At 36.6% G+C, this 72,089-nt stretch overlaps 2 protein-coding genes across 2 annotated transcripts; one reads left to right on the forward strand and one right to left on the reverse strand.

Annotated features, from left to right (window-relative positions):
* The first annotated feature begins 1,006 nt into the window (after positions 1-1,006).
* Positions 1,007-6,804, forward strand: LOC125254755 (F-box only protein 40). The gene is made up of 4 exons (XM_048169545.1): positions 1,007-1,235; positions 1,702-1,738; positions 1,865-3,709; positions 5,811-6,804. Exons 2-4 carry the CDS (start codon positions 1,736-1,738, stop codon positions 6,027-6,029), a joined length of 2,067 nt encoding a protein of 688 aa, XP_048025502.1. The 5' UTR covers positions 1,007-1,235; positions 1,702-1,735; the 3' UTR covers positions 6,030-6,804.
* Positions 6,805-7,328: 524 nt separating this feature from the next.
* ttc36 (tetratricopeptide repeat domain 36) lies at positions 7,329-20,207 on the reverse strand. Its single transcript, XM_048169366.1, has 4 exons — positions 20,023-20,207; positions 9,104-9,227; positions 8,700-8,888; positions 7,329-7,710 (listed from the first exon to the last, which is right to left on the reverse strand). The coding sequence occupies exons 2-4, from the start codon at positions 9,207-9,209 to the stop codon at positions 7,442-7,444; spliced, it is 564 nt and encodes a 187-aa protein (XP_048025323.1). The 5' UTR covers positions 9,210-9,227; positions 20,023-20,207; the 3' UTR covers positions 7,329-7,441.
* Positions 20,208-72,089: the final 51,882 nt, after the last annotated feature.

Raw genomic sequence — 72,089 nt, forward strand, 5'->3', positions numbered from 1 at the left:
TTGATGCGCTGACCTGAGGTCACGTCTTCCTTTTGCGGCTGTAGCTGGTGCTCTAATCTGTTATTAGTCTGTCTGGTTGTAAAAACAGCTTTACTATAATGCCTCGTTTTCAATTTCACTCATTTTGTCCTGATTAAAACTTTCTTCATTAATGTAGCAAAATTAGACAAAGTTTCATGTCCCGGGGGAACCTATAAAATCCCTTTCCTAATTAAGTAGTATTAGCAGTAAAGACATCATTGCAAGGTGGCTTTAATTACTTTTTGACATTAATAGCATGAGACTGGATGCAGATTTGTTGTTGATGGGCTAAATTTATATGATCATAAACACCTGCGTTCATTCAGGTTGAATGAAAGTGAAAAACTCATCGACCAAAAATTTCATTGAGGCATCAGCAGTTTTCATTTTACTGACTGACTTCACTTCAGAGCCGACATCTGATTAATTTGGATTTATATTCCAAGGATGCTAATAAGGTCATTGTTGTTTAGACACAGCTAGTTTTCTGACATCATTTTTAAAAGCATTGAAATTGTAAAAATAAATCAAATAAAGGCAATTTTTGAGGTAAAAAAGGAAACTGGACAAATTAGCATAAACTAATGTGAGGTAAATAAATAAAAATGTATTGAACTGTGCTGAAAAAATGGCCAGAAAAAAATGGTGTGTTCCTTACATTCTAATTCTTCTTTTTAATTTCTATATCAGTTCATAAGCATTAACACAAGCAATATCTTCAAGCTAAAAATGTAACCCGTAATATTCCACAATCTAAATCAAAGGGCTGTACTGACACCTAGTGGACAGTATGTTTATTAAGATCATTATTTTGTGTTTTATAATTCAGCAACATATTGCTCAGAAGAATGCATATTGCAAAGGCATTGATTTATTTTTCTTTGAATAGATTAGCTATTTATAGAACAACATTAGCCTCCTGTTATCAATCCAGTCACATTTACTCACAATTCAAAACTCAATTGTTAAATAAACAACTATTTCCTCATTTTTAAGTGGTAATTCAGAGCTATTGATCATTCCTGACAATCAGTTAGCACAATATACAAAGGACAGTGATTGTGTGTGATGTAATGCAACCTTGTTTCTCAAATGCTTAGTCTGACTTGCCTGTTTGTCTATTTATAACAGCTGAACAGAGCAGAGGTATTTATTTCCACACAGACCCATTTAAACAAACACAAGTTGTGCTAGCATCGTCAGTGGAGCCAGGGGTAAGTGAAACTGACCTGTATTTATGCTTGAGTCCCTTAACCATGACAAAGACATCTAGGAGTGTTTCACTGGTCTCTCTCAGTGAAGAATACTTTATTTGTGCACATGTATTGTTATAACAATGGGTATGCCTGTTTGCTGTTTTAAATTCAAAGGTTGTCTAATGCAGTGTTTGAAGGTGCATGGTTTTTATAAAAGGTTTTCTTAGGAGTTCTACTATTTTTTTGTGGTCAAATAGCTCATCTAAGTAAAACAAATGTTTAGGTTTTGCTCACTCTTCTGGAAAGCATTGTCTGATATCTAAACATTTACAGTATTCGGCGTATTCTGAGAATTGTCTTTTTATGAGGTCTTATGTTGTGTCTAGTCTCGGAAGACAAGTCAATAATAGTCTAGACAATAGCAACACTGGAACATTTCAAAGACTTGTTTCCTTTCAGCGTTTATTCCCTTGTCTCATTTCAGAGTCTATTTTCAAACACAAGAAATATCAACAGTGATGGTAAGCTTTGAGTTTCAAAGTTGTCATGCACATCTGCTTTCAAACAAACAAATGTTATGTATTAAACAATGGAATATACAATAATCTTGTTGGCCACAAATATATGTTTTGGAATGTCATTTTCAGGGCAAGAATAGGACCACCAGCTCTGGTCTTCATCCACACTGTGAAAAATGTTATAACCAGCACTGCAAGATTCCCATAGACATCTCAAATTCCTGTGCCTTCATTTCCTGCCGGTTGAACTGCGGTGCAGCCTTCCATCTTTGTAAAGAGGATGAGCATCGTCTTCTCTGCCCTAAGGAAACCGTACCCTGCCTCAACTCTGGCTATGGCTGTCCCATGACCATGACCCATCAAAGACTTGCCAAGCACCTAGAAGTGTGTCCTGCCAGCGTGATCACCTGTACCCTGGAATGGAACCGATGGCCTGTGAACGAGGCAGATACCGCCTTCTACAGAAATGCCCTCCAGGATCCAAACTACATGAGTCAGATGGACCTTGCTATGGCCCTTAGAGATCAGAAGCTTCTGTTTAGCTCAATTCAGATGAAGACACTCTTCCCTGAGTTGATAGAGAAGACGGAGGAGCCTGAAGTTCCACTGGATGGTGCTGTAGGAGGTCTTGATCCAGAGAGCTGGGAGTCTCTGAACTTAAACCCGGAAGAGATGTTGGAGAACAGTCTTAATGGGGAAGAAGTACAAGAACTAACACAAGAGGAGAGGCTGGCCCTTGCTAAGAGTAAAAATGTGGCCTGCTTGGAGAACTACGGAATGTGGGAGAGAATGTTTGCGAAGGAGAAGGAAGGATGCAAGCAAACTGTGAAGAATTTAGAGGACAAAAGTTGTTCGATTAAGGACAAGGATGACCCAAGAGTGACCCCTCAGAATTCCCACGATGATATTGCCATAACAGGTTTAGCCCCTTGGCAAGATGGCGTTCTTGATAGACTCGGTAAAGAAGTCAACGTGGCTGAGTACAATATGTATCTGGTGCACAACGGATGCATGCTTATCAACTTTGGTCAGCTGGCTGCTTGCACACCTAAAGAGAAAGATTTTGTTTATGGTAATTTAGAGCCCATTGAAGTTCAAACTGTACGCTCTTTCAACGTTCCAAAAAGCTACAGAGCCAAGCGTAGCCACCTCAAGGATCCATCACAAATAGTTAAGAAGACACACCAGAATGTGGACACATCTGATTTAGGCATTGCTGTTGAAGAGCTCCCAAAGGCGAATGAGGTAGAAGCCACACTTCTGTGTGCACTAGAAAGAGAACTGAAAGGTCATCAGATATGTGAGACTGTTGGAACCGACGGGCTATATGTTGACATTGGCACCCAGACCTATGACTTTCGTTCTGCTCCATTCAACAGTGATGCATCTTTGGCCGATGTTGTTGAGGACCAACCGCAAAACCTACATGTGCAGATTCAGACTGAATGTGTGACTAGGAGACACAACAAATCCTGCTCAGCCTTTACTTACCTGTGCTGTCATGCCTTCAGGCGTGATGAATACCCCTGGCACTTTAGGAACGTGCATGGAGACATTCAGTCATGTCTTACTGGCTGGTTTTTACAGCGGTGCCCACTGGCTTACCTTGGTTGCACCTTTAGCCAGAAGCAATTTCGACCATCTAAATATCAGGCTACCGTGAGCTATGATACAGATCTTAGCACTTTTATCTTACGGCCAGAGGTGACAGCGTCACTTTACAAAGGAGTAAGAATCGCTAACAGTGATCGCAAACGAGCAAGGAATTTGGATTCTCTGAGCAGGCTTCCTTTTGAGATCTTACAACACATAGTGAGTTTTCTGGATAGTGTGTCTTTGGGACATCTATCTCAAGTTTCCCAGTTAATGAGGGAGGTGTGCAGCACTGTTCTTCAGCAAAAGGGTATGGTGTACCTCAAATGGGAGAAAAAGACATATTCTCATGGTGGATTCACCTGGAGGGCCCGAAAAAAGGTAAATGCCTTGCTCATATCATCAGTCAACACTTTACATCTAATGCTAAGAAGAGTTCAAAGGCATTCAAAAAATAAAAGTCTGTAATTATTCTCTGAATTATTTTCCAAACCTGCATGCTGATATTTTTCGTGTGGAACACAAAAGAATCTGCTTTTTTGCCCCATTCAATGACAATTTAAATGGATAGTTCACCCAAAAATGAAAATTATCCAATGATTTACTCACCTTCAAGCCATCCTAGGTGGATAATGACTTTCTTCTTTCAGACAAATACAATCTGAGATTTATTTAAAAATATCCTGGCTCTTCCAAGCTTTATAATGGTAATGAATGTTAATGAATGTCAGTGTGTCATGCGTTGGGTCAGCACACGTGGAAGAGCAGAGGATAGAGAAATCACTAGTCACAAATTAGAAGTCTAAAATGAGAAATTTTAAAGAGAAATGTCAGTGGATTTCGATATAAGCCCTAAACCGTGAGAGGTGTCTAAGCTACCTCCTACGTCATACATTGCGTCGGGAGTTACTCTTGTGATGCAAGTCGACTTGCGCAGTATGCATATATGATCTTCTGCTGGAAGCTAGTTATTTTAGTTTATAAATATGGATAATTTTTCTTACAAAAGGCCTTTATTAACCCCCTGGAGCTGTGTGGATTATTTTTATGATGGATGGATTATTTTGTGCTTCAAAATTGCATTCCCCATGCACTACCATTATAAAGCTTGGAAGAGCCAGGATTTTTTTTAAATATATCTCCAATTGTGTTCATCTGAAAGATGACAGTCATATACACCTAGGACTGCTTGAGGGTGAGTAAATCATGGGATAATTTTCCTTTTTGGGTGAACTAACCCTTTAAGCACAACTGTTAATGTTAATAAAAACACCATAAACCCAACAACACAGAACGTTCCCCAAACCTTAGTGCATGGTTCCACTTTGGTTATTACTTTGGGAACCAGTTCCAAACATTCTAGGAATGTTCATTTTAGATTGTATTTTATAACCTTAAACTAAAGTTGCCTCAAATCAAGAAGGTCCCCGGTTCGAGTCCCGGCTGAGCGAGGAGTCCACACAATCCTTTCTGTGTGGAGTTTGCATGTTCTCCCCATGTTAGCCGGTTTCCCCTATAGTCCAAAGACATGCAGGTTAGGTGAATTGGAGAGTCAAAAATTGTGTGTGAGAGCCCTGTGATGGACTGGCCATCTGTCCAGGGTGTTCTGGCCTAAAGAAACTGGGATAGGCTCCAGCCCTATGACCCTGAAGGTCATATAAGTAATAGATAGATAGATAGATAGAAACTAAAGCATTGCTGGGTGAATGCTATATTATAGCTTATGGGAGGAAATCATATTATTATCAGTATTGTTTAATATTGTATTATTCATTCAATTATTCATAGGAAAGATTCTCATAAGCCTCAATATCATGTGCTCAGTCACAATCAAAATCTTTCCATCGCTGTCTAATTTTATTTCAGGAACATTAGCGGTGTTGCAGGGCACGATAGACATTCTAAGTACGTTGGTGCTCTGTTATCTGTTCTCTGAGGTATTTGGGTCAGAGAGCAGCAGAGAGAGCGTACATGGGTCATTTTACCCTCTCTGACTGCATGTCAGTTAGCTATACACTGTTAAAAGTTTGCTTTTAGATGACAGGTGGTCAGTCTCTCTCATAGCTCATTGTTTGGGAAGTAACTGATCTTAACATTTAACCAGTAAGGGTGTAGCCTGCACTGATGAAAGCAAATGAGAATAGCACTCTGAAATACCGATCACCATAGTGATACATTCATGAAATGCACTGGAAAAGAGCATAGATATATTTAGCCCTTGTAATTTCAATAAGAAACAACATTACCTAAAGTGGTGTGACTGGCGTCCATTTAATTTTGTACAGTACCAAAGTTTTATCATTTAAAAAAGTGGAATGTTATGCTTGAAATTTAAATTAATGCCATTTGGTTTGATTTTGATTTTTAATGCAATGACATAAGTTATGCTTCATTGTCCAAATATTTGTAGGACCATAGTTTTCAGTCATTACAAAGCCTTACTGAAACTGATTTATATTGGACCATTCTCATCTCCATGTAGGTATGGGAGTTTAGCAGTCTGTTCTCTCCAGTGGATAAATGGGTCTTTGACGACATGCCCCCTATGGCAGAGCACCTGAAGGTCTGTCCTTTCTACCAGAAGGAGATCCGAAGTGAACCTGTGGCGTTACCCGGCATGACAGATCTCCAGGAGAGAAGAGGAGAGTTCCAGACTCTAGTCAATAGTGTCCTCACTACTGTCAAGGCACACAGAGAATAACAGACGGTCGTGTGGCAAAAGCTTTGGACATATAACATAAAAGCATGCTGCAAGCACTGTCAAATGTCTTCTAGATAAAATTGCTATAGTCAATGTTACATTTTAAAGGGATAGTCTGCTCAAAAAAAAAAAAAAAGAAAAAAAAAAAAGAAAGAAAGAAAGTTCTGTCATCATTTACTTTCACACTCATGTCAAAGACGATAATTTGGGAAATTATTATTATTATTATTATTATCATTATCTATAAAATGGAAGTCAGTGGTAACAAAACTGTTTGGTTACCAGCATTCTTCAAAATATCTTCTTTTGTGTTCCACAGAACAAACAAAGCCATACAAGTCTGGAACAACATGAGGGTGAGTAAATTAAGCAGGATTTCCTTTTTTTTCCCCTTTCTTTTTTCTTTTTAGTTTTTTTTGTTTGTTTGTTTGTTTCTCCAGTGGACTATTTTGACAGATCTTTGCTGACCTCTACTGGCTGAAAAATACACTGTCATAAAGGCTTCAAAATAGTTATAATACTATAAATGCATTTACAGTGGAGTAGTTAAAATTATTTTATTTTGAATTTAATACCTTTGTTTCATTACAAATAATAGTTATTATTAGATTATATTATTAGATTTTGTTGACTAAGGTTAACAAATGAAACCTTATTGTAAAATGCTACCAATTTAATCATCTTCTTCAGCATGATTTGAGAAGAATCACATAATCAATCTCACACATTTACTTATTTGATTAGTGATCTTAAATATTTCTTTATTTTGTTATAACTGGCTTTTATTTGTTTAGATAATAAATTTATATTCATTATAAACATTTATTTTAATAATTTTAGGTGTTGCAAAGATCAGAAAGATTGATCTTTTTTGATATATATATTTTTTTCTTACTAGTGGGTGCAGGACACTATAGTTCATTTATGTAAGTGAGGATAGCAAAATAAAATAATCTGTAACATATTATACCAAAAAATTCTTACATACATTCATACAGTGGACTACCAGTAAAATTGATACAAATTTGAAACCAAAAATTATTCAGACACTTTGACCTGACCATGTTTGCCTAAGTGTTATCTGACATAAATAAGAACATTTTTTTTAAACAGTTTAACTATGAGATCTTGTCATATATTATTATCTTTTATTATTATTATTATTATTATTATTATTATAGTGAATAAACTGTCTCAATGAATGAAATGTTCAAGGTGTCTGAATAAATTTTGAATATATTTATATCTGAATATATTTTTATTTTTTGCATTCCCCACATCCCCCAAAGTGACAGTCACTTGAAAAAAAAATGACTTTATTCGCTTATGAAAACTGGTTAAAATACAAAATTAATAAGTGAATGCCTTTGTTTTAATACAACGAATATATTTATAAGTATATTACTCAATCTCTATTGCATCTCTGACACGTCTGGGTTGCGTAGTTTATTTATGACCTCTGACAGCATGCGGTTACATAGGGCAGCATAGGGGTTCAAGATCACAGCCTGCTGCTTGGCAAACTCGCTGCCTAGGGCTGCTGCTCTCTCAAAGTCCACCCGAGCCTCCTCATCACGACCCGACAACCTGAGAAGGAGCCCATGCTGGACCAGAGCCTGGCAGGCCGATCGCCCAATGCCGCTGCTGAGAGAGATGGCAATCTCCAGATCTTCAATTGCACCTGAGATCAACAAGTCAAAATCAGTGTCAAAATCAACAAATCAGTGGTTCAGCTATTGTAGTTTCAAAACACTTATGATGTAACAAAGCCTTGTTTACTGAAATCATGGGATTTTGATTTCTCTGAACCACTGATTCAAAACAAAAGATTCGTAAAGCTTCAAAGCTTAATGAAGCAGTGTTTTGAAATCACCCATCACTAGATATTGTGGAATAAAGTCTCTATTTTGTTATTTTGGCCACACAAAAAGTATTCTTGCCACTTTATAATATTAAAGTTGAACCACTAGTCACATGAACTGTTTTAAATATGTTTTTAGTAGCTTTCTGGGCATTTGAAAAAGGGGGTGTTATTGCTGGTGATGCAGGCCTTACTGAGCCAATATCTTAATTTGTGTTCCGAAGATGAACAAAGGTCTTATGAGTGTGGAACGACATGAGGGTGAGTAATTAATGACATAATTTGGATCTATCAATGTCAGTAAAGAACATTTATTTTTAAGAATGCACTAAACCTCACTCTAAACCTAAGCGATAGTGCTCAAATGTGAGATAAACAGACATTTGTTGAAGCAACCATGCTCTTTTAGCTTGATTTTGTCTTTGAACTATTTTATCATGACTCGCTTTTCACGAGACTCAAGCAAGTTTACTATGTCAGAAAAGCTATGCATATGGAGTTAGTTATGTCATGCAGATTTCATATTGTATTAGATTACAAATCATGCACCATGAAAAGTGTTTTGAGGTCATAACATATTGTGCATGGAACTGCATGAAAATAAGTCTTAATTAATCGATAATCTCACTCTGTAGGCTAATCATGATTTGTGTGAACAGGAATAAAAGTTGTTGTTTTACTGCCACTGGTGTACATAGAATGTACTTCCATGATGCTGAATTTAAAAAAAAAAAAAAAAAAAATATGCAGAAATTAAAGTTGGAAAACTTTCCAGCCAATTCTAGCTGAGATAAGAAGAGACGTCTCACCTTTAGTGTCTCCCTGCAGGCGTTTGGTCTGGGCTCGGTTGTTGTAGGCAGAAGCCCTTTGAGGCAGGATCCTGATGGCCTGGTTAAAATGCTGAAGAGCAGCGGGCAGGTCTCCAGACTCAGCAGCTGAAACTCCCTGCAGTTCCAGATCTTTCACCTGTTTCACTAGCTCTGGGTCAAAAGCACTGTCTAGACAGACAGAAATGAAAGAAATACATAGAAGTGTTCACACTGAGAACACATCTGTATAGCATTTGAAGTGAAAGAAGTGATTTAAGTCCAAAAGTAAATCTATCTATCTATCTATGTATCTATCTTTAGTATTGTAACATTAAGCGATTAAGTGAGAGACTGTTGTTCATCATCATTAGTTACAGAAATATGATTATGGATCTTCATCTTACCATCATCTGTAAGATCATCTTCTTGATTTAATCCAGGAATATCTCCAAAAGGGCTGGTAGGGTTGAAGATGGCCTGTAAAACTGCTTTGTCGTGAGCTGATGCCATTTCTTCTCAGAGAGTGGACTAAAATCCAAAATGAGGATTTTTAAATGGATTGCATTTTTATAGGAAAAGAGGAGTTCCCTGCAAAACACTCTCCAGCACTCCACACTAGCCAATCAGAAGAGGGGGTGGAAGCAGGACTTTGAGATGGTCTGTGTTTGATTATGTCTGTGGGATGTTAAGGATATAAAAGCCTGACATGCATACTGCTCTAAGTCATTGTGTGAATCATATATAGAACTGATGGACTACTTAAGTGAACTGCAAAATATAAAATAAATAAAAATAAAAAATGAACTTTTTTTTTCTTTTTTCTTTTATAAGACAGGGAAGATTAGGAAAAAGTCCACAAAATGTGGTACTATTTTATACGGCTACTTCTAGGAAGTTTCTGATGATTATGGTCCTCAACAGTACAGGCAATGTCCTGTAGAGAATACTAACATAAAGAGGAGAATATCAACCAACAGCTTGGTTTAATCAATATAAATGAAGTATTGCATGCTAATGATTTGGGTAAATGTGTGAAACTGATTATTCTTTGATTATTTACCTGTTTAATATGGTCTATGGGAGTAATTGATTGCTTTTCCTTGGAATGTAGACCTGTAGGGGGCGCTGCCTGCTGCTCTCAGACAGACAATATACAGATACGGTGGAAGAAGAACAGTTGCTCTTCCTCCGTGTTCTTATTTTTATTTAACTTTAATATGTTCCCTCACCTGGTATTAAACATATAAACAAATGCATACAGTATATTTGTCAACAATTAGCTGTATTAGATTGGTAAATAATCTGATTTATTGTTATGTAGAAGTGATACTGTGCTAATTGTGCTAGTCACATGCAGTTAGTGTGTTTTTCCACACAATTATCATTTGGCAAATCTGGTCTAGGTAAACCTCTTTTTGTGTTCTGGTATTAGGTCTCTATAATGTGTAGGTCTATTTAGGAAGGCCAGGAGACATTGGATGTTATACCTGTATATGGCCCAATTTGTGGAATATGTGTGCTTACACAGACCATGCAGACATGGCATAGTACTGGTCCAACGTTGACTTGGTGTGCTTATTGTGGCTCGGTGTGCAATGAGATTGCTCCTGTTTTTGGCCAGATTTAATCTAAGCTTGCCCACAAAACAAAAATGTGGGTTTTTAGAGTAGTTTCATATAGTCATTTGAGTATATTGTATTAAAATTGTGCTTTATTACTGTATACTGCTCATCTATATCTCACGGTGCATTGTTATTTTCAGACTTCCATTTACCTTTACAATATTTGTTGTATTTAACATGTTTACCCTTCAGCATTTTTGCGCACTTGATGGCACTGAGGACCTACATTCAATCTAAAAACCATTCAATTAACAGACTAAAGCATCCAGCGGTTTAGAAAATGGATAGTTTAATTAGTTGCCTCCTGTTGGAATGTCAATACCAGTATAGTTTTATCGTGCTGACTTGCATTGTGTTCACTGAAATATGATATTGGGGACCTTAGTTTGAAGCCTTTCATAAGTTCTGTGGCACAGGCCTCCTAAAAAGTGTCCCCATATTTTGATACTCATTTTTGTTACTGTTTTGAATATATAAATTGTCTTTACCTGCAGTACACAGTGTGCTGTTCAAGCTGAATGCAATAAAAAGCTGTTTCATCATCAATACATGAACAATAGAAGACATTTGATTCATACAATGGATTGTAAGTAAATATTCAACCCTATTTTTGTTTTCCGTCTTATAAATTATCCCATTGACTATTTAAAATCTTTTTGCAAGCCCATTTAACCGATTATATTAATAGTGATTAATTTGCAAATCACTTCTGATTCTAAACCGCTGATAGAAACAAACAACATGTTGCTAAAATATTATAAGGGGAAATGATTAGGGTCAATATACGGCAATCCCCATCATTAGGCACACATTTATCAGTAATATTTTACTGGGGCACAACAGTAGGTAACTGTATTTGACAATGTTGACATTGACAACTTTAGACTCATTTGATTTCTTTGAATGGTCAAATTTTAAGTTGCTAACATTCTTCAAAATTATATGTGAGAATAAGTTTTAATATTCCTTATTCTGACTCTCTTTTTGGTTGAAACATTGCCCACTGCCCATGTATCTGATTATTGCCTTCACCTGTAGTTTTCTCTCAAAGCCAAATGAGGGCAGCAGATACCTTTTCATATTTGGACATGACTATACATTGCCACAGGAGTCCGGTACGATTGCCTGATCACCATTAGTACTTCTTTATATGGATATATATTTTAATACAAAGGTTTTAACTGTTTTGCTGATTTTATAAATACAAATATTAGACTGCAAGAAAAAGGAAAATGTTGTTACCTTCTGTCCTGACGTTGAAATCTAGATGACCATCACCTTCAGTATACAAACACTTCATCAGTTTAGTCATCAGATTTTTTTTTTTTTTTTTAATAAATTACCCTGTTTATGTAAATGCATCTTTGCAAAAGGCCAGAGTTTCCGAACCATTTGCTGCATCCTATAAATAACTAATATGAAATAGCTGAGGTAATAAGTCAAGCACAAAATGCAACTCTCAGCAAAAAAAGCCATGCTAATCTGAATACATTTGTATTATGGATGTTAAATCATTATGCCTTTTTCTGTATTTATACTCTCCATACAGGTATATAGTCATAAATCTTCGATTAACAACAAGTAAATTAGTACTGTACTTGGAGGACAAACAATGTGATTTCTCAAGTGTAGTTCAATGGAAATATTTGAGCTCAGCGTGTATGTTTGCTGTTATACCCCATTCTTTTTCAGAGGGATCGTTGGATCAGATCACTCCCTGGCTACCTTGTGAAAAACACTGATGATGACAAATGAACATGGAACAGAAATCACGTCCCTTTGCCCCTCTACATCTGATCTGCCTAACATCTGCACATCACTCGTGCATAAATTAGCATGCATTTACATAGCAAATCCTGGTAAATTCAATCTCTTATTAAAAGTAGACCAGCTTCTGTCTATCAGAGGCAGATACTGTCCATAAGACTGTTCTTCATAAGACAAATATAATTGTCTTCATTTTAAATGTCTCACAAATTGAACAAAAAAAAAAAAAAAAGTTTTTTGGGTGGTCTTTAAAAATAAATGCACATTTAATGATCTATAAGCCTTTCACGTATTTTAACAATAATTATATAAAACTATTCTGACAGTACACCATAGTTAAAATGAACTACAATAATGCATTTCCATTCAAAAGGATGGAAACTGATAGAAAAAAAAAAAAAAAAAAAATTAGGCTTAAAAGATCCTGTGGTTCCCTCTAGTGTACAACTTTAATGTCACAACCTTCATCTTTCATTTTAAATATGAATTTTACATGAATTACCCATAGCAGATCTATACAGGTGGAGCTAGGGAAGGTGTAGGGTTTCTGAAAGCACGCTGCACTGCTAAGGCAAATGTTAACCAAGTATTTGAAGGTTGAGCACACAAGCTCATTGGCTATATGTAGGCAATAAGGTACGAGAGGCTGTGCTGTATCATGAATCGTGAAGCGGAGTTCCCGCAACCCCTTCAGCCATGACTTATTCCGGAAAAAATAATCCCTGACCGGGAACAGCAACAGAAGTTACATTATTACGCCATTAGATGGTGGCAAAGACTGTCTTTATGAGTGTGTCATAAATTGAAAAGACTGAAATGTTGTGAACACGGAACAAGAAGCAACTGACAAATGCTTTGACTAGTTAATATATTTTAAACATACTATAATTTGCACCTTCAACATTACAAATACAGTGCACAGATATTTGTAAATACATGACATACAAGTTTCAATATAAATGACATTAATGTATATTTTAGATTGCTATAACATCATTTCAGTACAATTAATCAGTACAATTTAAGCTCATTTCAATAGAATTATGCAATTATAAAGTTGTACTTAAGTTATCTGTACTTACTCTAAGATATGCACTCTAAAGTTCATCTAATTGTATTTAATATAAATGTAAACTATATTAGATTTTTTTGACATTTGTATTATGTTTTTTTTTTTTTTTTTTTTTCAGTACATTTTACATTTTTGAGTGCTATAATTGGTTTGCTGTTTAAATTTAGCTGAAAAGCTTTTGGCAGGTTCACAATGTGATAAATTGCTCTATATATAATAACCCAAATTATGTCACATGCTGTGTGTGTCACATCTCTTTTTTCCTGTAATAATGGTGGAAATGTTCAATTGCTTTTTGAAGTAAAGATATTAATGATGAAATGTCCACTGGAATAAAAAGTGTGATAATTAGCTCCGATCTCCCCTGTACTATAGCTTATATACAGTACATAAGCTTCATATATAATGATTAAAGATGTCAGTCTTTAATCTCCTGCATTTCTCAGCCCAGCATGACAAACTGAAAACACAAAAGAGCTCCTGCTAAGGACAATGACGATTAATTTATACATTTGCATAATATTAGCAGTGCCAAACATGCAACACAGCTGGTGGCAGGACACAATCTTATTCTAGCTGAAAGTAATTACATAAAAGAGAGTGAAACTCATAGTGTATACCAGGAAAAATGTGAAACTGGAAACATCCGTGACTCTAATAGATGATTTTGAAATCAAATATAAAATGAGGAGTACCTGAAACTCAAAACCTGTGCATTAACAAGGGGGAATTATGTTTTAAAATTGTTACTTTACTACATCTGCTCACATCCACATGAGGGAGCTATGGTTTTCTACTGGGATTTTCACACACAGCCATCTCTAGGGTTTACAGAGAATGGTCCAAAAATGAGAAAATATCCAGTGCAGCAGTTCAGTGGGTGAAAAGGCCTTGTTGATGCCAGATGTCAAAAGAAAATGGCCAGACTGTTTCGAACTGATAGAAAAAGACAACAGTAACTCATATAACCACTCGCTACAACCGAGGTATGCAGAAGAGCATCTCTGAATGCACCTTGAAGTTTAACCTTGAAGCAGATGGGCTTCAGCAGAAGATCACTCCCTGTCAGCTAAGAACAGAACACTGAGGCTGAAGCATGGGCTCACCAAAATTGAACAATGGGAGACTGGAAAAACATTGTCTTGATTTCTGCTATGAAATTCAGATGGTAGGGTCAGAATTTCGTGTAAGCAACGTGAAAGCATGGATTTATCCTGTCTTGTTTCAACGGTTCAGGCTGCTGCTGGTGGTGTAATGGTGTGAGGGATATTTTCCTGGCACAATTTGGGCCCCTTAGTACTAATTGAGCATGGTTTAAACACCACAGCCTGCCTGAGTATTGTTGCTGACCATGTATATCCTTTATGACCACATGTACCCACTTCTGAAGGCTACTTCCAGTAGGATAACACACACCATGTCACAAAGCTCAATTGATTTCAAACTGGTTCCTTGAATATGACAATGAGTTCACTATACTCAAATGACCTCCACAGTCACCAGATCTCAATTCAATAGAGCACCTTTGGGATGTGGTGGAATGGGAAATTCCATCATGGATGTGCAGCCAAAAAATCTGCAGAAACTGTGTGATTCTTTTATGTCAATATCGATCAAAATCTCTGAGGAATGTCTCCAGCACCTTGTTGAATCTGGCCATTCTTAATGGCCTTGACCATTTTAAATCAAAAATCAATGGTCAGAAAATTAGAAAGAATTGCACAAATACTGTAGATAAAGTAGCTTAGCACGGAATACCCTTCCCCAACTTGCAAACAGCTATTTACAAGAAGAACAGTCAGTGTTGTTCCACTCAATGTCGATGCTTCAAACTGGCAAATATTCACTATAGGGTTCAAATCTGGACTCTGATCTGGCCAAAACATGAGCCTGACGGACTTGTTCTCAAGCCACTTCTTGGTTTTCTTTGCAATTTGGGCAGGAGCACTGTCTTGTTGAAATCTGGTCATTCCTCTTTAGATAACAACTTTTTTTCATTTGTGGGAAGCAAGCCATTCTGCATTATTCTCCTGTACTCCAAAACATTAAATGACTTTTCACAGTGAAGTAGCTCACCAATACCGGCAGCTGAAAAGGCTCCCCACACAATGACACTCTTCCTCCATGCTTCACTGTGGTAGAGATACATTTATTATTATATTTCTTACCAGATTTTCAGAGAGACCGCTTTGGAGCATCACCATGCAACTTGTGTTTCATTCACAACTTCCCATCTTCTGCCAAAAACTTAAAGGTCCCGTTCTTCATGATCCCATGTTTCAAACTTTAGTTAGTGTGTAATGTTGTTGTTAGAGTATAAATAAAATCTATAAAATTTTAATGCTCAAAGTTCAATGCCAAGCGAGATATTTTATTTAACAGAAGTCGCCTACATCGAACGGCCAGTTTGGACTACATCCCTCTACTTCCTTCTTTAATGACGTCACTAAAACAGTTTTTTGACTAACCTCCGCCCACAGGAATACACAAGAGTTGCGTTTGCAGAGTGCGTTTGTCGCCATGTCGTCGAAACGCTGTTAAACGATTTTAAATCTCCGTATCCGCTTACATATATTTATATATAATCTATTTTTAATCTCTATAATAAAAATGTATAATTCAGATTTTGATCTCCATATCCATTTACATATATTATATATATCTTCCAAGGGGTTTTTTCCCTCCTAGGACTTTTTTCCCAGTGTTAGCACGCTGGGTTTTTCTCCTAGGGGTTTTTTTCCACCCCTGGGAGTCAGCCGACATTGGCTTAATGTAGCATCATCTTGTATATGTTACATATTACCACGCTTGCTTGTACAGCTTATTTTTAACCACTTCTCTTTTTTTCTGTGCTTCTAATATGTAAAGCTGCTTTGAAACAATTACCAATTGTAAAAAGCGCTATATAAATAAATTTGACTTGACTTGACTTATTTACATCCCGCAGTCCAATCACCGGGTCTGATTCCGGCTCAAATTGATAGGGTAAAATTAAAGACATGTTTACAATAACACTGAGCGCGTGCATCTCCACGTTTTGGTAAGAGGTGTGACCTTTTTGGGCAAGGAGCGCTAAGCTGCTGTCGAATCACAACACAGGAACCGCTGGCACAATCAGAACTCGTTACGTATTTCTGAAGGAGGGACTTCATAGAACAAGGAAGTCATCAGCCCGTTTTTATGACAGTGGAAACAGCGGTATACAGATAAGTAAATTATGTGAAAAATGTGTCTTTTATGTGTTTTTTTACACGCGAAACATGAACACATGTTATATTGCACACTATAAACACAATCAAAGCTTAAAAAAACCATGAAAAACGGGACCTTTAATTCTGTCTTTGATGAGACCGCAATGGCTTTTTAAAGCGGAACTCGGTAAGATTTGCGAATCTCCCCCTACAGGTTCCTTCAGTGAATCACACTGTCGTAAATACTCCAAGCGCAGCTCTGGACTACAACGACTACAACGCTCACCAGCGCAGTAGTTTTGCAAATACAGTACAAGAAATCTCGATGGAGGTGGGTAATTTTCGAAATTGTCTTATAAAGTCATAATATATACATTGTTTTTGAATTACCGTAAAGAATTTTGTCACTCTCTCGTGAACATGAACATGAGGCGAGATTGTGTCGGGTCGGCGAAGCTCAACTTTCAAGTACTGTTTTCTGGCGTAGACGTGCCAGAGGGGGTTAGCGCTCGCCTCAAACACACCACTGCAAGTCAATTAACCATCGTAAGGACTTAGAAAACTATTTATGAAGGTAAAAAAGTTAGTTCTGCTTTAAGTGGTGCATTTGCTTAAATTTTGTAAATTTCCTGACCAATAATTCGTGGTTAAGACAATTAAAAGCTTAGTGTTTAGCTCTCACCATATGCATTTCATGATGGTGCCATTTATGCTAGAAATAGTTTTCAAATAATGGACTCAGTCAATCCCTCAAATCTCAGCATTCAAGAGAAAGCCTGCATTTGTGTGTGTGTGTGTGTGTGTGTGTGTGTGTGTGTGTGTGTGTGTGTGTGTGTGTGTGTGTGTGTGTGTGTGCAAATACATGGCCTGTGTGCATATTTGTACCGTTTTGTCCTTTGTCCCATGTGGTACGGTGTGAATGTGAACATTAGCAGGATGCTATTACCGCAAATGTCACTGCATCAGCGCCACTTTTCCTGATTATGTCAATACCAGCTGACATCTGTGCGATCACAGACAATAAAACAAAGCCAGAGGAGATTAAACATGGCTGCAGGACAAGAGGGAAATTAAGAAGGAATAAAGGAAAGTTGACCTTAGAGACAGATGCTAGCTTTGGTGTTCATTCAAACCGGAGTGAAACTGAATATTTCTCAATTATTTTTAACTGAGAAGTGAAGAAAACACATATATCTCATTAAAACTAGTATGGATTCACCCATGCTGAGTCTAAATTGTCATATGGAAAGTGGGGTGAGAACACAGCTGTCTCTATCTGACGTGTTTGGAAAGATGCTGCGGAAGAACTTTATTTGTAGCGTTATATATGTTGAGATCAATAAAAATGTTTAATTATTTATTCAGCACGATTCATTTAATTGATCAAAAGAGATGGTATTTTTTTCTGCTACAAGCTAGTTTTATTTCAAATGCTGTTTTTGAACTTTCTATTCATTTTTTTGGGTATTGTTTACCCTATAGTAAATTAAACTTTACAAGAACTAATATGTTCTGATTACTGTATTATGGCATTTATGTATTTTAATGCATGAAGAATATCTTTACAGTGCTTTGAGTAAAAGACTACCCCAGCTTTTCATCATGCTTGTCATTAATCATTCATATGTATTGTATAAATCCATCTCTCACATTAAAAAAAGATCACACTCAACACATTAACAGGTTTCTCTCCAATTCCCTCACATTCTCCCAGTTCTGAGAGCGTCTGTTCCTTGTTACTGACGTAACGACATGGTGTGGATATCATTTTAATCCTGAGGGGCTCTTGCTGTGTATTGACTCTGTGTGAGAATCTGACATCAAAGCTTCGACTAGCTAATCCATGCCTGCCCCATGGAGTTGAACAGAGGTTTGGAAGTGTGGATACCTGGGCGGCAGAGCTGTAGATACTAGTGCGGAGCAGAGGGGTGGCCGTCACTTGGCTATGCAGGGGCATTTTGAGCGGGATTAGAGTGGAGTAATCCGCTCAATGAAGACGCGGTGAGAAATATATACACACCAACGCACACAGGTTGAGCTGATAAACAGAAAACACTGGCTCTGTTCCAAACCCTACAGACTTTAAAAAAATAAAGGTTCCACTTAGAGCCAAAATCAGCTGATGCCATAAAAGCAGAACCATTTTAAAGTAAGGTTAAGTGCACAAAGTCCTTGCATACTTGATTGCATGTCTGACACTGGCATGTTGCTATGCAAATTCAGTACTCAATCACAAAAACATATAAACCACACATTATTGTGGAGAAAATAGACAATTTTAATCAGATGGATATTACTGTTTTGTTGTATTTTATATCAAATAAATGCAGCCTTGGTGAGTGTAAGGCTGACGTTGTCAGTCCAAATCCGATTTCTGTCCATATCCGATTGAAATCCAGTCTGATTTAGCAAGTGTGAACGGCCAAAAATCACAAATCCATTTCGAGCTACATTCGTATGTGGTTTGAAATCTTATTCAAATTGCATGTCTGGACATTCATTTCAGTCAGACTGCTCTGATCACATTTCGCATGGTTTATGTGACTTTCTCAGGCCAAGTAAAACATAAACGTCAGACGTTGTTATAGGGAACACGTTGAAAGTTGCTACAAAGTTGTAGGTTGTTGCCAGACGAGCAGAAAATGACAATATATTGGAAACATGTTTTGAATCCGGTAGAGACTACATCACAAAATAAAACCATGCATGTGTTTCTGCCGCTGATTCTTAAGACACAGTAGTCCAGCGCGGCAGCTACACATTGTCATGTTGTAAATAAGACAACATCTGTATTGTAAACCCCTTCATGTTGCCGTTGTTGTTTTTGGCCTATACCTACAGGACCAACGCAATATCAATGCCATAGAAAACATTGCAGATATTCCGGAAAATGAAAGAGCAGCATGGAAAGACAAATAATCGGATTTGGACTGACAGTGTGAACATAGCCTAACACAGAGTCTTAACCAGACGTAATCCAATAAGATTCCAGCGACGAGCAATTTGACTGTCCGCACTAGACATGACTCGACAATACTTCGGTAAAGTTGGTTTTATATTCGCACATTTGGACTTCTGATAAATTCGGACTTCTGATCAATTCAGACTTTCCAATAAATGTGCAATAAATTAATGTTTGCGATTAACAAGGCTATTGAATACGGATGTCCGAATGTGCGAATATAAAACCAACTTTATCCAAGTCTCGACAATGAGAAGCAATAAAATTAATCAAAAACCACAGCCAATCAGAAGAGAGTGTGAGTCGGCACTCTAGGCAAGAGGCAAGACGCAAGAGCACAGCAGACACAATGAAATGGGCAAGTACATAGTAAAATTCATAAATATTACATTTAAACATTATTTAAAGTACATACGAGTGACTGAACCAACCTTTGTTTAAGAATACACTTGTTTGTTTGCATTGAGTTGACCGTTTGAACGTTCTTTTGCCTATCTATTTATTTTCAAGATCTGAGGTGAATTAGCCAGTGTTGTTATCATTACAGCTAAAAAGCTGGGAACACAGAATGATATTCAAACTCACAATAGATGCTTTTAACATTAAATAAAGCACATAACGCAATGTCGCGGAGAAATAGAAACTGTTTCTAAAATAGAATCGTCATGACTGGTTAGGATAAAAACTCATATTAACATGAAAAACCTACCTTTTATCGCGTGCTGCGGCGTAGCATCGTGTCTGGTTAGGAAACGGTGTAAGAGACTTCTTTCAAAAACATTAAAAAAAAAAATCTTAGAAGCCCCAGATGGGGATTTTGTTGTTGTTGTTGATTTTTTTTTGTGTGTGTACTGTATGTTAATTACAGTTTTTTTTACAATTGCTTATGTTACATGTGCCCTGGGTCCGTGTTCATCAACTTGGTCATATGGACGTTTCCCACAATCCCCCACCTAGGAACCAATCATGCACTCACACCTGTTTCCCATCAGTGACCCTTTATAAGCTGCACTCACACACACACACTCATGGCTGAGTATAGAGGGTATGCACATGACGTCACCGTCGACCGTTACGACTGCAGTCACGGCCACTGAGTGGCAAAAGACTGAAGGGGCTCGCACACTGAACGCGAAGCTCAGCGCTTCGTCTTTAAAATTCGAACGCATTGTTATGAGTGTACGCACACTGGCGACAACATTCGGCGCCTGTCCGCGGCGCCCAGCTTCGACTCAGAAAAAAATATAAAACAATGTGTTCGAATTTGAAAGACGTGTCGCGGCGCTGAGCTTCGCGTCCGGTGTGCGAGCCCCTTGAGCGGCAGCATTGGTTTTCAGCGTGAATGTCGCGAAAAACACACAAAACACATCCAAAACGGGAAAGAGCTTTGTGATTGACTGTACAAATAGCTTTGACACAAACCCTGAGGTATATATTTAAAAACTGCAGAAAGCAACAGGGAAAAAAGCAAATGGATCACTGCAATTCTCAGAAACACCTCGACTCCAGGCAGATAAACATGTTTTAGTTATCATTTTGTGTCAAATTGTTGGATTTTGAGGTAAAATCATACCGTATGTATTGTTATATATTAGTTTGACAACTCATCAATTAATTATTTTCCATCTTATATTCTGCATAATTGGGTGTTTTTCAATAAACAACACTGACAAAAACTATACTATAAAACTAAATATGTTTTAGGGCTGGACAATATGACGATATAACATTGATATAAGTGATTACGTGGATTTAAACCTACGGATATTGTAGTTATATAAAATATTCACAGGCAGATTTGCTTTATGTGTCTCCCCGCCGTCGAAATCAGTATGAAATAAATGTCAGGAAACACGACTCCAGGCTGCATGTCAATATCCATGGATTAGGTTTATTTGACAAGTTGTAAGGAACACATTCAATTCCAACCTTTAGTGTAATTCGTTAGTTTTACTCACGCTTTCGCAGTTTCCCCTGTTAAATCCAGTTACGCAGCAGGTTCTTTTGCCACTCAGCCCAGCTGAGGGAGCTCGCTTTCGGCGGGAAAGTGACGTCGATGCATACCCTCTATTGTTTAGCCTTGTTTTTGACCTTGTCTCCGTGTTCCTTGTTCCTTGCCTTGCCTTGCCTTGCCTGTGTTTTTGACCCTGGACTGTTTCCTTGTTTGATGATCCTTTGCTGCCTGCCTTGACCATAGCCTGTGTTTGGATTACTCTTTTGCCTTGATTTCCTGTATCTGTTTGCTGGTGTTTGATCCTATGCCTGTACGACTACGCTCATTCTTTTTATCAAAGCCTGCACTTGGATCTCTAACTCCGTTGTCCTGCTCCCATATGTTACAGCTTAAGCACAATTTTAAAAACAAGTCTCATTTTGTCAAAACACTACACACAATTCACAGATCCACACACACAAGTAGCAAAACGCCTCAGTTCTTTTGCAAAATGAAACACTTCATTCAAAACTTTACATTCATTTAACAAAACCCAACTTTGACACCGTATGGAAAACACATGGTTCATTCATTCTGATTCTGTTTGTTTCATTTACACACTGCTGTGCTCACTTGTAACTTTTATACTTTTCTAATGATATAGTCTAGTTTTTATTTATTTATTTATTTTATTTTTTTCAGAGATATTGTTAGAGTAATGCACATGAAAATATCGACAAAATATTTTGCAAAACAATGTGTGTAGTGTTTTGCAAAAAAATGTGAGGCTGAGAATGTGCTTAAAGTTGTGCAGATCTAGGCTGAGGTTTTGCTCCTTGAGTGTAGAGTTTCTGTAACTGTGTTATTTTTAATTTTAGTGTGTAAGCAATCGTAAAAAAAACTGTAAAACATGCAAGTGACACATGTACACTTAACAAAACACTGACCCCAATTCAGTGTTGGAAAGGTTACTTTGGAAATGTAATAGGTTACAGATTACAAGTTACCAAAATGTAATAAGTAGTGTAACTATTTAAGTTACTTTATTAAAGTAATGTAACTGTTTCTACTTTCCATCACTGGAATGCATTTTTATCACTCGCCATGGTGGCAACTTTTAGACAGATTGTAACCTAAAGCTTTCAGCGGCAATGTGAATTGATGTAACTGGCAGACGTGATGCACTGCAAATTCAAACGAGAGCCAATCAAAAGCATCAGAATAGCATCACTTTGCTAAAAGCCTTTAAATGGCAGGAGGCATCATGCACATCAAAAACAGGTAAAGCAACAAATTAATATTATTCAACATATCCTAGCTTTTAGGGAAAACATTCAGATGTAACCCCCTTTGTAATCATTAACATTTTCATAAGTATCTGTAATTTAATTACATATTTTTTTCTCAGTAACTGTAAATGAATACAGTTACATTTATTGGTAACACTTTATTTTAAGGTGACATAGTTTCATGCTACTACATGTACTTGTGAATTATTCATAATTACAGGTAACTTACCCTAAACCAAACCCAAACTGTAACTCTATAGTAAGCACATGTAGTTAATTAATATTACTCAATACTTATTTGAGTAAATACAATGCAACTACGTCACCTTAAAATAAAGTGTAGCCCATTTATTTTGTAATTAAATTACGTAACTCCATTACATGTAACTAGTTACTACACAACACTGGCCCAATTGACCCTAACTTTCTTTTCTTTTTCATTTCATACTTTTTTTAATTTCATTTATTCATTTACTGTATGTACAGTATTTACAGTAAATCAATAGAAATACTTTGTATAGGTATTTGTTTTTCAGAACTGAATAAAATATAATTATTTATTATCAACATATAACTCTGCTTTTTGCAATGCATTCTGGAATTACATTATCTGCAAAAGATACATGCAATTATATTATATTATATTACACATTTAAATTTGCCCCTCATCTGCAATTTAAACTGTAATAGTCCAAAATATTTTGAAGTGCCCACACCAGACAAGATGTTGCCAGTTCTGATTGCTTTATAGGGATCTAAGATCATTTGGAGCAGTCACATACACATCGAAATTCATTCAGTCTCTCTCAGATCACTGAAACAAACCAGCATCATTTTCTGCTTACTTTTTGGAACAGCCTCTGCATCGTGAATGCTATCTATCTAGGCAGCTCGCTGTCTGGAACAGAGCCAATGCGTAGGTTGAGCTGTCATGGATTTCCAACACACAGACAGCACTCTGTTTGACTGAAGTCTTAAAAGCTCTTGCTATAGTCCCCTTGTGAGTGACGACATTTCTGCTGTGATTCAGAGTGACATTAATTAAGTCAATGCATTAAAGTTAAGAGAGGATGAAGATAGATAGCAAAACTTGCCACAACACACTTTGTAAGAAAATGTGACAGATTTTTTTTTAGATACATTTATTTATTTGTTTTAGTAAAGTTATTGCATGGTGAGCAATGTGTCATTACACATGAAGAATTTATGATTCACCTAAAAAACTGCAGAATTAAAGTGGAACTATCTGAGGAAAACAGTCAAAAACACAGCATATTTTTGCTCTTGTGTCAGCAGAACAAACATTTGAGATAAAAGTGCAAATTAGGTTTTATTCAGTCTCTTTTTTTATCCTACAAAAAGTTTCACAGATGAAAATGAATTTACTGAATCAAATGCTTGAAGCATTCAAACTATTACTGATAAGTCACTCAACATTAATAAACTAATTTTGAGGTTCAGATTTAATTACATAAAACAGGTACTGGCCCTGATAAAAACCTGCTTGAGCTAAAGAATTTGATTTGATTAAAGAAGTTAATTTAATAATAAAATTATGTCTTTATTTACTCAACCTTGGGTCATTTCAACCACATACACTGTTAGCCCGGATAAGTTGAATTTACTTAAAAAATTTGAGGAAACTGGTTGCCCTAAAAAAATTAAGTAATGATTAAGTAATGTGAACTTAATAATTTGAGTTCATTTAACTTAAAATGTTTTGTAATATTAATTACTTTGTAGTTATTACAACTAGTATATTTAAGTTCAATGTACTAAGCAAGTTAACTTGCCACCAATCAAAATTCATCCATGCCTCCCATCATGCATTGCTGCATGAATAAATTATGAGCTGAATTGTCTTAGTAATTTTCTTTATTCTCACTATTAAAATTTTGCTGTTTTTCTGTGACTTTTTAGTAGCTTGTTTTCTAATGTTCAGAGTTGATCTGTTTATCAGAACATGCTGCTTGTCACCGTCGTTGAGATTCACAGGCTGATTCTTGATGTCTGTGTGTGCCTAAAATATATATATATATATTTTTTTTTTTTTTGTGATAAGGACAACTTTAAAAAAAAAAATTGTATTGTAGAAGTTGATCCTCTGCTGTAGAATCACAGTGCTGCTGTAATCAATAATGTAAATCTAACTCAGAGATTGGGCTCTAAATGAGTTTAGTGATTCAGATGAAATAATGATTATGTGAAAACATAACCAACATCACCTGATCATCTTTTAACTTTGCTTGTCTGGTTGGTTTTAATACAGTTAAAACTGCCCAAACAAAATCTAATATTAAAAAGTCAAGGGTCAAGAGCTCAACTAAAACAAACACTGACCCTCGATGATAGTAACTTAAAAATTGTGATTTTCTCCTTTGGTGAAAAACTATAAGGTAAATGTTAGGAAAAAATGTCCGTAGAACAGCCAAAACAAATGTTCCAACTGCTCACCAACAGCTCCTTGAATTCATACACACTACGACAAAATGGCGTCATTACCTGCCGCAAACCAGTGTGAAGGAGGCGTGGCCAGGAGAAAAACTTCATAATTTAAGTGCATTTAACTTACATTTATTAACACATTCAAATACACCCACAAATTAGTAGAATATACTTATATTTTATAAGTAATGCAACCAAACTTAAATATTTTAAGTATATTGTAATTATATTTTTTAAGTAAATATAAAATCCGGGCTAAGAGTGTATAATGTCTGTGGAACATAAAATGCGAATTTTGATGAATCTTTACTCAGATGTTTCCATAACATTGTGAAGTGTGCACTTGTAGTGTATCTTAAAAGTATATTTTTAACAAACTGTACTTGCAAGTACAACCCGGAATGTTGGGATATTTATTTTAAATTTGAATAAAATGAAAAGTAAAAAACTTTCAAATCACATGAGCCAATATTTTATTCACAATAGAACATAGATAACATAACAAATGTTTAAAATGAGACATTTTAACTGCTATAGGTCTCAAAATAGTTGGGACGGGGCATGTTTACCATGGTGTAGCATCTCCTCTTCTTTTCAAAACAGTTTGAAGATGTTTTGGGCATCGAGGTAATGAGTTTCTGGAGTTTTGGTATTGGGAATTTGGCCCATTCTTGTCTGATATTGGTTTCCAGCTGCAGAAGAGTTCATGGTCGTCTTTGATGTATTTTTCTCCATAGGTGAAAGATCTGGACTGCAGGCAGACCAATTCAGCACTCTTCTACGACGAAGCCATGCTGTTGTAATAGCTGTAGTATGTGGTTTTGTATTGTCCTGCTGAAATCACAAGGCCTTCCCTGTAATAGACGTCGTCTGGAGGGGAGCATATGTTTCTCTAAAACCTTTATATACCTTTCAGCATTCATAGTGCGTATGGCTTATTATTTGCATGATAGAGCTTTAGTTGGCATCTGCAGATGGCACGGTGGATTGTGTTTACCAACAGTGGTTTCTGGAAGTATTCCTGGGCACATTTAATAATGTCATTGACACAATCATGCCAATGAGTGATGCAGTGTCGTCTGAGGGCCCGAAGACCACGGGTATCCAATAAAGGTCTTCAGCCTTGTCCCTTACGTACAGAGATTGCTCCAGTTTATCTGAATCTTTTGATGATGTTACGCACTGTAGATGATGAGATTTGCAAAGCCTTTGCAATTTGACATTGAGGAACACTGTTTTTAAAGTATTCCACAATCTTTTTACACATTCTTTCACAGCTCTGCCCATCTTTACTTCTGAGAGACTCTGCCTCTCTAAGACATCCCTTTTATAGCTAATCATGTTACAGACTTAATATCAATTAACTTAATTAGTTATTAGATGCTCTCCCAGCTGAATCTTTTCAAAATTTCTTGCTTTTGAGTTGCCCCCATGCCAACTTTTTTGAGACCTGTAGAAGGCATTAAATTTGAAATGAGCTCATTTAATGGATAAAAGTGTAAAATTTCTCAGTTTAAACATTTGTTATGTTATCTACTGTATGTTCTACTGTGAATAAAAATATTGGCTCATGTGATTTGAAAGTCTTTTAGTTTTCATTTTATTCAAATTTAAAAAAAACGTCCCAACATTTCCAGAATTCGGTTGTAATATAACATTAATGAAATAAAAGGGACTTAAAGGATTAGTTAATTTTGATATGAAAATCACCCCAAGATTTACTCACCCTCAAGCCATCCAAGGTGTATTTGACCTTCTTTCTTCCTTCTTTCTTTCACAATCGGAGTTATATTAATAAATATCCTGAAATAGCTTTACAATGGCAGTGAACGGGACCAACGAGTTTGAAGCTCAAGAGAAAGTGCATCCATCCATCATAAACATATTCCACACGGCTACCAGGGGGTTAATAACGGCCTTCTGAAGTGACGTGATACGTTTTTGTAAGAAAAATATCCATATTTAACAAGTTATAAAGTAAAATATCTATCTTCCACCAGTCCGCCTTCCATATTCAACTTAGGAAGAAAGTGTAATGCCTCTCGCAGTTCAAAACGCTTACGGTACGTTCTACACCTTCCGTATTCAGCTTATGAAAAAAGCACAACTGACCTGATCTGACACTCAAACACCAGAACCACACATTAAATCTGCAAAACCATACACTAATTGTCTGCCTTTGACTCAGTTTTCAATTTCATAAAACACTTTTTGCAAAACACAACACACAATTATCCGTGTAACACACAAAAATCTTGATTTCCTTTTTCAAACACAACCATTGTTTCTGTCCAACTACACATGGTTGAATAAGTTTATGGTTTTGCAGATTTGGTGTCTGGTTCTGGTGTTTGAGTGTCAGGTTTCAGAAATAGTGTGACAAGGATTTTGTGTGTAAGCAGTTGAAAAAAACAACAACTGTAAATTAAGTTACTTTAACGTACAAATAGCATACAACAACGCATTTCAAGAGACTCAATGAGCACTCATTAAAAGATGAACCCTGACTGCATTTCTTCGTCCTTGCCGTAGGCTCCTGCTGCCAGCTGTGTGAATTTTTTCTCGCTATATGGTTCAAGTGGCAATCACAGTCTCAATGCTGTCCAAGTGATGGATAGTGATGTTTGTCGATTAGAGTGGTCAGATAATCTAAAAAAAAATGTTTCACTGCTCAGGATTAAAAAAAAAGTCTGCATCCTTCAGTGAGATGCCATGGCCAGTTCAGTTTTATACAAACTGAAAGAAACATCTCTCTCTCTCTCTCTCTCTCTCTCTCTCTCTCTCTCTGTCTGTGTGTATGTGTGTATGTGTGTGTGTGTGTGTGTGTGTGTGTGTGTGTGTGTGTGCGTGTCCGCCCACAGGCGGCTGGTCATTTTGAGGTCAAAGTTTGAAGCATACACAAGCACTGTGAAAGAATAGTTCTCTGGAGATTCTTTTATTAGAAGTGAATGAGATTTTTCTCACTTTGAGGTTACATGATTGCTCACTCTTTTCTGCCTAAGGGTGAACACAGGCTGTCAACATAAATACATGAAGAGAAAAATAAATGTGTCACCCTTTTATCCATATAGAGGCAGAGTGAATACTGCTGCTAAGCAGTCATCATGTTAATAGTTTGGGTTTGATTCAAATGATTGAGTCCAAATGATTACAAGCAGGATAATTCACAAAAACAAAAAAAAATTAAAAAAAAATAAATAACAATAATAATAATAATAATAATAATAATAATAATAATAATAATAATAATAATATGTTGGGAAATTCTAAACTTGTGATGGGTGGAAGATTTAAAACCCAAAATTTCTCCTCCACCCTATCCAGGTTATGGCCTCCTGCCATTAGTATTCAAGAATCAACAATATGACTTTTATAGAAGAAAAAATGGCCTAAAAATAAACCCTGTTTGCTTTGTGTGACTGGGTGGATATTTTATGCTTGATGAATTTGGTCAAGCATGATAAAACAAAAAACATAAAACTATGAATGTTAAATGAGAATTGAACTGACAAATTAAAATGCCTGTTGTTATATAAATGTGATTGGTTTTCCCATTCACATTCAATACAAAATTTTCACTGCAAATTTTTGGTGTTGTAATAAAAAATAATAATAATAATAATAATAATTTAAAATACAATTTCTAGGCTGGTTATTCAATACCAATGTTTTTAAGCAGAAAACATTTAATTAAAGGTGCCCTAGAATTAAAAATTGAATTTATCTTGGTATAGTTAAATAACAAGAGTTCAGTACATGGAAATGACATACAGTGAGTCTCAAACACCGTTGTTTCCTCCTTCTTATATAAATATCATTTGTTTAAAAGACCTCAGAAGAACAGGCGAATCTCAACATAACACCGACTGTTACGTAACAGTCGGGATCATTAATATGTACACCCCCAATATTTGCATATGCCAGCCCATGTTCAAGGCATTAGACAAGGGCAGCCAGTATTAACGTCTGGATCTGTGCACAGCTGAATCATCAGACTAGGTAAGCAAGCAAGAACAATAGCAAAAAATGGCAGATGCCATAATAACTGACATGATCCATGATTACATGATATTTTTAGTGATATTTGTAAATTGCCTTTCTAAATGTTTCGTTAGCGTGTTGCTAATGTACTGTTAAATGTGGTTAAATTTACCATCGTTTATTACTATATTCACGGAGACAAGACTGTCGTTATTTTCATTTTTTAAACACTTGCAGTCTGTATAATTCATAAATACAACTTCATTCTTTATAAATCTCTCCAACAGTGTGTAATGTTAGCTTTAGCCATGGAGCTACATCAAACTCATTCAGAATCATCCAAATAAACACTGTACTTACGCGATTAGATATGCTGCATGATGAACACTTTGTAAAGATCCATTTCGAGGGTTATATTAGCTGTGTGAACTTTGTTTATGCTGGTTAAAGCAAGCACGAGCTCCGGGGGCAGAGAGCATGAGATTTAAAGGGGCTGTGCAAGGAATCGGTGCATATATAATTATGGCTCAAAATAGGCAGTTAAAAAAAAAATTATAATAAAAAAAAAAAAAAAAATGGGGTATTTTGAGCTGAAACTTCACAGACACATTCAGGGGACACCTTAGACTTTTATTACATCTTTTAAAAAGATGTCTTTTAAAATACTTTTATTCAGGAAGGATGCATTAAATCAATCAAAAGTGGCAGTAAAGACATTTATAATGTTACAAAAGATTCGATTTCAGATAAACACTGTTCTTTTGAACTTTCTATTCATCAAATAATCCTGAAAAAAATATTGTACACAAATATTTTGTACAATTGTACACATTAAATGTTTCTTGAGCGGCAGATCAGCATATTAGAATGATTTCTGAAGGATCATGTGACACTGAAGACTGGAGTAATGATGCTGAAAATTCAGCTTTGCATCACAGGAATAAATTACTTTGTGAAATATATTCAAATAGAAAACATTCATTTTAAATTGTAATAATATTTCACAATATTACTGTTTTTTACTGTATTTTTAATTAAATAAATGTAGCCTTGGTGAGCAGACGAAACTTCTTTTAAAAACATTAAAAAATCGTAGTGGTTCCAAACTTTTGGACTGTACTGTATATATATATATATATATATATATATATATATATATATATATATATATATATAAATGTAATATGATAAAATGTAATAAAATATGTTTTCATAGTTTGTGTTGTCCCTGCAGTGCAAAATTATCACAAATTAAAAAGGATTCATGCCAATATTGTCCAAAACCCCACTTTTCTAGGGTGTTTCCAAACTTTTGGAGGGCAGTGTGTGTGTGTATATATATATATATATATATATATATATATATATATATATATATATATATATATATATATATATATATATATGAATATATATATATATATATGAATATTTATGAACTGTGTTAATTAAAGCTACTTAAATGCCCTAATAAGGCCTACTCCTTGCTTAATATAAGCCCTGTCTGTGAAACCAGGCTATGGATTTCCCCTCACACACACACACCCCAATTTATTAAACTTTATCAAATGCTGTGGGCAAAAATGGTACTCCTTTCATGGAGTTATAATGAATGCAAATTAGTGAAACAGCTCTACAGATTGAATAAACACAAATATGCATTGATCTCTATTAGTGTTGAGTGACAGACAGATAAAGCTCAAACAATGGGATTAAACGTAAGCAAATCATTACCCTAAATAAACGGGATGTGTCCTGAACATAAAATTCTGAATTTATGTAAATTATATGGAGGCAAAGGCAAAATTAATCCAGTGCTAACGTAATATCCTGTTTACTAAGATGCTTTCATCTGGTGGGGTTTTTAGATGGACCCTTTGTTGCCTGTGATAATCCACAATCCTTTACATTCTGCAGATGTTGTAAAGGATTTGGTGGAATTGATTGACATCTGGTTGAAGCTTAATAAATTCATAATTTCAACCTATGGAACGAAACTCAGATTGTTCTTGTTGGCAGAGGTTATCAACACTAACTCCACCCACCATTGTCTGATTGGGCCAGACTAAACACTGGTATGTAGAGTAAAGATAGTGGAAGTTTTGGCATAACAACTCGAGTTTGAATCAGCTTTTTTCCGATCCCATTCTTTGTCCTATTCCCATCTCATATAAGAGAAATGAAATAGTTTGAACAAAATTGTTGTGAATGTTCAAAGTGAAAATCATAGCCTACCACAGCATGTTTGTCATAATGACAAAATTGTACAGTTTTATGAAGATAAAATTTATTTCTGTGTATTGACGCAAAGGTTTCTCATTAGAAGCAATGGCATTCTTATTTTTGCAATAGAGCGATGCCTAGAGCTACATTTAGTGTCTTAATAATGACATGCAAGGCTTGACCATGCTTCAGTTTCTGACGTTTTCTGAGACAGCCATCAATTTTGGACACATAGATTTAGTTAGACATGATTGGTGGGTGCTGTAATTGACATGTTAACAGGGAAAAATGATTGGCTGCCTGGCTTCACAACCGAGGTTAAATAAGGAAGCTGGTAATTCAAAGGCTGATAATAATACCTGGTGATACCCCATTTGTCATGATTATATTTGCTTTAGGTGAAATAAGACACTTTAGTATTCAGGCTTATTTTATAAGTTCAAATAATTCATTTATGTAAATGACCTCGAGCAGCAATAGATCATCCAGTTGAACTTGAGGACAGTGTGTTGAATGTGAACCCAAGAAAAGTGTAATTTATTACAGGACTACTTAAAAAAGCTTCATCACTGCCAATAAAAATGGTCTGAATGCCCTCTAAAAACTAAATCTATTTGTCTCTATGTCATCTTACAGCAAAATTATATGCAAATGCCAAAACAAGAGCTTTTCTCATTCAGAATATAGCAATCAACGCTTTTGAGTTAGAAAGTTGTCATGTATTACAATGGTATAACAATGTAATAACATTATAATAAAGCAATACAAAATTGAACCCTATAATGTTTCTCAACTTTTCAAGTTAATTACAATTCATGAGATCACAAGAGCTACAACAGACACTTTTAACCTCAAGAAACTATAATGAGATCTGGAAAATGTGTCATATGGATTTTTTTAAACCAGTTTGCCGAGTTTTGTTAGAAGTGCAAATTGCATTAGGATTAGAGCTCTCATCTTATCTGTAATTATGAAGATAAAAAAAGTCTTCGCATTGTTCCTGTCTACAAACAGATAACATAATTTAAGACTTGCAATATTTCACGTATTCTGAATTATCTCTTCATATTTATATTCCTCAGTTATCAGGCACCAGCAATTTTCTGCCAACAGTTGCAGGATAGTTCACCAAAAAATCTCACAACATGTAGCAATTTCTTCTGTTTAGCTGCTATGAAACCATTTTTTTTTTTTTTTTTTTTTTTTTGCTTTACAAACAAAGATGAATTTAAACAATTTTATCCATGAAATGTAAGTAAATAGAGTCCAATACAACACTGGACTCCATTGACTGATTTTCAAAATATTTCTTGGCTGTTCCACAGAAGAAAGACAAACAGCCACACATGGGTGGAGTTTTTGGTATCTATATGTAGCGTAATTTGTCTCATTTTGGATAAAATGCAAAAGTTTGAAACCACTTGAAAGCTTATTCCACATTGATCCTGTTTCTGAAAGGCATTTATGGATTGCCATTTCTTTCAGAAATAGTGTCCATTTTATCCTTCCAAATTTGCTCACTTCAAAAGAAAACAAAAAACAAAACAAGATGTGCTTTCATACATGGATGCCTTTGAAGAAGTCTATCAGACAGTCCTAAAATCTCCATATTAAACTTGCATACAGACTAACCCTGCCTGTCGTTTACCTACCCAGGGTGGAAAATAAGATTTTCATGGTGGGACACACATTACATTGAAGCCACAAAGTAGAATGAATAGCTTGTGCCCAGAGCTTATTTAACAGTTGATGTCATGCACCTAGATCATTTGTCCAGGCGGGGTAACTCATTCGGAAAATGTAAAGTTCTTTTCAGCAATGAAGGATCTCTAACCGTCTAGCGGTGTGCAAGAGACATAGATTATGTCTCTCAGCCAGTCAATGCAATGGAAGAGTGCCCTGCTAGTGTCTGTGCCAGTACTAAATGAACAGTATGTCACATGGAATGTCACATGAGCCTGAATCCCAATGTGAGCTAAAAACTTATTATACAAAAAGGACTTGCATATATAAATTGGAATTGCTATTGTGCGCCACAATAAAAGGAAATGTATTCTTTGTCTTTCAGGTCACCGATTTCGGTTCCTTTGTCTGGTGTGAAAGTGGTTTTCCGAACCCGAATGTGGACCGTTGAAACTCACCAGAGTCTGTTTCAGTATAGGTGGCCCATGTGGTTTGCAGTTGGACCGTCCTAAATCATGGAAGAGAACCGCTATTGATGGCACATTTAATTTAAACCTTTGCATGCACTTATTAATATATAATGCATTTCTCAAAGCTGCTTGTCTCCAAATAAATTGCCTTTGCATCTCTTGCGGTACACAGGCAATATGGAAACGCTGTGCATGTAAAGTTTTACTGGTAAATTAATTATATGTTCAAATCAGTAAATAAACTGAATGGTTGCAGGCAGCCAATATACACTCTTAAAAATAAAGATTCCAAAAGGGTGTTTTTGCAGTGATACCATAGAAGAACCATTTTTGGATCCCCAAAGAACATTTCAGTGAACAATTCTTGAAAGAGCCATTTGTTCTTAATGTGAAAAACATTTTAATAACCTAAATAACTTTTTTTCCCACTAAAAATAACCTTTTGTGCAATCTGAAAGGTTCTGCGGATGTTAAAGGTTCTTCATGGAATCATCCATGCTAATTAAGCGTTTTGTCAATGTGTGAACAAAACATCACTTAACATTATTTATAGCGCACCTCCCATTAAATAATTGCAATAAGCTTTTGTGCTTTTCTTTGATGTGATGATAACATGCCTGGAGGTCAAAAAAAGTGAATTCCTTACCTTGGTACAATGTAAAAAAGCGACTGCGGCAGCAGGGGAGAGTGGTGGAATCAAACCAAGTTTTCAACCAAGCAATCAAACCAAGACAAACAGTCTCAAAGATTTCTGATGGTATGCCCCGCTACCTTTGTGTACCGATAAACAGAGAGGGGTTATTCACAGGATCATTCAAGGGTAAACTCATGCAAACACATGCATAGATGCATTGCACTTCAAATGCCCCTCATTTCACAACAACAGATAGTAGGATTACTCTGAAAGACTATGATTAAAATACAGGTTGAGGCAGACATTTTCTCACATGTGCATTCTTGCTTAAATCCAGTCCTCGGTGGGCGGCAGTGCAGTTGTACACATGCACCAAATGAGGGTGCCCAAACACAAGGATAAGACACTGGAAATGCTGTTGTTCTGAGGCAAAAGTTCATGTACTTGAAAGCAAGCTAAAATCTGTGTGCCTGTATGTAAGATGCAGCATATTGCTAGACCTCTGACTAAATGTATAAGATTGATTCATTTAGATTATACCACAATGCATAATAAACTAAATAATAATGCAGACTACGGTTGTACAGAAAATACTAAACATAAGTACAGACTATATCATAGTAAACAAAAGAATAGATATTCTTGTCGGTATCTCATGATACTAAAAGGCAAAAAAACTTCTCAATATCTTTCAAGGATTTAATCGGCATCATATTGATAATTCCAGTCAGCTCTTGGAGCTCTTTTTGTACTGTATGTATCAGACAGTCAATGAATGGACTGTGAGCAATCTGAGACTAAACCATATTAATCTAAATAAACACATCACCTGTAGCAACACTGACTGGACCTCCAGCGACGGGAAATTCAACCAGCAACCAAAACACAACACTACACAAATATATCAACTCAAGCCAAAAACACTCCCCCCACCATTCTCATTGATCACATGATTCATTTTTGAAATCCCCCAATCTGTATTGTCAGAGCATCATCAACCAGATCTAGCTGCTTGACTCACCAGACACTACACGTTCACCGCATGATCAAGGCTGAGAGCTAGATGATTGTGGCATTTGAATTTTTGGGAGAGCTCAAAGCAAACCACTTATACCAACAACAAAACCCTATAATTACATCAACTCACATATTAGTGAGTATTAAACAGTATGTTTTGAAATACATCAACAGCTTTATAGTGATTAGTGAAAGTAGACATTGAAAGGAAAGTCTTTTTAAAATGATTATATGGTGAGCATGATGAAGTGTAGTCTATCACACCTGTGCTGTCATCTAAGCACCACTGCTTCCCACGGGAATCTCATTTCTCTCTCTCTCTCTCTGTTCCTTCTTGGCACAAATCTGGAAAATCACCTTTTCATGTTCTAGTACACAAACATGTAGTGAGCAATGTTGAGCGAATCTAATATCTACATTTTGATATTTTTAGATTTTTTTCTGAACTGCTTTACAGTACAGACATTTCAGAAACAGTCCAGATGGAGCAAGCCAGAAAGTCCAGTTCATGAGTCACAAAGTCTTGTGTAGCTGCCATTTTGACAATCTGCATAAAGTCTGGTCCACTTCACAGCTTATTCTGGCCAAGAACCACCCACTTAAACAAGAAGAGAACATCTGACAATGGTAAAGTCATCAACCAGCTACAGTTTGGTTTTTATAAGGTGTTTAGCTTTGGGTCAATCTGGAATAATCAACTAAAAAGAAGATAAATCAAAATTTGGGATGGCAATCTCAGCAAATATTTGTACAAAAACAATTAAGTCAAGTCATTGTGCTTTACACAATGCAGATTGATTCAAAGAAGCTTCATAGTAATAAACAAGAAAATAAGAGAATCTATGATGAAAACTTGATTAAATATGAGAAATTCAAATGCTGCCATAAAGCTTGCCTGGCAAGACCAGACTGATATATCTTCTACAAGATATATCAGTCTGGTCAGTCCGCCCTCCGTCGCGATTCGAGTCAACTCCAAACCGTACCGTGCAATCAGATTAGTTTATTTCAGTGACGCAAACAGCGTCACTCTAGTGCGGCGAAAGTCCCTTCAATATCAACAAAGATTGCGCACGGGAGACCCGAGAGTTTGTTCTATTCAGCCATGAATTCAGTTTTAAATGACCAAAAACACATTAATTATTTACTTTTCGCTGTTGACTCTCTTGTCGCTTTGCTAACGTCATATCCACCCTTCTCTGATTGGTTTACTCCGCTTCCTGTTTGCTCGGATTTGCTCCGCCCTAGAAATCGAATTGATTCAATGGCCGACCAGACTCATCTGCTGGTACAGTGGTGAGGCTGGATTTTCCAGGCAACCATAAAGCAGCTCTAAAAAAACAATGGTGCCATTATTCAGGCTCAAGTCAGTTCAGTAAATTATAGAATCATCAATTATAAAACAAATTCAATTCAGCTATAAGGAGCTCTACAGAAGTGTCGTTATTCTGCTCAAGTATGTTCAATGCATATTCAGTTATGAGGTTGAGATTGTGTAGATATGTCCATCCAAAATAAGTGGGCTAAGTGGCCCAAACAAAACTCTGAATATCCTTTAGAAATTTGAAGCAATGTGAATCCAGTCATTCTTTCCCATAAGCCATCATCGTTCTGGTACTTTATGAACATATTTTTATGTACCCTGACTTTGGCACTCTAATTGGAACTTGAAAGTTCTTTCTAGCTCCGTGTGCAAAATGTATCAGATGATCAGTGGGTGGTCTGTGGGGATGCCCAAGAAAATCTACTGTATATACCTGGCAAAAGTTAACCATCAACATTCCCATTCATCTTAATGGCAGTTGCTCGTCTGGTGTAGGATCCCAAAAATATGCTATCATGGGTGCTATCAAATGACGTCATGACAACACTGATTGGCCAATGACAGCATAAGGAAATATTTGGGATTTATTTTTGAGCTTGCAAAAAAAAAAAAAAAAAGAAAGAAGTATTTAATCAGAATACACTACTATAACGGTCATCATTGGGGGGTGCTTTTTGCTGTCAGATAATGTAGTTACATATTCTGTACATCAAGCTAAACAGCAACACCTTCTCTGAGACTATACTTGAGATAAAAATCTCAACCTGTGTTAACAGCCTTGATACTTGATTATAAACCAACCAAATTACTTTGAATTTCTAGCGACTACAATCTTGATATCAACATACGCCAATCACAAGTATTTATCCCTCTGTGTTAGCACACAGGAGCAGTAACCAATCATTGGGTTAGACCGCGCCACGCTATGAAAAGAGTCTGCTCTCCATCGCTTTAATTTGCATGTTGATAAGAACATGTATTACACTGACTCTGAGCTTCAGTGTTATCAGTGACACGGCCCGGATTACCTGCATGTAGCAAATTCCTGGATGGGTTCCGATTAGAGCAATAGATGCAGATAAGGCTCTACTGAATTTAGAGTTATCAGTCATCAAACGTCATTTACTACACAATCAGAGCACTAATGAATTTTGGTACTGCTTAGGCAGAAGTTTGACTTCAAACTACATGAATCAGCGATAATCTTAACTCTCTTTTCTGTGTCTAACAGTCTTTTTGCTTTCATCTCAAAGAAGGAACTCACTAGGAATGAACAACTCTCTAACAGTGCTATTTGCATGTGCCGTCTCTGTTATTTTTAGCCTTCAAGTCTTCAATCTAAAAGATTCATGTACATGATAAATTTGAACAAGAAATTAGTGCTAAATGCTATTTGTATGCCACATTTCTCCATCTTACAGGCCAGATCTCAATGCTAGGCTGTTGTGGAAGATGCAACAGACTACCACAATCTGGCATACTTTACTAAGACTATATGCAGAATCCAACATGTTCTCCAACCAATACGCCTATATAGGTCGTTTGTCACTTCACTGAAATACGACCCATAGGAGCGTTTACTAAAGTTGCGCCCCTATCGACAACAGGACACTTTCATTTTAATGCATTGTTCCCTTCATATTTTGGGTTTTGCGTAGCTCAATAGGCAGAGCATTGCAATATATAACAATATGCAATCATGTGATCATGCGATCGAGGGTTCGATCCCAGGGAACGCATATGCTCATAAAGTGTATATGCACTAGAAATCACTAAGGGTAGATTTAGGGGTGGGGTTGGTCTGTAGTTGTTAATAAAAAAAATGAGTTTTGCTAAATGGAAATAGGACAAATGGAGTAAAAAGTCCACACATTGCATTTAAATGAACACATATTTTGATTGGTAACGACAGTCATACGTCATTTCATGACGACAGCTAGAGGGCACATGACTTTAAAACGTAAATATAGGTAAATATAGATAGAATTTTTTTTTTTTTTTTGGAGGACAGTCTGGCAGAATCACTGGTTCTACAATCAAGTAATGTTGTCAAAAATATTGATTTTCGATATGTATCGATACTGAAATATCTATATAAATTGTATCGATACTGAAATATCGATATAAATATTTCCAATGGTCATATTCCACAGTATTGACACTGATACCAGCTGCGCTGATACCAGTCACTCGTTTCATTCTGTCCAGGTGAATAGTGTTGTTGTTTCAGGGTCTGAATTTCAGTGCATTATTTAACTTTACCACACACAAAGCTGCCTCTCAAACAGCTTGTGAGTACCAAACTGAATTCTTTTTCACTATTTATTGCGGTTAAAAGAAAATAATAATGTCAAAATACCAATCTTGTTGAGTATTCATGTAAACACAGTCAATTATGTCTTAAGTGAACGTACACAGTTGAGAAAAAAAAATGTAGGTACAACAGTTTATTAGATCCATGCATTAGCTCTTAAAGTAACAGCAGCCTAATAAACCTGCTGCTGTCTGTCATTAATGTTAGTCAAACAACAAAAGACAAAGAGAAAATCACTCACTGCTCTTGACTGAATAACTTTTGTAACTTTAATTGTAATTATTAACCTGTATTTATTTTTTACAATCAAGGCTTGTTATTACAGTGTTATTACATTTGATTACTTTATTCAATTTCTGTCGTATTTATTACCTAAATACTACTGGTAGGCCTACCTGAAAATCTTAAAGTACAATTTATTTCATTTGTATCTTTATTCTATTGTATTTATTTGTGCTATCAACTGTAGTTTATTTATATTTATATTTTATTACTGAATGTTTACTTGTCTTGTCATAACTGTAAATTCAGAGTTTGAAATCAAGCTTTCTTGTGCTGTATGTAAGCTATTGCAAAAAAATTGCCAGATTGTAAAAGCACAAATACAATGAGTGAGCAAACATTTAGATGAAATGATTGTAACTGTAATTGATTGTTGTTCATATATGAATAAAAGCCTAAATTAATATCTGCTTATCATATATAGTAATCGTGGCTCCTCAGAAGACTTGGATTAAACTGCTCGATTCGTATGGATTACTGTCACAATGTGTAATGTACTTTTTGAAGCTTGAAAATATTGCATAGACTTTCAAAGGATAGAAAAAAAAAAAGAGATAATATTAAAATATCTAAGCATATATGGCAGTTTATCCCAGTGGTTTCGAATACAGATATTTTTCAAGGTATCATATGGAAGTTAGAAATTCCAGTATCGTGACAACACTACAATCAAGACACGTGAATTGGATCTTTAAAATTAATGCTTTACAATATTTCACTTCTGTCACAGCTCTCAAATCAAATGTAGAACATGGTTTGATGTTGTGATATTCAATGGTAAGGTACTAAACAATAGTAAAATGACTATCAAACACTTAAATGGCGCTTTTTCTTCTTTTTTGTAGTTTTTGGTTACTATGAACAGCTGTAATTAGACAGAAAAAGGGCTTCCATACATGAGAAGACTTTCTTTGACGGGGAAAGGCGTGGTCTCAAAATTAAAGATGAATGATGCAACGTAAAGCCAGCAGGTGTCACTCATACTTCATTGCATAAATAATAAACAATTACTTTTGCTGAAATACATAATATATGGAACCGCAAATGCAGTGGTGCAGTAATACGATGCAACACAGAATCAATGACCAAAACTATCCGTTTTATAAAGACAATTTAAACATTTCACAGAAAAATATAAGGTTATAGGTTTGGAACAGCAATGAAGGTGAATAAATAATGACATAATTTTGATTTTTGAGTGAACTATGATGTTCATTCCCATGCAACAGTGCCATAGCAGGTATTGCTTCTGTCTCTCTTTCCCTCTCAGTTTTTTTTTTTTTTTTTTTTAAGTTTACACTGGCACACACACATACACATACACACAATGTGCAAATGTGAATACAGTTGTTTGTAATGGCCACAGTTGTAAACCAAAGTTGGAAAGCAGTGACCTCACCTCAGCAGCAATTAATCACATGAGCAACACTGTGTCTGCCATCATTAAACCCCTGCCGTTGAGGAGTTCATTAATTACATGGGCTCTAAAGGAGAGAAATGGGGCGGTGATTTTAGAAAAGCATCCTCTACATTGTAATTTTAAATGCCTCCCTCTTCCTGCTTTCACTTGATCATCAGCTACTTTTGTTTTTTAGCATTCCACTGCCTTTGATTGTCCTTTGCAGTCTACACATGCAGAAAATAAAAATCAAATATGATGAAGCTTCTTTTCCATTGCGATAAAAATAGAGCTCTTCTAAACACAGCACACACAAAAGCAGTGCTAGAGGCCATAATGATTGGCTATTATTCAGGGTGAATGTTGTAACGGAATATATTTAGTGGGGTCTGAAGGAAGAAAACAGTGCATAGCGTATTCATATATTCATACCCGCTGCCATTATGCATGGATTCTAATCTGTGAGCCATCTTGCCACTGATTGGCTTTGGCTTCATCAATCCCTATAATCGTTTTTCTTCTCATATGATGTTAGAAACATAGAACTAATCTTGCCAGACTCTCAACCATTTTTAGCCAGTACCATACAGTATGAATGATTCAATCAAATCTCACCAGAGGGTAACTCAGGAAATCACAGTTGACGCTTTCACTAGACTAATTTACTGAATTTTCATGAGGATCGATTTACACATCATTCTTGATTCTTGCTAAATAAAATCCTAGACTGCTTTTGAAGGACAGCTGTGGACTCAAGGCACTGCTCAAGGCACCATGGGTAAGTAAATGAATGAATGAATGAATACAGAAGAAAGTCAGTGTGTGTGTGTGTGTGTGTGTGTGTGTGTGTGTGTGTGTGGTTCAGGTATACCCTGCTAAGGTGTATGGGGACAAAATGTCTCCACAAAGATGGCAATATCCAAAGTCTTTGTCTTTGTGAGGAAATCTTTTCGTCCCCATGAGGAAAACAGCTTATAAATCATACTAAGTGATGCTTTTTGACAAGCTAAAAATGCAGAAAGTTTTCTGTGAGGGTTGTTTTGGGGTTAGGGGATAGAATATACTTTTTGTACAGTATAACAATAATGATGTCTATGGAATGTCCCAATAAAACATGAAAACCCAGTGTATGTATGTTTCCATACAGTGAATGTGGACCACATTGAACTTCATTGAATGGACAAAAATGGTTGAAACACACTGTTGCATGTTCAACAGAAAAAAAGTACATTTTTTAGTGAACTATCCTTTTAAAGGGGACCTATTATGCCCCCTTTTACAAGATGTAAAATAAGTCTCTGATGTCCCCAGAGTGTTTAAGTGAAGTTTTAGCTCAAAATACCATACAGATAATTTTTTTATAGCTTGTTGAAATTGACACGTTTAGGGTATGAACCAAAACACACTGTTTGTCCCTTTAATTGCAAATGAGCTGGTACTCCCGCCTCCCTTTTCAGATGAGGGCGGAGCTTCTAGAGCTCGTGCTCTGGCATGACAGCAATAACAAAACAGGTGAGCAGTTTTGCGTCTGTCTGGCAAGCAATATCCCTTGTTTGGCTGCTCTGTTCTGATGTGCTGGCCTTTGCAAATAAACATTCCACTATTAGTACAAGCCTGATATCGTTAAAGAAAACATACTCGATTTAAAAGTCAGTCATCTGATTGTACTGTGCATAATAAATGAGCATTTATGGATTACAAAGACGAGGAGCACAGTAATAACAACAAAGCTGGTCTCATGGTGCCATCGCATGCTATCACAAATTTTATAAGTCCCACATGTGATAATGAGCTTGAAAAATTCAAGCAATCGACTTGCTTTTATATGCAATTAACAACCATATTCCTATTAACGATCATTCTGGTAGCATGTGAAGGCAGAATCAGTGAAAACACACAGACAATGGTAGCTTTAGCAACATTAGCCTTACAGATTGCCAAGAAGCTCTTTCAGAAAGACAATTTGGAAAACAAATTTTGTCTGATACTTACTTCTTCTGGAGGTGTAGCTGGATCACGAACAGTTGACACTGCTTCATCCTTCAGGAGCAACTTTTGTGCAAAACCTGCTTTATACTGACCCTCATTCAAAGTCCGGTGTAAAATGATTCGCACAGACATAAACGAATTTCGGTGGAGTTGAGGGATCATTTTCTTCAAAAACAAAATTAATCCACCTCGTCTTCAGAGGCTCAGATTTCGGGAGTAAATGGAGAGAGCTATGTGGATTAATACTGTAAAAGGGTCTCCAAATGAAACACTGCGAGACCAGCTGACATTTTTTCCAACTTTTGAAATTTTTATACAAAGTAAATATACATATAAATAAGGGAGTAAATGTCACACTAATGAATGTGAAAATGCTGCGCGACGCAAATCATAATCAAAACAGTGTGTGGGTGACTTTTCTCTCATTGCACTGCGCAGCTGAATAGCTTAAAGAACACAACACATAACTTATTTTCTGTGATGTTTCTGCATCATTTTTATGGCTTTCCTTGTGGAACGTCTGGGGTTTATCACATAGATATACAATATTTTACTTTCAAATGTTTATCAAAGTCTAAGTTAATATCACTTCGTTCACGTTTGATGATTAATAAACATGAGGAGCCAATTTTTGTCCAGTGTGCTTCCGATGGTGTGGGCGCCTTGACAGTAACATATTGTCGGCCCAGATCTGGCCCACATCTGGTCCGCATGCAATCCACATGTACCAGATGTGGGCCAGATCTGGGCCACACTATGTTGCTGTCTGGGCGGGGCTATTAAACAAAAATATTTTCTTCTGTTCAAGTTGAATGCAGTAAGATAACTAGAAGTAAGAAAAAAAACTGTGTACACACTGGATTTATAATGCTTTCCAATCATTTCCAAACACATTTGAGCACCCCAACATAGCAACCAATGGCGTTAGTTTGGGGCGGGACTATTAGTTTATGGACCAATGGCAGACAAACCTTTACGAAAGCTTATATAATTTTTAAAAAGACACCTTTACAAAAATGTGTTATTAAAAATATACAAATATACAGCTATACAAATTTATTTCAAAGTGTGATTTAATTACACTTTTAATTTTTAATGTAATTTAGTCAGTAAGCATTTACAAATTATGTTTTTGCTTTCAGTTCAAAGTATCTATTTTCAAAACAGAAAAGTCCCTCAAACTATTACCACAGGGTAAAAGCTAACACAATCTCATTATAGTGAAGCAATACGGTGAGATAAACTGCTAAACACCACACTGTTTCCAAGTACCGTAGCTGCTGAACGTTCCAGAAAGGAACTCAGAGGTCACTATATTTGACTGCCCATGGCTGTGGCCAACTTTGAGCGGATAGTGTGTCGGAGGGATTGCCGTTGGTATGCGTAAATAGAGAATTTCACATTTGATTCACTCAAGCACAGGAGCTCTCCACAGTCAACTATACTGAATGATTTAGAATTCTCTGCAATACCTCCTCAGTAATGGACCAATTTCTGAGATTTCATAATCCCACTCCCTGCGCATGAAACTGACAGACAAAGGAAATACATTCCCATTCCCATTATTTCTATTCTCTTACAGCTTCACCACTGCAAAATTTATGTTTGATAATAAGAAATGTATTGCCTGCAAAAGGTCATGGCACATTTTTATTGAGCCAGACTAAGCAGGTGAAAAGTTTTATTTGGGGATGTGCTGAACTTTGAAACGATCTCAGATAAACTTCCAACATATTTGCTGTTTTAGGTTGGTGTTGACGGTGCTAAAACAGAAACAATTAGGCTAACATTATTGTCTAAAATGTAACTTACTCAACTTTTTGTCTACCGAACTGGTTTATAAAAGCAATATCGCAATCGTTATCGTAATGTTGGTCTTGAATATCAAGCACACTATGATATGCTTCAGCTATGAGGCTGCAGGTATTCCAAATCAGATTTTTGGAGCAACATTCTTGCTTATGTGATATTTCTTAAATGTTGAATATTTCAAATGCATCACATTTATTTGCATCTGCATGCATAATGGTTGGTGAAACAGATCACTGCCTTCAGGGTGATGTGTTTAATTCTCAGCATTGATTGCTCTGTCCATAGTCATTGGACTCTAGAGAATCACAGTTAATCTCTTGACCTGAGGCTTTGCAAGTACAGCTGAACCTCCTGTATCTATTTTTAATATATTCGTGGTGGGGAAAAATCAGTATGGTATTGAACTGCAATGCTATTTTGTCACAAAGCTGAATCAATACACTGGTGCAGTTATGATTATTTTTTTTTACTTTTTGTCAAGTTGTGGAGCCTGAAACAAACTGTGGTGCCTGAAACTGGTCTTTAAAAACTGTATCTATAGCAAACATTTCCAGTATCTACTTTATACTTATAAAAGAGCATTATCTTGTATTTTGTCTATATGTTTTCTTCAACATGTTCAGTCTTAGTTCTGTGGATAAGCTTCACTATAGCTTCACTTACAAAAAAGTACCATGCTATTCTATATTAAGAGAACACTGGAGCACCATGTAAATACCATTATATAGTACATGAATATGGTAATACGTTCTGTATGGTATTACCATCAGATTGAGCCCCACCTACATTTAAATACCACTGGCCTTAAATCCTGCTGCACATGACTGTACATTACAATTAAAATATTTTTGATTAGTTATGATTGTGTCATATTGTGCCGCACTTTTAAGTTCAGACAAATTACTTGAAACTTGTCACATTGCTCCTTGTGTTAAAGAAGGAAGCTAGTCATTAACTGATGAGCATGTTTCTCTTTTGTCATGCATAATTCAATCAGTGAATTATCATTTGTGATTATTATCACTTTGTTGTTGTTGTTGTTGTTGTTGTTACTATTTGGTTTGGCAAACAAATAAAAACATCTAACCAAACGTTAATGAAAGCGAAATGCATTGTAATGTGGCAAATCATAAGAATATTTAGCAATGAATGCCCTAGATTCATTATTAAACTGTTGAACTGTGTCAGTAATATCATGCCCTAATGGGTTGTCAATCAAAATTATACATCTTTTATAAATGGCAACCCATGGAAATGTATTGTAAACTGTTAATGAAAATTGAAAAGGGAGAGAAAAAAATAACTTAAAAAAAGTCAAATTGTTTAGTTTGTTTTTGTAGATTTAACAGCAATAAATTAATGATTAAATATGAAATCCAGCGTTCATCATCTTGAATGGACATGAGCAGATGTCCAGTTTTCTGTCCTCTCTTTTATACAGTCTTTTGGCATTATACTGATGCTTACATTATTAGATCCAACAAATGGATCAGATTTCATCACTTTCAAAACTTTGGACCAAAAAATCAGATATGAAAAGCAAATCTATTTTTTTTTAGTGTATGAACAAAGTTTTGGTATCTTATGCAATGTGTGCGTATATTTATCTAGTTCATCTTATAAATGATGTTTCAATATTTTACAAGGAAACAAGACAAATACTGATTAACAAATGATTTCTGCAATAACTTCATATTTCACGGTCCTAAGCAAAGTCATAATTCCAAAAAAGCGAGGTTGTCTCGACAGGACAATAGCATTTCGGAAGAGTGCCAGTCGTTCAGCTGTCCGCGAGACATCCGCTGGGCAAGTGACAAAACATAATCCAAATACATAAATGGCACCTGACATGCTGTTTAAGGACTTTTAAAAGCAAAGTGTTGGCTGACAGGGAAGTCATTTGCTCTCAGTCTCATAGACTGCCTATTTAATCAGGCCTCAATCCCTTAGAGACATAATAAATGGTGCTGCCAAGTTTCATAAAAGAAGGATCAATTGTAATTGATTTCATAGTCCAATACATTTATTAAAGTGACACCCATTTATGCATTTGCTTACTTGTTTTCTCAATCAGGCACCGGTTGCAGTTCTCCAGAGATGAGGCCCCAAATGCTGACTAACCACACACTCCATTAGCAAAGTCAGGCAAAGAATTTCATTACAATAAAATAATTGTAGCGAACTGACAAGGCGAGGTTGACGCAACGAGGGAAGAGGGGGTGGCAGTTAATTTTTCATGTCAGTTTTCCTGAATCCTTGGCTGCATAATTTGTTAGCTGTGTGTTCGACAGACAGTTAAGGGATGGAATTTCCTTTAAGAGCTGAATAAATTAGTTCCAGGTTGTCAGCAGCTGTCACATGCATGCTGATCCCCCTCGCAGATGAACCCTGTCACTCACGGAAGCTTGGGAAAGCCGCTGGTGATTATTTCATCCTAGCGTCGCTCCTGCCTGTCCACTTAAATCATGGTGGAAGCACACCTCACGCTCAGAGACGGAGACGATGAGAAAGAGGAGGGGGTCTTGGTAAAAAAAAGAGATGTCTGTAATATCATCTATGGTGTTTGGCATTGTCTTACAGCGCTGACAGATAATTGGATTGGACCCACTGAAGCCGTGTTTATCCTTACACTACTACTACCTCAAGACTTATTAAAGAAGTATTATTTGCAACGGACTGCTGCTGTAGCATGCTGTCAGTTATGCACTTCCTGGTTTTGCTGAGTTAGACTCGTTCATAGTTTGTTGATCCTGGAACAACATTCCTGTCTGAAAATTTTGTCCTAAACATATATCTATCCCTAAACCTAAACCTACCCACAACTTATTCCTAAAATCTGAAGAAAATGATATGTGAATAAGAATGGTGTAGAAGCATTTAACCCTGGTTGTAAACCTAAACTTGACATAAACTGTAAACTTGTCCCTCAAATCTGATTGGTTGATTGGAATGTTGATCCAGGAACTTGGTGAAATTAGGTTCTGCTTTAGTTACCAAATGAAAATTATATCATTACTCACTCACCCTCGTTCCACACCCGTAAGACCTTCGTTCATCTTCGGAACACAAATTAAGATATTTTTCATAAAATTCGATGGCTCAGTGAGGCCTGCATTGCCAGCAAGACAATTAACACTTTCAATGCCCAGAAAGCTACTAAAGACATATTTAAAACAGTTCATGTGACTACAGTGGATCAACCTTAAAACTATGAAGTGACGAGATTACTTTTTGTGAAAAAAACAAATAAATAAATAAAAATAACGACTTTACAATATCTAGTGACAGGCGATTTCAAAACACTGCTTCATGAAGCTTCGAAGCTTTACAAATCTTTTATTTCGAATCAGTGGTTTGGAGCATGTATTAAACTGCCAAAGTCATGTGATTTCAGTAAACGAAGCTTTGTTATGTCATTAGTGTTTCGAAATTTCAATGGTTCACCTCTGGGGGGCGTGACTTTGGAATATGAATTAGCCAACAATTCACCAAAAATGTAAAATTACAATTTGCCATGAGATTGTGTTTGTGTTGCCTATGTAATTTGGTGGATGAAGTTAGAGCAGAAAAGTTGGACCCTCTAGAAGTATGTGATTTGAACTATGTCATCTTTACTGATGGACTCTCTTTTTATTAGCCAATCACCTGAACCTATATGTGACTAAAAACTCTCAATCTCATTCAACTTTAAACAGAGCTGCACAGAGCGATCAGTGTCTATCTTGAAGCAGTTCATGCAGTTAGAAATTTTGTCCATATGAGCCAAAGTCAAAGTTCTTCGATTTGACATATTCTATCAAAGTACAGCAAGAGGCAGTCACCTGGCTCAGTTTTTTACAGTTTCTCCAGAGTGGCTTCACAAACTCTGATGACAACACAGCTATTTTGAGATTGGCCAGACGATTTGCATTTTATAACGATTTGCATATATATATATATATATATATATATATATATATATATATATATATATATATATATATATATATATATATATATATATACACATTTTTTTTTTTTTTTTTTTTTTTAATGTTTGTATTTTTGCTATTGGATCAAATGAGAATAATAATAAAAAAAAAGATTTTATGTTGTACTTGCCATTTCAGAAGTTTACCCAGCTATGATGACTTGAGCTTTTGAGAACCCCAGAAATGTCAGAGTATATTGGAAGAATCCTGAAACATCACCAGAGAGAAGATCCAGTTATGACATTTTGATTAAAAATTCTGTTTAGTTTTTTGTTTGTTTGTTTGTTTGTTTTTTTTATTAAATATACAGTATGAATAAATAGTTTACAATAAGTTGCCACTGGCCCCGCCCACGAATGTTGACAGACACTGCCTTTTTCTAAAAAATGCTGGGTTAAATATGGACAAACTCAGGGATTGGGTTGTTTTCACCCAGCCATTTTTTTCAAACAATTTTAAGTTTTATTGGTCCCACTTTATATTAAGTGGCCTTAACTACTAAGTACTTACATCAAAAAATAAGTACATTGTACTTATTGGGTTCATATTGAATTGCAAAACACTTTTGCTGCTATTGAGGTGGAATGTGGGTAAGGTTAGGGAAAGCTTTGGTGGTATGGGTAGGTTTAAGGGTAGGGGTAAGGGTTAAGGGATGGGTCAACAGTGTAATTATTCATGTAATTACAGAAATTAATTACAGATGTAATTACATGCAGGTGTTTTTAAGATATAAGTACAATGTAAAAACATGTACAGTATGTACACAATAAGTGCATTGTATCAAATGATTAATTTAAATGTAAGTACATAGTAGTTAAGGCCACTTAATATAAAGTGGGTCCGTTTTATTTTTTTTTAGCCAGCAATATAGCAATATAGTAAAAGGCATGTTTTTGCTCACCCCCAAATAAGGGCAAATTTGTGGGGTATTTTAAGCTGAAACTTGACCAGACCAGAGACTTATATCACATCTTGTGAAAGAGGGCATAATAGGTGCCCTTTAACCCAACCTGCTGGGTTTGTCCATATTTAACCCAACTTGGGTTGTTTTTAACCCAGCATTTTTTAGAGTGAGAACCGCCCTGAGCGAGTTCATAGCGAGTTGTACACTGTCCGCCATTGCTGCACTGACGAGAATGTCTCCCAAACGTTTTAGTTGTTCTGTAGCTGGATGTACTGTAAATCTCAACACCTATTTCTCAATTATAAAGTATTTCTGGTCCCTCTGCTCCCTGTATTATAGTAGTCCTCACAGGACAGTATTTCAATTATTTAAGAATCTAAAGCAGTAGTTTTCTCTCTCCTATTGGAGAGCTGTGTGAACACACCGTGCAATTCACTGATGGAAATCAATAGGAAGGTAATTCCACATTTGCACAATTGATTATTTAAGCTTTAAACCCATTCTGACATTTTATGGGTCTTTTCTTTCTTGTAGGGTAGACGCATTGATTTTTTAATCAAGTCAAATGTTCAGCACACTAAAAGACATATTTTCTTTTAGAAAAACAATTATGTTGTACTGTAGGAGCCAATACGTGTAGGAGCCAGTACGTGGTCTAGATCTCTAAAGCCGGGTGCACAATTTATAATAGTCCTTTACAATTGTTGCTTGTCATACTGTACAAACATGATCCTCATGTCACACTGTGGGATCTCAGCTGTCATTTACTGTATGTAAAAACGGGCGCGTTTGAAAACTTGTCTGGAGTTTTACATCATCAACTAGGGCTGGGCAGCACTTGGGCGCTCAGCTGAGTCATGTAAGTGGTTAAATATACTTGCACTTCGACTCAGAATGTTTTTATGACATGAGATTAATGTAAACACAGCCCACTGCGAACACCTTTTAATTCGCTTCAACCTTTTCAAAATTTATGAATGATTATTTTAGTTTTCAGTGGTGTGTGTAAAGGAATTAGAAGAAGGCAGAGTATGGCTGTTTCTAAAGCACATAGTGCCATCAACAAGATGAACAGAAACTTGTGACCACCATTTTTGAAATAGCAGCTAACTAAGCGAGCTAATAGCAGCTCGATTGCAATCTTCGTCTATACAATCTCGGCAAGCTGCACGTTGGATTCGTCATGTTTGGATGCCGATGTAGGTTCGCAAAGCCATGAGCATCAATAGAAATGCAACGTCCGCCATTGTTGATGGAAGGCTTGTAAGAGATGCATCGGCGCTGCACGGACCGATCGGTGTGGCATCAGGGTTTTGTGAGAGCATGACTATGTTCATGTTGTTGGAAAAGGGGTATGTGAGCTACATGCAGGACTGAAATGGTGGCTAAAAAAGAAATCTCTAGCCTTAATTTTGATCATGGCTTGAAAATCAAGTCAATTTGATGGTCGTCATAGGAGAAGTCACACTTCAGGACTGAGTGATAAATCTTCTGACACTGCAAGAATTTTGTCAGAGATAAAATTTGATCGCAGTGGTCATTAATCGGCTGTCTGTGAACATGTCAAACTAATGATCAAAGACTATACAGGTGCTGGTCATATAATTAGAATATCATCAAAAAGTTGATTTATTTCACTAATTCCATTTAAAAAGTGAAACTTGTATATTATATTCATTTATTACACACAGACTGTTATATTTCAAATATTTATTTCTTTTAATTTTGATGATTATAACAGACAACTAAGGAAAATCCCAAATTCAGTATCTCAGAAAATTAGAATATTACTTAAGACCAATACAAAGAAAGGATTTTTAGAAATCTTGGCCAACTGAAAAGTATGAACATGAAAAGTATGAGCATGTACAGCACTCAATACTTAGTTGGGGCTCCTTTTGCCTGAATTACTGCAGCAATGCGGCGTGGCATGGAGTCGATCAGTCTGTGGCACTGCTCAGGTGTTATGAGAGCCCAGGTTGCTCTGATAGTGGCCTTCAGCTCTTCTGCATTGTTGGGTCTGGCATATCGCATCTTCCTCTTCACTATACCCCATAGATTTTCTATGGGGTTAAGGTCAGGCGAGTTTGCTGGCCAATTAAGAACAGGTATACCATGGTCCTTAAACCAGGTACTGGTAGCTTTGGCACTGTGTGCAGGTGCCAAGTCCTGTTGGAAAATTAAATCTCCATAAAGTTGGTCAGCAGCAGGAAGCATGAAGTGCTCTAAAACTTCCTGGTATACGGCTGCATTGACCTTGGACCTCAGAAAACACAGTGGACCAACACCAGCAGATGACATGGCACCCCAAACCATCTCTGACTGTGGAAACTTTACACTGGACCTCAAGCAACATGGATTGTGTGCCTCTCCTCTCTTCCTCCAGACTCTGGGACCCTGATTTCCAAAGGAAATGCAAAATTTACTTTCATCAGAGAACATAACTTTGGACCACTCAGCAGCAGTCCAGTCCTTTTTGTCTTTAGCCCAGGCGAGACGCTTCTGACACTGTCTGTTGTTCAAGAGTGGCTTGACACAAGGAATGCAACAGCTGAAACCCATGTCTTGCATACGTCTGTGCGTAGTGGTTCTTGAAGCACTGACTCCAGCTGCAGTCCACTCTTTGTGAATCTCCCCCACATTTTTGAATGAGTTTTGTTTCACAATCCTCTCCAGGGTGCAGTTATCCCTATTGCTTGTATACTTTTTTCTAACACATCTTTTCCTTCCCTTCGCCTCTCTATTAATGTGCTTGGACACAGAGCTCTGTGAACAGCCAGCCTCTTTTGCAATGACCTTTTGTGTCTTGCCCTCCTTGTGCAAGGTGTCAATGGTTGTCTTTTGGACAGCTGTCAAGTCAGCAGTCTTCCCCATGATTGTGTAGCCTACAGAACTAGACTGAGAGACCATTTAAAGGCCTTTGCAGGTGTTTTGAGTTAATTAGCTGATTAGAGTGTGGCACCAGGTGTCTTCAATATTGAACCTTTTCACAATATTCTAATTTTCTGAGATACTGAATTTGGGATTTTCCTTAGTTGTCAGTTATAATCATCAAAATTAAAAGAAATAAACATTTGAAATATATCAGTCTGTGTGTAATGAATGAATATAATATACAAGTTTCACTTTTTGAATGGAATTAGGGAAATAAATCAACTTTTTCATGATATTCTAATTATGTGACCAGCACCTGTAGATTTAAGCCTAGGATCAGAGGAATCATTTAGGATTTTCAAAATTTGTCTCAGATGATCAAATTGTGGCTGAAATTGTACAGTGTGCCCCTGACTTAAGACAGGTGAAATGTTGTGAAATATGGCACACTGATTAGGAAAGGTTTGAAGATTTTGTGGAATTTTTTATCTCAGTCCCTGTAGCATCTGGGTCAAATCATCTTCAGATCATACTGGTCAGAAGTTATTAAAGCGACACTATGTAACTCCTGGCCCTCTAGCTAAAATGTAGCTTTTCTTACTCTCAGTGTATATGATGAAATATATTAAAAAAATTAAATATCTGCATGTATAATATTTAATCTTAAATATACAGCCACCCAGAATTTGTGATTTTTGTGTATGTGTGATTTCATTTGTTCCAAATTTTTTTGTAAATTTCAAATTAAATTTAATATGAAAGTATTAATCATGATTTGTTTGTGAAAAAGTTTGTACGCAGATTTCACGCACAGTTCCCTTTCGAGGGAACTCGCACTGCGTCCCGAAGGGGGCGCTATGGGAACGCCCTCAGCGTGAAAGCGTCTGATGCACGTGTGTCAACTAGTCCAATGGCGAGAGTGAACGTCACCGGCGGGTGACGTCACGACCAGGAAAGTATAAATTCACATCCGGAAAGACCGGCTTCAGCTTTTGTGCCTCAGCAAAGCGCTCTGTGTTAAACTGTCTCTGTCTATTTATTGTTGTTTGTCCTCAAGCATTATATATATTCTAGACAGAAGCTTTTTGGCGAGCAAATAGCAACTTGAGTCATGTGTGCTTCCCTGCCCTCGCCACTATACGAGTGGGGATACACGCGATTCATGTGTTGTTTGTTTTAAAGCAGAGCATGCACGTCAGTTCTTGTAAAAGAAGGGGATCTGACAGTGTTCATTCGTTTTCCCGATGTGATGCACTATCGAGATTTTTAGCTCTGCACCTCTTGGCTTTTTTCTCGAGGGAATAAAGTCTTAAGCAATAAAGAATCTATGGCCTTGGATCAAGCGTTTGCCAAGGCGACGCGTTGATTTCGGGTCTGCAAACTGCAATAAAGATTCTAGTGGCACGGATCTCGCGTCTGCCGAGGCGACGCGTAGATTTTGTGTCTGCAAACTGCAATAAGATTCTAGTGGCTCTCATCTCGCATCTGCCGAGGCGACGCGTAGATTTCGAGTCTGCAAACTGCAATAAAGAATCTAGTGGCACGGATCTCGCGTCTGCCGAGGCGACGCTTAGATTTCGAGTCTGCAAACTGCAATAAAGAATCTAGTGGCACGGATCTCGCGTCTGCCGAGGCGACGCGTAGATTTCGTGTCTGCAAACTGCAATAAAGATTCTAGTGGCTCTGATCTAGCGTGTTTGCCGAGGCAACGCGTAGATTAGGGTGTGCAGACGGCAGTTATAATATTAAACCAATCATTCAGACCGTGTACACTTGTCTGGTGGTTCATTGATCCATTTAGTTTGAGGAATTAAATGGGATATTGCCTGGTTTTAAAAGAAGCTATATGTCTGCACTAATAACTTTTTATTTAGACTTTCATCCAGACCGTTGTTACCTGTCTGGTTGATATGTTACTGCATTTAATTTTGAGAGATTAAATGTGATTTGATGTGTGTATGGCCTGTATGGCCTATATGCCTATATATACATACATACTATATTTAGCATTTCTTTCAGACCATATTAACGTGTCTGATTGATCATTTGCTACATTTAATTTTGAGGAATTAAATGGACAGTTGGCTGTAATTTAATTTTGAGAAATTAAAATAATACATATTTATCTGACTTTAAGTAGTTAGATTCATGTATTAATTCAGCCTTTCATGTAGATCCTGACGCCTGTGGTGTTAGGCTTCTTGGGGCAGCCCCCTGCGGGGTGGAGCGGTGTACACCTCAGTATACGGTGCCCGTGCCACTTCGTTGCCCTCAGGGGACCGATCTGCCAACCCCATCACTCTTAGCGCTCTGGGGTGCAGCGGTTTCCAGCAAGCTTTGATTCAGCGCTCACTCGACACTGCATCAGGTTCGCACCCTCTGAGGAGGGTCGAAAAGCAGTCATATGGGTTATTTCCTGCCAGTGTATTTCAGGTCACCAAAGTGGCTGCTCTAGGTATACCAGAGACCAGTCTTGAGAGGCTGGTTCCCTTTTGTGGTTTTTCTGGCAGAGTTGAGGCTTCTGCCAAAGATGTATCTCAATGGGCAGGCTCTGGTAATGGAACAAAAAGTAAACTCTTTTGCGAAAGGAGCTACAAAATGGGTTCCTCCTCCCAGCAGAGAGTTAGGGTTTTTAGGGCCGCTACTGTTTTGTTCCAAAGAAGGATGGAGGGTTGCATCCTATATTAGATCTTAATCATTTGAATCAGTCAGTCAGGAGACTTAGGTTCAAATGTTGACTCTAAACCAGATCTGAGGACTGGTTTGTCATGATAGTTCTAAAGGGTGCATACTTCCATGTCTCCATCCTTCTACAGCATAGGAAGTTCCTCGGGTTTGCTTTCAGGGGCAAAGTATACCTATATTAGGTTCTTCCATTTGGTCTAGATCCATCACCCCACACGTTCATGGAATGCGTAGATGCAGCTCTGGCCTTGCTCAGGCTGCAGGGCATACGCATTATGAACTGATAAGATGACTGGCTAATATTAGCGCAGTCGGAACAGATGGTAAGTTCAACATTGAGATGTTGTTCTTGCTCAAAAAAAATAATAAAAAATTGGGGTTGTGGCTGAACGCCAAGAAGAGTGTGCTTTCTCCATTACAGAGAACCACCTTCCTGGGCATGGTATGGATTCAGTGACGCTGCGGGCCGTTCTGTCGCCCACTTGTATTGCTGCAATCTTTTCAGTCACACAGGAGGTATAACTAGGCCAGTCACTCACTGTAAAACAGTTTTCTAAAACTGTTGGGTCTGATGACAGCTGTGTCCAACGGTGATACCTTTTGGCCTGCTGTTCATGAGACCCTTACAGTGGTGGTTCAGGACCAAGGGTTTTCCCTGAGGGGAATCCACTTCCTATGATCAAGATCACGCAGCGGTGTCTCCGCGCCTGGGTTATATGGAAGAAAAGTTGGTTCCTGTCCCAGGGACCTGTGTTAGGAGCTTAATATCATTGAGTCACTCTCATGGTAGATGTTTCTCTCACAGGCTGGGGAGTGGTAATGGAAGGCTGCTCAGCTCAAGGGCTGTTGAGGAGTCATCATCTTTCGTGGCACTAATTGCCTGGAGATGATGGCGGGCTTCAATGCGTTGAAGTTCTTCCTTCCAGACCTGAGAGGTCATCGAGCTATCTGGGAAAACAGACAATTCATCGATGGTCTCTTATATAATTCAACAGGGGGGTTTGCGTTTGCGCCCACTATCTGGCGCACCATATCCTCCTGTGGTCCCTGGGGAAGATGCTCTCCTCGAGAACAATCTTATTTCAGGGACCTACAGTATAGGAACAGACATCCTGTCGAGACAGGGGCTGAGGCCAGGGGTATGGAGACTTCACCCCAAAGTGGTGAAGCTCCTTGCCATTTCTTCCCTAAAAGAGCAGGAGACCTTCAGGCCATATCTGTATTCCCTACGTGCCTTGAGTGTGCACCAGGGATGGTCAAAGTGTTCCTTTACCCTACCGGGTTATATACCTAAGGTTCTGACCAATATGACACGGCCTATAGTGCTGCAAGCTTTCTGTCCTCTGTTCTCAGATCCAGACCAGGAAAAGTGGATTCTTGTGTGTCCAGTGTGAGCACTGGACACCTGATATCCACAGAGCTGCCCTGTGGAGGACCTCAGATCAACTGTTTGTTTTGGACCGCGCAATTAGGGGTCTCCCTGCGTCCATACAATTGGTTAGCAGGTGGATAGTTGAGACTATATCACTTGCGTATGAGGTCTCCGGCCAGCAGTATCCACTGTCTGCCAGAGCTCGCTCTACTAGGAGTATGGCGGCCTCCAAGGCCTTGATGTTGGGGGTTTTCCTCAAGGAAGTCTGTGATGTGGCGGGCTGATCCTCGCCACTCACGTTGTGAGATGATGTATCTCGACCTGGATGCAGCTCCAGGCTCTTCAGTGCTCTTGTCTTAGTGTGCCACAGTTTCACACAGACAGGCATTTTGGGATTATGGCGTTTTGGGACATCGTTCCCATAGCGCCCTCTTCGGGACGCAGTGCGAGTTCCCTCGAAAGGGAACGTCTCAGGTTATGACTATAACCATAGTTCCCTGAGAGAGGGAACGAGACACTGCGTCGCGTTGCCATACTCCCTGCATCCCTGTGATCGATTTGCTTCGGCAGTTTAAGCTGAAGCCGGTCTTTCCGGATGTGTATTTATACTTTCCTGGTCGTGACGTCACCCGCCGGTGACGTTCTCTCTCGCCATTGGACTAGTTGACACACGTGCATCAGACGCTTTCACGCTGAGGGCGTTCCCATAGCGCCCCCTTCGGGACGCAGTGTCTTGTTCCCTCTCTCAGGGAACTATGGTTATAGTCATAACCTGAGACGTTTCATACATAATTGTGTTGGGTGGGGGGGAGGTTGGTGAGTGTAACGGGCCGACTGTTGCTGGTTCGAGTCCCGTTTGCAACAGCCCGAGATGAACCGGTTACAATAACAAAAAGTTAGAGAGGCTCTTTCTGTATATCACTTTGGCCTATAGAAAATTGTAAAGGAACTTGAGTGGTTTGGCAACAGCGCCACCTATCTGTTAAAACTCATATGTAATTGTACTGTTTTACTAGTAATTCTTCTTATGACTTGTAAACTACTCTCTGAAGAATTTCATTGGTGTGCTTGGGCCCTTATTTGTTGCTTGCAGCCATATTTAGTTTTACCATTTTTATTTAATCTAAAGAATTTTAAGAGAAACATCTGAGACACTGTGCAAAAGTTTATTAAATCCCTTGAACTAAGAAAAAGTACACGAACAATAGTCTTCCTCCAGGTTATTATTTTAGCACTTTTATATCACATCTGATCGAAGTGTTAGATTTGTTCACATTAAGAGTGTAATTCTTTTCTTTCTTTGTCATCACATCATAATAATTAATCCATTTTTTTTTTTTATCTGATAGTTATTAATCTTGTAAACTGACATAATTTGTCACACTGTGTAGGTTTTCTGCATGAGTGAGGGTGTTGAACATCTGGAAAGATAATGACATGTCTCATGCAATGAATCACCATCTAGGGACTTTACACTGTAGACTTGCTTCTCTACAGAAAAGCTTTTATTAAATCTCTTTCCTCTCACCCACCCTGAAGAGAAGTTGACCCACCACATTAATTGTATGTACTATACCATCTGTCAGACTATATCATTAGATACTTCATGCGTGGCTAATCTTCTGAAGCTAAGACTGTCAATTGATTAAAAACTATTATTGTTATTGACTATTACTATCGTGGATCATTTTGATTTATTTTTTAATTTAATTACACATATCAATATTTAAGAAAGGCTATTAAATTTTTTTTATATTAGGCAAAAAGTGATTTTTGAGGACAGTGTATTATTTTGCTTCATTTTATTTAAACATGCATGCAGGTCAGGGGCTGTCAATAATTTATTTATTTATTTATTTATTTTTATGATTAAATCACACTTAAATAGCTTGTTAAATTGGCAGGCTTGTCTGAAACATATAAAAGTTTTTGGTATAGTGTAAGTGACCTTGTACCTCTATGACTGAACATGTATTTTTTCGATAAATTGAAAGGATTTTTTCTCCTTCATGTACATCTTTGAAAAGATCTGAAATATCCATGCTAAACACTTTGGAATTAACTGGTCTACTGGGAGCTTTTTTTATTATTATTGTAGGGTCACAGAGGTACTTTTTACAAATGAAGGCAGGTTTGAGGGGCAAGGTTAGCTTCACATTATCTAGATTTAAATATCATTTCAAATCTCTTGACTGTGATGTGAAAATCAGGCAAGGACAACATAGCAGAGGTCATTCTCATCAGCCGAGCTGTTTTAATAAAACTAAAGCCATGGTGTCACAGTATTAAAATCAGATTTAAACACTGAGCCGATATGAAATAATTATTCGTAACTATTCTCTATAAATATGCTGAGCTATATTCTCTGAATACAGTTTTTCAGATATAAATTCATGGAAAAATCCCACAACAAAAATTGCATTATGTCTGTTCTATAAATGTGTCAAAAGCTGACCTTATTCAAAAGGCATGAATAGTGACTTCAAAATAAATAACCAATTCTAATGGATAGTTCACCCAAAAATGTTCCACACCGGTAAGACCTTTGTTCATCTTCAGTACACAAATTAAGATATTTTTGATTAAATACGATGCTCAGTGAGGCCTCCATTGACAGCAAGTTAATTTAAACTTTCAAACGCCCAGAAAGTTACTGAAGACGTATTTAAAACAGTTCATGTGACTACAGTGGTTCAACCTTAATGTCATGAAGTGACGAGAATACTTTTTGTGCACCAAAAAAATAAATAAATAACGACTTTATTCAACAATATCTAGTGATGGGCAATTTCAAAACACTGCTTCATGAAGCTTCGAAGCTTTACAAATCTCTGGTTTCGAATCAATGGTTCGGAGTGTGTATCAAACTGCCAAAGTCACGTGAAATACTGAAATTTCGTAACACTTATGATGTAACAAAGCCTCGTTTACTGAAATCATGTGACTCTGTCAGTTTGATACACGCTCCGAACCACTGATCTGAAACAAAAGATTTGTAAAGCTTCGAAGAATTTGTTTTGAAGTGTTTTGAAATCGCCCATCACTAGATATTGTTGAATAAAGCTGTTATTTAGTTTTTTGGGCTTACAAAAATTATTCTCGTCACTTCATAACATTAAGGTTGAACCACTGTAGTCACATTAACTGTTTTTTTTAAATATATCTTTAGTCCATTTCTGGCCATATAAAAGTAAATTAACTTGCTGTCAATAGAGGCCTCACTAAGCATCGTATTTTATCAAAAATACCTTAATTTGTGTTCAGAAGATGAACGAAGGTCTTACGGGTGTGGAACGACACGAGGGTGAGTAATTAATGACAGAATTTTCATTTTTGGGTGAACTAACAAACCCTTTAAGATTTGTTTGACTGATTATCCAGCAAGAACAAGTATAGAGACACATTTTTACTGAACATATTTAACATTTTAGTGCAGTGATGAGGCTGTTAAGCCAATTTGACTAAAGTGTTAACTTTATGAATGAAAAATGCACAATGTGTGACTTCAAGTTCAAATCGCATGACCACACTGCTGTGCTGAAATAGCCAATCAAATCGCTACACCAAGAAGTCTTTTTTGTCATCTGTCATTTTGTCCGTCAAGGTTTGAAGTCCAACTGACGGATGCATACAAAACCTATTTTTGATGAATTCCTTGAACTATAGTAGAAAAAAAATATTGTATTGTATACTGAAGATCGTTATGGCAAATGTAATTCAGATACTAGGTGTCCAGAATGGCTAGTTAAGGGAGTTTCATTAAATTTGTTTCTGAAAAATTTACGATACTGAATTTCGTTCATTTTACACTTATGTGATTTTGTGATGTTTTCCCCATTAAATAAAAAGACTAAGGTGTGTGTGTGTTTGGTCACTACATCCAATTTAGGTGAATTTAGCAGTATGCTTCATTGTCAGAAAATTTGAGTAGGATATTTACTTTATTTCCTAATTAAATCTCTATCTTCAGTTAGAGTAAACGTCCGCATACTAAATTCAGATGGGCTTCGTCCAAGATACCCGTGCATCTTTCGACCGCATGTGTGGATTATTCGGATTTATTTGAAAAACTGAAGCATTCTAAATGGACTTCACTGTAGAATCTGGTTTCCACATCTCTGTGATCTGATAAGTAATACATAATGTCCAGAACAAATACATTTACATTGCTATATCTGTTAATGTGCTAAAAATATCCTGAGAGTTAACACGACTTAAAGGGATAGTTCACCCAAAAATGAAAATTTGCGTTCAGCATCCGGTTAATAAGGTCAGAAAACACGTTCTGATGACGGAAGCGATCTCTCGCACTTATACTTCAATGAGCGTGAGACATCACTTCCGTTGTCATAGTGCGTTCAGACCTCACTAGCCGGATGTGCAGGGCAGTTGGGCATAGTGGTGTTTTAGAGGTAAAAAATGATATAAATACTGTTCGGTTTCTCGCACAAACCGATCGTTTCGTGTCTTAGGACATCAATGTGTTGTCACGAGCCGCAGGGTTTAATTTGGATTCATCTGTGCATGTTTATTGACTCTTATAAACTGTGTGACCATTCACTCGCATTATAAGACTCACAGATCGCAACAATTGGAGTTAAAAATCATAATTTGTGTTCTACTGAAGAAACAAAGTCACCTACATCTTGAATGCCCTGGGGGTAAGCAGATAAACATCAAATTTTCATTTTTGGGTGAACTATGCCTTTAAGTAGTTTTGTGAATTAAACCAGGCGTATTTGCTATAGTAAAAAAAAAAAAAAAAAAAAAAAATAGGCTTTTTAGTTTTCAGGTTTAAACCCCGCCCACATCAGGTTTGGTCAGAATAGAAAAAGGCTTAATTTCTACACTTTTCGCAGTTGTATGTATAACTAAACACCCCTATGCTGAAATCACCAATGGCATCCATGACCTCTGTTTAACAGGAAGGTAAAATATTTTCTACAGTAGTGCTTTGGGGAAACTGTTTATAAATATATAAACAAATGGATCCTGTTGCCTTCACCTGTGAAATGAAAAGGGCTCTACTCTTTACTTTTACCCATGGGTTACCTCGGGGATCAAAACAACAGTAATATAGTTTATATGATCCTATACTAAATTGTAAACAACAGAGGAAATAAATAAATCAAAAGTCATTTTCTCTTTACCTTGTCCCCTTCTGTCTGGAAACAGTGTTACACAGCTGAATGCTTTTGCAGATACATCTGACAAGCTGTTACCTTCCTTACTTGTTTTATGCCACCTCAGCACTTATGCCATGTTTAGAACTTCTTTACATTTTTTTTTTTTAGAATAATTTCTTAGACTAGCTGAAGACAGAACCATTTCTCTGAGTTATAGTGTGTGTACTATATCCTGCAGAAGTCCTGTGGAATATGCAGTCACATTAGATGAAACTTTCCTATCCTAAACTTTCCTAATTTATTATCAGTTGCATACAGAATCTGGTTGTTTGTAATAGGGCTATTGCAGATAAATTGGAGTTAAAGAAACATTCACATGCATTGATCTTGTTTTTAACAGACAAAGCATGAAATTAAATTGGTGATTTATGGCTTTTAGTCCATGACCCTTAGCTTTGAAATGATCTGTATGCTAGTGTACTCCTAAATGTACTCATTAAAAAAAAACAAAAAAACAACAACAACAGATATATACAACTAGAGTATATCATTATTTGATGTGTTTGTGTTTATCTGGAACTTCCTGTTTTGAGCATTTACTCATCTGCAATACAGATCACAGAGACGTTCCCTGAAAGACATTACAACATCATTTAGCTGATGTTTTCAAAACATTCAGGATTTATGATCTTTGTGATTTTTTTTTCTTCTTTATTTTTAGGGCCCGAGCACCGATGGTGTGAGAACCCTATTGGAATTGCTCCATTTCTTCTTCTTCTTCTTCTTCTTCTGGATCACATTTTTGAGGGCTCTAAACCTCATCACAGAAAATGTTCTGCATTTTTTACATTTTTAATAATAAAAAAGTCTTGTACTGTATGTTTATTTAGCGATTAGAATTATAAGAACATCTGTCCTCATAATGTAGGGGGCGTTCTGCATTTCAACATTTTCATTTAGTATGATTTATAAGCACTTTTAGTCAGGTGACAAAAAATGTCTCCACAAGGTCAAAGACTTCTGGAATTGCCATCCTTGTGAGGACATTTTGTCCCCATAGAGGGTTTACCATGTCCACACACATGTGGTAGGACATCTGTGTAAACTTAAGGAGAAGAGACATCCACTAACCATCAATGGTTCAGAAGATAATTAGTTCTGAGAAAAACTAGCATCAGTATGTTTGTTGATGTGTCTTGGTTTGATATTTCGTATCTAATGCAATGGTATTTCAGATATGGTTTGAGAGTTCAGATATTTTGGGCAGCAACATATGCGATGTTGATGTCATAATTCATAGTTACTTCCGGTCATACACAGTCTGTCAATGAGTAAATCAAAACAAAACCAAAAAGTTAAATTATCTGTAATTGATTGTGATTTAGAGTAATTAAGTCATGTTTTCATCAGGCCCTGTTTTCCTCTCACTTGTGAGTCATATGTTTTTGTACCCTCTTACGTCTGAAGATGTATTGCTGTTTTTTCCTTTCCCTGTGGGTGGGGATGTGTATGCGCGCATCTCTCTTTTGCTTTTTATTTTTTCTTTCTCTCTTTCTCTCTCGCTCTCTCATGTGGCTCTGCCCTAATTGGACATATTCGGGACGTACCCTGAGATGGGCAGACTGGATAGGACCGTCCTTTGAAATATGCCGTGGATGTTGATGTGGAAGAGATGATGTTGTTGGCATGTTGTATTGAGAGTGTTTTACAGTGATATAGTTTTCTTGTTATTCGTGATCTGTAAATTGTGTATATTCTCTATTGCTTGCTGTTTTTGTAAAGTGTCCCATTTTGACTTGTCCCTAGTGTTTCCATCTGATGTAGTTAGGGCCTGAGCACCGATGGTGTGAGGACCCTATTGGAATTGCTCGGCCAATTATTCTTCTTCTTCAAAATGAATCGCATTTTTGAGGGCCTAAACATGCTTGAAAACTCATGAAACTTTGCACACACGTTAAAAGTGGTAAAAATGTATATCTGAAATGGGTTTCAGAATTAGATGTGGCAAAATGGCTCCATAGCGCCACTTACAAAATTTCAATTAAGCACCGTTCCCACTATGTTTCACATACAAGTATGAAATTCAGTAGACAGATGTAATAGCCCAATACTGGGAGCAAAATCTGAAAACCCAACAGGAAGTGAGATATTTAGAAATTTCCTTCTTTTGAAAGTTTTTGTCATTTCCAGATGTTGTACTTTAACGAACTCCTCCTAGAGCTTTAATCAGATCAACATCATATTTGGTCAGTCTAATCTAAAGGCCTTTGTTGCATTAAATTGCGAAGATCTTGAGGGCGTTTCCGTGGCGGCCTGACAAAATTAGCTGTTTCTCCATGAAACAGGAAGTTGTTGTAACTTGGGCATACAATGTCCGATCTGCCCCAAACTTCACACGTTTTATTAGAGTCCTGACCTGAAGACATCTACATGGCAATATTCAGTTACAGTCGTAGCACCACCTGCGGGCAACAGGGAATGACATGTTTTACACTGTGATTAACTCCTTATTGAGCAAAAGACTTTTTGTTTTTGATGAAACTGAAAGAAAAAAAAAAAAGAAAGAAAAAGAAAGTTCAAATGGGTTTTCAGAACATTTTATTTATGAACCTAGACCAGGGTCATAGCAGCCCTGCCTCCTGAAATTTTATTTATTTTTTTTTTTTTGGTTTGTTTTCATTAGTGAGTTCTCTTTTATATTTCCATCAGATCATCTAATTATGCTTGTGATTGCTGCTGAAAGGTGGGAAAAGTACATCACATATGTCTAAAATGTCAAAATACAAACCTATTTGGGAATTGCACAGATGCTTTCAAATTCACTCATAATGGGCAAAATCAAAGATGCTCAATCGAGTAAAACAATAGCAACTCCAAAAAAAAAAAAAAAAAAAAAACCCTGTTATAATCATTAATATATTCACATCAAACCAAACAGAAAGAAAGAAAGAAAGAAAGAAAGAAAGAAAGAAAGAAAGAAAGAAAGAAAGAAAGAAAGAAAGAAAGAAAGAAAGAGTTAAACAGTAACTCGCTGTTTACCATCCATTTCCCTTGGGAAAACAGGCATCCAGTGAGAAACTGCGGCGGGCAATCAATGGGGTGGTTAGACTCCATATCGTTGTCAAGAGTGGTGACAGGGTCAAGAGATCCCCGAGTCACCAGTTTCTCATTAACACCAGTATAATGGGTGTCAACAGGAGGGTGATGTTGACAGGGAATGTGCATGGTGCTAGCCTCCCTCAGTGTCCTAGCGTCCCGCCTCAACATGGACAGAAGTTTCATGGCTGTCATCTGCTACATCGAGCCCTATTTATTCTTACCCAGACCTCAGTTATTTGACTTAGGTTGTGAAAATTATCATTGGCGTGAGTGACCTCATGTTGCCCATAGTTACTGCCTGAATGGCTAATTTCCATCAATGTGATATTAGCATACATTGCATTAACATAAATTTGCAAACAAATTAGTGTTGCTCAAAGCTGCGTTTAGACCAACATCAATACTACTTTATATTTTCATTCTTCAGACTCTGAAAGAATGTAAAATCCAATAGAAGATTTCCTAACCTCTTAATGCGCACTTGTTAGTATAACTCAATATAACTCCCCCTTTTTCTTTTTCTTTTTTTTTTTGTACTAAAACATAAAAATACATTAATATGTTTGCAGAGATTTAGGAAACATGCTAAGTTCAAATACTCATTCCTCCAAAAAGCAATGCTACAGCCAGTTATTCTACTTTGAAATGTCCATTCCATGTCGGGATTGGAATATCTGTTTTTGTTTTGGTCTTTGTAATCCCACCCACTGCCTATTTACCCAATATTCCCTATTCCCTATTCGACACCCCGAGTTGCCAGTTGATGGGAAACACTGCGCAAAATGACCTGTGGTCAGAAATCACAGATTCTACTCAACCCAAAAAGCCTCGGCATCTACCTAAAAAAAACTCTACTAGAGGCATATTAAAACTTGGATAAATGTCGGTGAGACTGTAAATGATATGAACTGCATATGGAGACCTGGGTTTCATTCCGGCTTGGCTCATGTCCCGATTTGCTTGTACATTCGGCAGCACACCCTAAAAAAAAAAAAAAAAAAAAAAAAATATATATATATATATATATATATATATATATATATATATATATATATATATATATATATATATACTAAAATGTATTTTAAAAACATTTCTTTTGTGCTAAGTATACTACAAATACATTTACAAATGTATGTTCTAAATAAAAAGCCCCTGCAATTGTACTTTTTGTATTTTAACAACCAATTTTGAACTTAAAGGGTTAGTTCACTCAAAAAAAAAAATGAAATTGCTGAATTAATTACTCACCTCATGTTGTTCCAAACCCATAAGACCTTCGTTCATCTTCGTAGCACAAATTAAGATATTTTTGATGAAATCTGAGGGTATCTGATCCACACATAGCCAGCAACAACGTTGCACCTTTTGAGGTCCAGAAAGGTAGTAAAGACATCGTTAAAACTGGCGACGTGATTACAGTGGTTCAACTGGTCTCATCCAGAGTCTAATCTGTTATTAATTTCATATTTTTGATTGTGCTGATATTTTTCTACAGCATGACAACCAGCAGTGTTTTACTCAAATAATCTGTATAATTAATACAATTTTTTTTTTTTTTTTAAATCACTGTACACAAACCATTTTGAACTACTGAGTCACTTAAGCACACAGAGACATCAAGAATCAGCATATGAATCTCAACAGTGGTGACATGCTTCATGCCGCAATGCATTCTGGGAGCCATGGATGAGTTTTGTATGGTGCAGAACGCAGAATGCATTGCAGCAGGAAGCATAAAATTAAACTAACATTAAAAAGTCAAAACTAATGCAAACACTGATCTCCATAATGGTGACATCAAACTATTACTTTCAAACGACATTGGCATCTAAATCTCTTTTTATCTCAATAAGAACTTTTATACACATATGACAGAAATGTAATGTGAAGCTGGTAATGCTGTTTTTGGAGTTGTTTAATGACTTTGGAGCTTGACGTCAAAACAATTTTGTGTTTAGACATCAACCTGATTTTCATTTTCGATCAAAATTTGATGTCTATGGGTGACGTTGGAGTCCACATCTAGTGCCTGATGGGAAACTTCCCTCTAAAAACTTTATAAGAATGTTAGGGGATAACAATGTTATCACTAAACATTTTTAGATGTTTTTAAATAATGTTATCCTACCTTTTTAGGAGAATATGCTGGGAACAAAAATAAAACGTGCCACTAAAAACATTACCAGAACATAGCATTATGTTCTCAAAGCATTCTTAGAATGATAACATTTCTAGCTGCGGAGGTCCAACTAAAGATATACTCAAGTATATTTGATTGTGCTAAAGTGGCACTATTAGAAGTATACTTTAGGTACACTTTAAATATCCTGCATTTAAAGACTGATATTATATACAAAGATCATACAATCCTTATTAACAGTGATATTAAAAAAAAAAAAAAAACTTTTTAGAGATAATAAGAAATGTGCATTGTACAATAAAGAAGTACTACAAATAATGTTTAATTATAATTTCATATCATTAAGTCTTAAGTGATATGTCAATAAATGTGTTAATAGATTTGAAGTATTATTATTTTATAATAATACTTCATTATTTTATTCTTATTTTAAATAGATTCTGGTATAGTTTTATTTATTTATTTTTTTAACTAGGGCACTTTAACCGTATTTCAAAAACAATAGAAGGAATTATGAAATTATGTGTAAAGTTTAACTTAACCCCTACTTAAGTGGGCCAACAAAGCACCATAAACTATTTGCATTTAATATGAATTTAAGCAAATACATTTTCATTTAATTGTAAATAACATGCAGTTAAGTGTCCAGAAGCATTAGTTCGCACTTAAGTATATATTTTTTAAAGTATAATATTTCTGTAATAAGTACTCCTTTTAAATGCATGCTAGAGTGTATATCTTTTCACAAGGGAAAACTGTCTTCCTTCCTCTCAGGTGTCTAAAAACAAGCCGCGTGGAAGGCCATTGACCCAGTATGCCACACTACACTCCAGTCGATAAAAAAAGCAGTAAGGGGCAGACAGTATGTCCCAGCAACACTGATTAACTCTACATCAGCACTCAATAAAATCAGAGCAACAAAGAGAAGAATCTGATTTTATACATGACCGGCAATTCATTTGGAACTTGCCTACTTTAAAGCAGACTGCAGATTCTTCAGAGAAACCAATGAAGTGTCGAAGAACACTGAAAAGTGAGAATTTAGCAAAACCAACCTGTGAAGATTCTCACAAGAGTCTCTCATCTCCATGGGAGACTTATTATGATATATTATTATCACATTTGATGCTGATATATACGATGTGTAAAATTAGGTAGAACCTAAGTGTCAACAGCTACAGTTAAAGGTGCAATATGTAAGAATTTTGCAGTAAAATATCCAAAAACCACTAGGCCAGTGTTATATATTTTGTTCACTTGAGTACTTATAATATCCCACATGTTTCCAACTATTTATAAATTGTAGGAAAATATGTTTTAAAATTAATTGCATGCCATTTATCAACACAAGCCATCCAGCATTTAATATGATATTCTAAAATCGATCTAGCTTACTGCAGTGTGCAACAGCCACCGAGCGAACTCACCGAGTAACGTTATAACATCATTTTCAACACACTCAAATGTATCTAATATGATAAACAGAGCTGCGTTACCTCATACTCATGACCGGAAAAGTGGAAGCTGCGCCGGCTACTGCGGCATAATAAAAGTTCTGCTGCCCGCAATCGCTCCAGCGGCCTCGTTCAGCTCCCACAACACTCAGTCCTGCTCTGCTTCATACTACAGTCCTATGCTGATTATTTTCCACTGGCTGTGAGGTAATTTCATGCTCAAACTTGGCATCATCAAGCTACGCCTTTGTTTTGAATAGACTTCTAGTGACCTCCAGCGGACAGAAAATGTTACATATTGCACCTTTAAAGGAATGAAACTAGAAGAAATTATAAAATTACATATAAAGATGCACTTAAGTGGGTACGTAAGTAGGCACTCTAATTGCATTTAATATAAATTTAAACTATAATACTTTTTCATTTAATTGCAAATAACATGCAGTTAAGTGTCCAAAAACATTACATTCAGTTTGAACTTATTTAATACGAATGCTATTTTAAATTATATTATTTCTATAATAAGTACTCTTTTAAAATATGCTAAAGACTTTGCATTTGATGATGATACATATGATGTGCGAATTTAAGTGGAAATTACACCAGTATCAACTGCTGCGTAACAATGAATGAAGATGTAATGGATAGCTTTCTCCAGGTATTATAGACCTCCTTGGTATGACCCTGTTTACACGCATACAATAAAACTGCATAAACAGATTTAATGTAGACTGACATAGCAGTATGAAGTATTTATATATAGCCAGCCATTGCATTGGTTCCTCTGCTAGTGATTAGATGTCTTTCTGCATAACATCACTTGTCCTGAATCTCCTCCAAGACACTGTGCTGACTTAGACTGACTTTATTTTCTGCTTTGCCATTGTAACATGAGTGCTGCAAACATGCCTCCGTTTTCACCACAGTTTCGTCTCTGAGTGGGACGATGCAACCCAAGTCTCTGTGTGCAAAAAGAGCTGATAAGACCCTCTTTATCAGCACTCAATGGCCTGTAATGGAATCACAAACCATTAAGAGGTAGATATTGAAACTGGAGGAAAATCAGATGTAAACTGGTCACCGTAGAAAACAGACTGTCACATGCATAAGAGAAATCTTGTTTTATGGTGTGAATACCAATTAAAGTTTATATAAAAATAACACTGTTCACAGCTTTGAGATGTGATGGTAGTGATTTCCTGTGTCTTAATTGTGTGAGTTATGGTACACAATGAAAGCTTATGTAAAGAAAACGGCTCTGCATCTCCTAAACAAGCCATCACTTTAAATTAAGCAATCAAATCCTCATTTGCAAGACACTCTTAAGATGACTGCTAAGTAACTGACACATTCTTAGCCACGTAATTGAATTGGAAGGAAGTGCTGAGGTGATAGACTGCTATGCTACATTTAAAAAGCTTGGTGGTCTTCATTGGGATTCTAACAGCTTCCCGTCGGGGACGACAGACTTTGCATCCATTGCCGAACAGCTGTATTCCCTACAGCCATTAAACCCCATTGCGAGGCCGACACAAGATTAATGCATGAACTTCCCTTGTCACTGGGCATGTCAGAGTCAGATGGACTCTGAATGTGAGGCTGTCTGAAATAAAACCCATGAATAATGCAATATTCCCTTTTACTGAAGCCAGGCTAATTGCAGGCAGCCCTACATGCAGTGATATATCAAGCCAAGGCAACACGTATTAACTGCAGAATTAATCCAGCTGAAGAGAGCATTACCTTCAGTTCTTCCAGTCTCCTCTCACTCCCTTAACAACATGATGAAATCAATCAGACCTAACTGGCACACCAGATCAGACACTGAGTGCAGAGAATTCGATTTTTCTATCAAGTTGTGGGAACAATGGAAGTCATTGTGAGATCTGCACTCGAAGAAAGGGAATATTTTTATCTTTATTTCACTCAAAAACTTAAATTAATTCACTGACATTTTTTTTTTTTATTCTCCGAAACACACAAGGAAAATTTTTACAGAATATCCTTGACACTGATTTTACGGCCTTTCCATATAATGAAAGTGACTGAGTGAGGACCGAGACTTTTTCGTGACCTAATCTTAAAAAAAATGCCTGAATTAATAAAATTACTGCTGTTTACGATGTGGATGTTTCTTCCCCCAAAGAAAATAATCACAGCCAACAAAAACATTACACCCACAAAACATCTGCATCTTTCCACAGAGTATGTTTAGAGTCTGACTGAACGTTACATTTTCGACTAATATATATATATATATATATATATATATATATATATATATATATATATATATGTGTGTGTGTGTGTGTTTGTGTGTGTTAGAAGCAATCTGGGGTCTCTCATCTGCAAATAACTCATTTGGTTTTATGATGGTTAAAATACTGCATCAGAAGGCAGCTGCTTATGTAGACAGGAGACAACGAGTCTTTTACACAGAGCTAAAGTATCAGTAACGTCCTTGTTTACATGAAGCTGAGCAGATAGTCTGCCAGACAGTTATCTTGAATCACAAACTCGTCTCCACACTGTGGTCTGCTTAGGTTCATGGTGTCTGTCAACAAAAAAAACAGCCAGAAAGAGTCTAAACGGTGCTGATTTCTATGTCTTTACCAGTAAAATCCCTTAAGCAAAGAAAATATATTCCCCTATTTATGAATGATCAATATATTAAATGATTTAATGGTATATTTGAAAATTTACAGAATAATATAGTATCATATATATCATAATATATATATCATAATGAATGTGTTTTTATATTCATTAATAGCCTACACTTCATAATGTATAGATGTATTTGTGATACTGCATGTGTAATATATTGCAGATATATTTACTCATGCAGTATAAACACAGAAATAATGTAAAATAGCTTACATTTTATAATTATTAAGATTATAAGTGTTTCATATTTTCAAGCTAATTAACAAAAGCACACCTGCATGTATTAAATTTAGCAAAGAGACTCTCACTGTGCTGAATAGGGCACAGCCATTACTTTTTATATAAAGTAATTATACTCTTAATTGTGTTTGGCCAATCATCAACCTAACCACAGGCTTTTCAGCACAATCATAACCTCAAAAACTCACACATACCAGAAACCCTCTTAAATTCCAAAACAATAGAACATTAAACACTAACAAATTTCCCCCTATATTAATATTGAGCAAAACACATGAAATAACACTTAATTTTAACATTTACTCCTTTAACAAAAGCAAAGCATGCTGGGAACTAGAAACCTGTTGTAACCACTGATTGTAACTCATTCTGTGAAAGTAATTTATATATATATATATATATATATATATATATATATATATATATATATATATATATATATATATATATATATATATATATTTATATGGGAGCATGTATCTGCAATACATGTGCACAATAAATGATTGATAAAACTTTATGAATATTACATGTTGTCAGGCACACAGACGGAGGCAGACAGGCAAGTGATCAACAGGTGTTTATTTAGAACAGAGGCACGGACACTGGCAACAGAGAATACGGGTGAGTCAATGAACAAGCACTTTGGAACAGTGACTTAGCTGGAGAGTGAATGGTTGAATGTCTTTGCAGGTGAAAGGTCCATGGGGAATGGAGAGCTGACAATGGAAGACGGATGGAGGAGGATTCAGGGATCAAAGGTGAGAAACAGGTAAGCAGATGCACGAGACGTAGCGCCTGCGGTAGACGTTGTGCTTTCCATTGACGAGACCAGACCCTGTGGTGGAGTGAACGTGGGGCTTAAGTGGTGTGCTGAAGAGCGCTAACAAGGGTGATGGCTTGCAGGTGATTGGTGAGTGAGTGCAGGTGAGGAACCAGATGGATGCTGAGAAATGGAGTCCGGGGAAGGTGATACAGAAGGTGACTGTGACACATGTAATGTTATTTTTGTCTTCGTTTCTAAATATATTATATTTATCAATTAGAGATGCACAGCTATATCGGCCATTAATCGGTATCGGCCGATAAAATTTTCACGCTATTTAACAACAGTCGATAGACAGGGCCAATATATCATGTCAATCAAAAGAGGGCAGAAAAATGCACCGAATTTGTGTTTTATGTAAAGAAAATACTAAAAAAAAATGTAAAAAAAATCAAAATGAATAGTGATTATATGAATTAATAACATTGAGAAAGTTAAGAAATATTAATTTAATCTTCAGTATTTAGTTAATCTGTGTTAATATTAATTTAAGTAATGTGTTTGTTTATAACTAATACCAATAAGTTGATAAAATGGAGAGGACAAAGTTTTTATTTGCATTTATTTCAAAATATAATAATTAAAAATATGATGCTTAATTATTAATTATAATGAAATGA

This window comes from Megalobrama amblycephala, linkage group LG19 (genome assembly GCF_018812025.1).
Source record: "Megalobrama amblycephala isolate DHTTF-2021 linkage group LG19, ASM1881202v1, whole genome shotgun sequence".
Taxonomy (NCBI): Eukaryota; Metazoa; Chordata; class Actinopteri; order Cypriniformes; family Xenocyprididae; genus Megalobrama; species Megalobrama amblycephala.

What these genes read in the sequence shown, in the direction of transcription:
- LOC125254755 (XM_048169545.1), top strand. An exon ending in CCTGGAGGGCCCGAAAAAAG is followed by an intron (nt 3,710 to 5,810) that starts GTAAATGCCTTG and finishes ATCTCCATGTAG; the next exon opens with GTATGGGAGTTTAGCAGTCT.
- ttc36 (XM_048169366.1), bottom strand. Translation starts at nt 9,209, where the DNA reads ATGGCATCAGCTCACGACAAAGCAGTTTTACAGGCCATCTTCAACCCT. An exon ending in AGATGATCTTACAGATGATG is followed by an intron (nt 8,889 to 9,103) that starts GTAAGATGAAGA and finishes CTGTCTGTCTAG; the next exon opens with ACAGTGCTTTTGACCCAGAG. An exon ending in CCTGCAGGGAGACACTAAAG is followed by an intron (nt 7,711 to 8,699) that starts GTGAGACGTCTC and finishes TGTTGATCTCAG; the next exon opens with GTGCAATTGAAGATCTGGAG.